We start from the raw sequence: 72,089 nt of genomic DNA, 5'->3' as shown, positions 1-72,089 counted from the left end.
AAAGACAACCCTATGGCTCCTGCCGGTTGCCGTACCATCGACGTGCAAGTCGATATTTCTATTACAACATGATCATCTCATACATCCAATATATCACATCACATCATTGGCCATATCACATCACAATCATACCCTGCAAAAACAAGTTAGACGTCCTCTAATTTTGTTGTTGCATGTTTTACGTGGTGACCAAGGGTATCTAGTAGGATCGCATCTTACTTACGCAAACACCACAACGGAGATATATGAGTTGCTATTTAACCTCATCCAAGGACCTCCTCGGTCAAATCCGATTCAACTAAAGTTGGAGAAACCGTCACTTGCCAGTCATCTTTGAGCAAAGGGGGTTACTCGCAACGATGAAACCAGTCTCTCGTAAGCGTACGAGTAATGTCGGTCCAAGCCGCTTCAATCCAACAATACCGCGGAATCAAGAAAAGACTAAGGAGGGCAGCAAAACGCACATCACCGCCCACAAAAAACTTTTGTATTCTACTCGAGAAGACATCTACGCATGAACCCAGCTCATGATGCCACTGTTGGGGAACGTCGCATGGGAAACAAAAAATTTCCTACGCGCACGAAGACCTATCATGGTGATGTCCATCTACGAGAGGGGATGAGTGATCTACGTACCCTTGTAGATCGTACAGCAGAAGCGTTAGAGAACACGGTTGATGTAGTGGAACGTCCTCACGTCCCTCAATCCGCCCCGCGAACAATCCCGCGATCAGTCCCACGATCTAGTACCGAACGGACAGCACCTCCGCGTTCAGCACACGTACAGCTCGACGATGATCTCGGCCTTCTTGATCCAGCAAGAGAGACAGAGAGGTAGAAGAGTTCTCCGGCAGCGTGACGGCGCTCCGGAGGTTGGTGATGATCTTGTCTCAGCAGGGCTCCGCCCGAGCTCCGCAGAAACGCGATCTAGAGGAAAAACTATGGAGATATGTGGTCGGGCAGCCGTGAGAAAGTCGTCTCAAATCAGCCCTAAAACCTCCGTATATATAGGTGGGAGGGAGGGGAGGAGGCAGCCTCAAAACCTAAAGGTTTGGCCGAAATTGGAGGTGGAGGAGTCCTACTCCAATCCTACTTGGAGTAGGATTCCACCTTCCCACTTGGAAACTCTTTCCACCTTGTGTTTTTTCCTTCTCAAACCTTATGGGCCTTAGTGGGAACTTATTCCAGCCCACTAGGGGCTGGTTTATCTCTTCCCATAGCCCATGAGACCCCTTGGGGCGTGACACCCCTCCCGATGGTCCCGGGCACCCCTCCCGGCACTCCCGGTACACTACCGATGAGCCCGAAACTTTTCCGGTAATGCACGAAAACCTTCCGGTAACCAAATGAGGTCATCCTATATATCAATCTTCGTTTCCGGACCATTCCGGAAACCCTCGTGACGTCCGTGATCTCATCCGGGACTCCGAGCAACATTCGGTAACCAACCATATAACTCAAATACGCATAAAACAACGTCGAACCTTAAGTGTGCAGACCCTGCGGGTTCGAGAACTATGTAGACATGACCCGAGAGACTCCTCGGTCAATATCCAATAGCGGGACCTGGATGCCCATATTGGATCCTACATATTCTACGAAGATCTTATCGTTTGAACCTCAGTGCCAAGGATTCGTATAATCCCGTATGTCATTCCCTTTGTCCTTCGGTATGTTACTTGCCCGAGATTCGATCGTCAGTATCCGCATACCTATTTCAATCTCGTTTACCGGCAAGTCTCTTTACTCGTTCTGTAATACAAGATCCCGCAACTTACACTAAGTTACATTGCTTGCAAGGCTTATGTGTGATGCTGTATTACCGAGTGGGCCCCGAGATACCTCTCCGTCACACGGAGTGACAAATCCCAGTCTTGATCCATACTAACTCAACTAACACCTTCGGAGATACCTGTAGAGCATCTTTATAGTCACCCAGTTACGTTGCGACGTTTGATACACACAAAGCATTCCTCCGGTGTCAGTGAGTTATATGATCTCATGGTCATAGGAATAAATACTTGACATGCAGAAAACAGTAGCAACAAAATGACATGATCAACATGCTACGTCTATTAGTTTGGGTCTAGTCCATCACGTGATTCTCCTAATGACGTGATCCAGTTATCAAGTGACAACACTTGCCTATGGCCAGGAAACCTTGACCATCTTTGATCAACGAGCTAGTCAACTAGAGGCTTACTAGGGACAGTGTTTTGTCTATGTATCCACACAAGTATTGTGTTTCCAATCAATACAATTATAGCATGGATAATAAACGATTATCATGAACTAAGAAATATAATAATAACTAATTTATTATTGCCTCTAGGGCATATTTCCAACAGTCTCCCACTTGCACTAGAGTCAATAATCTAGTTCACGTCACCATGTGATTCCAACGAATCCAACACCCATATAGTTATGGGGTCTGATCACGTCTTGCTCGTGAGAGAGGTTTTAGTCAACGGTTCTGAAACTTTCAGATCCGTGCGTTCTTTACAAATCTTTATGTCATCTTATAGATGCTGCTACTACGTGCTATTCGGAAATGCTCCAAATATCTACTCTACTGTATGAATCCGTTTCACTACCCATAGTTATTCGGATTAGTGTCAAAGCTTGCATCGACGTAACCCTTTACGACGAACTCTTTAACCACCTCCATAATCGAGAAAAATTCCTTAGTCCATTTGTTACTAAGGATAAATTTTGACCGCTGCTAGTGATTCAATCATGGATCACTCTCTGTACCTCTCAACAGACTTTGAGTCAAGGCACACATCAGGTGCGGTACACAGCATGGCATACTTTAGATTCTATGGCTAAGGCATAGAAGACGACCTTCGTCTATTCTCTTTATTCTGCCGTGGTCGGGTTTTGAGTCTTACTCAAATTCACACCTTACAACGCAACCAAGAACTCCTTCTTTACTGATCTATTTTGAACTCCTTCAAAAACTTGTCAAGGCATGCATCTTGTTGAAACTTCTATTAAGCGCTTTCGATCTATCTCCATAGATCTTTGATGCTCAACGTTCAAGTAGCGCAATCTAGGTATTCCTTTGAAAAACTCCTTTCAAACAACCTTGTATGCTTTACAGAAATTCTACATTACTTCTGATCCACAATATGTCAACCACATATACTTATCAGAAATTCTATAGTGCTCCCACTCACTTCTTTGGAAATACAAGTTTCTCATAAACCTTGTACAAACCCAAAATCTTTGATCATCTCATCAAAGTATATATATTCCAACTCCGAGATGCTTGCACCAGTCCATTGAAGGATCACTGGAGCTTGCATACTTGCTAGTATCTTTAGGATCGACAAAACCTCCTGGTTGTATCACATACAATGTTTGCTCAAGGAAACCGTCGAGGAAACAATGTTTTGATATCCTACGTGCAATATTTCATAAATAATGCATCAACAACTAACATAATTCTAACAGACCTTTAGCATTGCTACGAGTGAGAAAGTCTCATCATAGTCAACTGTTTGATCTTGTCGAAAACATCTTTGCGACAAGTCGAGCTTTTCTTAATAGTGACTTATCACCATCATCGTCTGTTTTCCTTTAAAGATCCATCTTTACTCAATAGTCCTATGAACATCAAGTAATTCTTCCAAAGTCTACACTTTGTTTTCATCCATGGATCCTCTTTCGGATTTCATGGCTTTCAGCCATTTGTCGGAATCTGGGCCCACCATCGCTTTCTCCATAACTCGTAGGTTCACTGTTGCTCAACAACATGACCTCCAAGACAGGGTTACCGTACTACTCTGCAGCAGTACGCGACCTTGTCGACCTACGAGGTTTGTAGTAACTTGATTCGAAGCTCAATGATCATCATCATCAGCTTCCACTTCAATTGGTGTAGGCGCCACATGAACAACTTCCTGCGCCCTGCTACACACTGGTTGAAGTGATGGTTCAATAACCTCATCAAGTTCTACTACCCTCCCACTCAATTCTTTCGAGAGAAACCTTTCCTCGAGAAAGGATCCGTTTCTAGAAACAAACACTTTGCTTTCGGATCTGAGATAGGAGATGTACCCCACTGTTTTGGATACTCTATGAAGAAGCATTTATCCGCTTTGGGTTCGAGCTTATCAGACTGAAACTTTTTCACATAAGTGTCGAAGCCCCAAACTTTCAAGAAACGACAGTTTAGATTTCTCTAAACCTCAGTCTATACTGTGTCATCTCAACGGAAATACGCGGTGCCCTATTTAAAGTGAGTGCGGTTGTCTCTAATGCATAACCCATAAACAATAGTGGTAATTCGATAAGAGACATCATAGTATGCACCATACCAAATAGTGCGTGGCTATGACGTTCAGACACATTATCACACTATGATGTTCCAGGTGGCATGAACTGCGAAACAATTTCCACATTGTCTTAACTGCGTACCAGAACTCGTAACTCAGATATTCATTTCTATGATCATATCGTAGACAGTTCATCCTCTTGTTATGACGAACTTCACTCTGAAACGGATTTGAACTTTTCAACATTTCAGACTTGTGATTCATTAAGTAAATACTCCTGTATCTACTCAAATCGTCAGTGAAGTAAGAACATAATGATATCCACTGGGTGCCTCAGCACCCATTGGATTGCATACATCAAAATGTATCACTTCCAACAAGTTACTATCTTATTTCATCTCAATGAAGACAAGGCCTTGCTCATGTGGTATGATTTGCATGTCACTAGTGATTCGAAATCAGTGAGTACAAAGATCCATCAGCATGGAGCCTCTTCATGCAATTTATACTAACATGACTCAAGCGGCAGTGCCACAAGCAAGTGGTACTATCATCATTAATTCGTATCTTTTGGCACCAATATTATGAACATGTGTAACACTACGATCGAGATTCAATAAACCATTGAAGGTGATTATTCAAGAAAATAGAGTAACCATTATTCTCTTTAAATGAATAATCGTATTGCAATAAACACGATCCAATCATGTTCATGCTTCACGCAAGCACCAAATAACAATTATTTAGGTTTAACACCAATCCCGATGGTAGAGGGAGCGTGCGACGTTTGATCATATCAACCTTGGAAACACTTCCAACACGTATTGCCACCTCGCCTTTAGCTAGTCTCCGTTTATGCCGTAGCTTTCATTTCGTGTTACTAATCACTTAGCAACCGAACCGGTATCCAATACCCTCATGCTACTAGGAGTACTAGTAAAGTACACATCAACATCATGTATATCAAATACACTTCTTTCGACTTTCGCCAGCCTTCTTATCTACCAAGTATCTAGAGTTGCTCCGCCTCAGTGACTGTTCCCCTCATTACAGAAGCACTTAGTCTCGGGTTTGGGTTTAATCTTGGGTCTCTTCATTAGTGCAGCAACTGTTTTGCCGTTTCACGAAGTATCCCTTCTATCCCTTGCCTTTCTTGAAACTTAGTGGTTTTACAAACCATCAACTATTGACGCTCCTTCTTGATTTCTACTTTCGCAGTGTCAAACATCGTGAATCGCTCAAGGATCATTGTCTCTATCCTTGATATGTTATAATTCATCACGAAGCTCTCACAGCTTGGTGGCAGTGACTTTGGAGAACTATCACTATCTCATCTGGAAGATTAACTCCCACTTGATTCAAGCGATTGTCGTACTCAGACAATCTGAGCACACGCTCAACGATTGAGCCTTTCTCCTTTACTTTGTGGACAAAGAATCTTGTCGGAGGTCTCGTACCTCTTAACAAGGGCACAAGCATGAAATCACAATTTCATCTCTTTAGAACATCACTTATGTTCCGTGACGTTTTACAACGTTTTCGGCGCCTTGCTTCTAAGCCATTAAGTATTTTGCACTGAACTATCGTGTAGTCATCAGAAACGTGTATGTCGGATGTTCATAGCATCCACAGACGACGCTCGAGGTGCAGCACACCGAGTGGTGCATTAAGGACATAATCCTTCTGCGCAGCAACGAGGACAATCCTCGGTTTTACAGACCCAGTCTGCAAAGTTTTGCTACTATCAATTTTCAACTAAATTTTCTCTAGGAACAAATAAAACAGTAGAGCTATAGAGCAAGCTACATCGTAATTCGCAAAGACCATTAGACTATGTTCATGACAATTAGTTCAATTAATCATATTACTTTAAGAACTCCCACTCAAAAAGTACATCTCTCTAGTCATTTGAGTGGTACATGATCCAAATCCACTATCTCAAGTCCGATCATCACGTGAATCGAGAATAGTTTCAGTGGTAAGCATCTCTATGCTAATCATATCAACTATACGATTCATGCTCGACCTTTCGGTCTCATGTGTTCCGAGGCCATGTCTGCACATGCTAGGCTCGTCAAGCTTAACCCGAGTATTCCGCGTGCGCAACTGTTTTGCACCCGTTGTATGTGAACGTTGAGTCTATCACACCCGATCATCACGTGGCGTCTCGAAACGACGAACTGTAGCAATGGTGCACAGTCGGGGACAACACAATTTCGTCTTGAAATTTTAGTGAGAGATCACCTCATAATGCTACCGTCGTTCTAAGCAAAATAAGGTGCATAAAAGGATTAACATCACATGCAATTCATAAGTGACATGATATGGCCATCATCACGTGCTTCTTGATCTCCATCACCAAAGCACCGGCACGATCTTCTTGTCACCGGCGCCACACCATGATCATCCATCAACGTGTTGCCATCGGGGTTGTCGTGCTACTTATGCTATTACTACTAAAGCTACATCCTAGCAAAATAGTAAACGCATCTGCAAGCACAAACGTTAGTATAAAGACAACCCTATGGCTCCTGCCGGTTGCCGTACCATCGACGTGCAAGTCGATATTTCTATTACAACATGATCATCTCATACATCCAATATATCACATCACATCATTGGCCATATCACATCACAATCATACCCTGCAAAAACAAGTTAGACGTCCTCTAATTTTGTTGTTGCATGTTTTACGTGGTGACCAAGGGTATCTAGTAGGATCGCATCTTACTTACGCAAACACCACAACGGAGATATATGAGTTGCTATTTAACCTCATCCAAGGACCTCCTCGGTCAAATCCGATTCAACTAAAGTTGGAGAAACCGTCACTTGCCAGTCATCTTTGAGCAAAGGGGGTTACTCGCAACGATGAAACCAGTCTCTCGTAAGCGTACGAGTAATGTCGGTCCAAGCCGCTTCAATCCAACAATACCGCGGAATCAAGAAAAGACTAAGGAGGGCAGCAAAACGCACATCACCGCCCACAAAAAACTTTTGTATTCTACTCGAGAAGACATCTACGCATGAACCTAGCTCATGATGCCACTGTTGGGGAACGTCGCATGGGAAACAAAAAATTTCCTACGCGCACGAAGACCTATCATGGTGATGTCCATCTACGAGAGGGGATGAGTGATCTACGTACCCTTGTAGATCATACAGCAGAAGCGTTAGAGAACACGGTTGATGTAGTGGAACGTCCTCACGTCCCTCAATCCGCCCCGCGAACATTCCCGCGATCAGTCCCACGATCTAGTACCGAACGGACGGCACCTCCGCGTTCAGCACACGTACAGCTCGACGATGATCTCGGCCTTCTTGATCCAGCAAGAGAGACAGAGAGGTAGAAGAGTTCTCCGGCAGCGTGACGGCGCTCCGGAGGTTGGTGATGATCTTGTCTCAGCAGGGCTCCGCCCGAGCTCCGCAGAAACGCGATCTAGAGGAAAAACTATGGAGGTATGTGGTCGGGCAGCCGTGAGAAAGTCGTCTCAAATCAGCCCTAAAACCTCCGTATATATAGGTGGGAGGGAGGGGAGGAGGCAGCCTCAAAACCTAAAGGTTTGGCCGAAATTGGAGGTGGAGGAGTCCTACTCCAATCCTACTTGGAGTAGGATTCCACCTTCCCACTTGGAAACTCTTTCCACCTTGTGTTTTTTCCTTCTCAAACCTTATGGGCCTTAGTGGGAACTTATTCCAGCCCCACTAGGGGCTGGTTTATCTCTTCCCATAGCCCATGAGACCCCTTGGGGCGTGACACCCCTCCCGATGGTCCCCGGCACCCCTCCCGGCACTCCCGGTACACTACCGATGAGCCCGAAACTTTTCCGGTAATGCACGAAAACCTTCCGGTAACCAAATGAGGTCATCCTATATATCAATCTTCATTTCCGGACCATGCCGGAAACCCTCGTGACGTCCGTGATCTCATCCGGGACTCCGAACAACATTCGGTAACCAACCATATAACTCAAATACGCATAAAACAACGTCGAACCTTAAGTGTGCAGACCCTGCGGGTTCGAGAACTATGTAGACATGACCCGAGAGACTCCTCGGTCAATATCCAATAGCGGGACCTGGATGCCCATATTGGATCCTACATATTCTACGAAGATCTTATCGTTTGAACCTCAGTGCCAAGGATTCGTATAATCCCGTATGTCATTCCCTTTGTCCTTCGGTATGTTACTTGCCCGAGATTCGATCGTCAGTATCCGCATACCTATTTCAATCTCGTTTACCGGCAAGTCTCTTTACTCGTTCTGTAATACAAGATCCCACAACTTACACTAAGTTACATTGCTTGCAAGGCTTATGTGTGATGCTGTATTACCGAGTGGGCCCCGAGATACCTCTCCGTCACACGGAGTGACAAATCCCAGTCTTGATCCATACTAACTCAACTAACACCTTCGGAGATACGTGTAGAGCATCTTTATAGTCACCCAGTTACGTTGCGACGTTTGATACACACAAAGCATTCCTCCGGTGTCAGTGAGTTATATGATCTCATGGTCATAGGAATAAATACTTGACATGCAGAAAACAGTAGCAACAAAATGACATGATCAACATGCTACGTCTATTAGTTTGGGTCTAGTCCATCACGTGATTCTCCTAATGACGTGATCCAGTTATCAAGTGACAACACTTGCCTATGGCCAGGAAACCTTGACCATCTTTGATCAACGAGCTAGTCAACTAGAGGCTTACTAGGGACAGTGTTTTGTCTATGTATCCACACAAGTATTGTGTTTCCAATCAATACAATTATAGCATGGATAATAAACGATTATCATGAACTAAGAAATATAATAATAACTAATTTATTATTGCCTCTAGGGCATATTTCCAACATGAACGTCCTGGGCTGCCGCGGGAACGGGAGGGTCACCTAGTGGGGCATCAAGGACATATGCCTTCTTGGAAGCCATGAGGATGAGCTTTAAATTACGATCCCAGTCCACATAGTTGCTACCATCGTCTTTCAACTTGTTTTCTCTAGGAACGCGTTGAAATTGAGGTTGACATTGGCGTTGGCCATTGGATCTACAATATTTTTTAAAACATTTTAGACTAAGTTCATGATAATTAAGTTCATCTAATCAAATTATATAATGAAATCCCACTTAGATCGACATCTCTCTAGTCATCTAAGTGATACATGATCCATGTCGACTAGCCCGTGTTCGATCATCATGTGAGACGGACTAGTCATCAATAGTGAGAATCTCTATGCTGATCGTATCATCCATACGACTCATGTTCGACCTTTTAGTCTCTTGTATTCTCAGGCCATGTCTATACATGCTAGGCTCATCGAGTCAACCTAAGTGTTTTGCGTGTGTAAATCTGGCTTACACCCATTGTATGTGAGCGTTAGAATCTATCGCACCCGATCATCACGTGGTGCTTCGAGACAACGATCCTTCACAATGGTGCACACTTAGGGGAATACTTATCTCGAAATTTAATGAGGATCATCTAATATTTTACATTGTCGTTCTAAGCAATAAGATGAAAAACATGATAAACATCACATGCAAATCATATAGTGACATGATATGGCCATTCTCATCTTGCTCCTTTGATCTCCATCTTCGGGGCACGACATGATCATCATTGTCACCGGCATGACACCATGATCTCCATCACTGTGTTTCCGTGAAGTCGTCTCGCCAATTATTACTTCTACTACTATGGCTAACGGTTAGCAATAAAGTAAAGTAATCACATGGCACTGCATCTCATACAATAAATTAAGACAACTCCTCTGACTCGTGTCGGATGTCATACTCATCGAGATGCAAGTCGTGAATCCTATTACAAGAACATGATCAATCTCATACATCACATATATAACATCACGTCCTTTTGGCCATATCACATCACATAGCATACCCTGCAAAAACAAGTTAGACGTCCTCTAATTGTTGTTGCAAGTTTTACGTGGCTAATTTGGGTTTCTAGCAAGAACGCTTCTTACCTACGTGACAGCCACAACATTGATATGCCAAAGCTATTTACCCTTCATAAGGACCCTTTTCATCAAATCCAATTCGACTAAAGTGGGAGAGACAGACACCCGCTAGCGACCTTATGCAACAAGTGCATGTCAGGCAGTGGAACCAGTCTCACGTAAGCGTACGTGTAAAGTCGGTTCGGGCCCCTTCATCCCACAATGTTGCCGAAAAAATATTGGACTAGTAACGACAAGCAATTGACAATATCATCGCCCACAACTTTTGTGTTCTACTCGTGCATAGAATCTACGCATAGAACCTGGCTCGGATGCCACTGTTGAGGAACGTAGTAGTAATTCAAAAAAATTCCTACGTCACACAAAGATCTATCTTGGATATGCTAGCAACGAGCAAGGGGTAGAGCATCTTCATACCTTTGAAGATCTCTAAGCGGAAGTGTTACTACGAACGCGGTTGATGGAGTCGTACTCGTAGCGATTCAGATCTCGGAAGATTCCGATCTAAGCGTCGAACAACGGTGCCTCCGCGTTCGACACACGTGTATCCCAGTGACGTCTCATTCACCTTGATCCAGCAAGGAGAGAGGAGAAGTTGAGGGAGAGCTCCGGCAGCACGACGGCGTGGTGACGGTGGAGCTGCGTGGTACTCCAACAGGGCTTTGCCAAGCGCTACGGAGGAGGAGAAGAGGGAGAGGTAGGGCTGCGCCAAGAGGTGGTGTTTCAGGTGTGTGCAGCCCTCCCAAACCCTTCACTATATATAGGAGGGAGGAGGAGGAGGGCCGACCACCCTAGGGTTTCCCCTAGGTGGTGCGGCGCCCAAGAGGAGGGGGGCGGCGCCCTAGCCACCCAAGGTAGCCACCACGCCCTAGGGTTGGTTGCCCTAGGCGCCTTGGGACTTGGTGGGTAGCACACCAGCCCATCTAGGGGTTGGTTCCCATCCACTTTGGGCCCACGTGGCCCTTCGGGGCTGGTGGCCCCTTCCGGTGGTCCCGGTACAATACCGATGATCCCCGAAACATTTTCGACAATCAAATATCCACTTCCTATATATGAATCTTTACCTACGGACCATTTCGGAACTCCTCGTGACGTCCGGGATCTCATCCGGGACTCCGAACAACCTTCGGTAACCATGCACTCTTTCCACTACAACTCTAGCGTCATCGAACCTTAAGTGTGTAGACCCTACGGTTTCGGGAACCATGCAGACATGACCGAGACACCTCTCCGGTTAATAACCAACAACGGGATCTGGATACCCATGTTGGCTCCCACATGTTCCACGATGATCCCATCGGATGAACCACGATGTCGGAGATCCAATCAATCCCATATGCAATTCCCTTTTTCTACCAGTATGACACTTGCCTGAGATTCGATCGTCGGTATCCCTATACCTTGTTCAATCTCGTTACCGGAAAGTCTCTTTACTTGTTCCGTAACACATCATCCTATGGCTAACTCCTTGGTCACCTTGAGCTCAGTATGATGATGCATTACCGAGTGGGCCCAGAGATACCTCTCCGTCACACGGAGCGACCAATCCCAGTCTCGATTCGTACCAACCGAACAAACACTTTCGGAGATACCTGTAGTGCACCTTTATAATCACCCAATTACGTTGTGACGTTTGATACACCCAAAGCACTCAAGCGGTATCCGGGAGTTGCACAATCTCATCGTCTAAGGAAATAATACTTGACATTAGAAAAGCTTTAGCAGACGAACTGCACGATCTTGTGCTATGCTTAGGATTGGGTCTTGTCCATCACATCATTCTCCTAATGATGTGATCCTGTTATCAATGACATCCAATGTCCATGATCAGAAAACCATGACCATCTATTGATCAACGAGCTAGCCAACTAGAGGCTCACTAGGGACACATTATGGTCTATGTATTCACACATGTATTATGGTTTCCGGTTAATACAATTATAGCATGAATAATAGACAATTATCATGAACTAGGAAATATAATGATAACCACTTTATTATTGCCTCTAGGGCATATTTCCAACAGTTTTTTTGCACAATTATTGTGATGTTCTATATTAATATGTATAACCGTGTCTAAATACAATATAAATATAAAAAAGGAAATACGTGCGTTTGGTAGTGGCGCGGTTTCTAAAAGCTCGCTACTGCTAGTGCACGATTAGTAGTGACGTGGTTTCTAAAAGCTCGCTACTGCTAGTGCATGATTAGTAGTAGCTTGGGTTATAAAAGCGAGCTACTCCTAACTCAGTTGCCAGTAGCGCATGGAAACGAGTGCTACTATTAAAAGTTAATTGTAGTGTCGTAGCAGTAGCGCACGCACCCGTGCTATTGTTGGGGAAAGTCGCATGGGAAACAAAAAATTTCCTACGCGCACGAAGATCTATCATGGTGATGTCCATCTACGAGAGGGGATGTGTAATCTACATACCCTTGTAGACCGTACAGCAGAAGCGTTAGTGAACGCGGTTGATGTAGTGGAACGTCCTCACGTCCCTCGATCCGCCCCGCGAACCGTCCCGCGATCAGTCCCGCGATCAGTCCCACTATCTAGTGTCGAACGGACGGCACCTCCGCGTTCAGCACACGTACAGCTCAACGATGATCTCGGCCTTCTTGATCCATCAAGAGAGACGGAGAGGTAGAAGAGTTCTCCGTCAGCGTGATGGCGCTCCGGAGGTTGGTGATGATCTTGTCTCAGCAGGGCTCCGCCCGAGCTCCGCAGAAACGTGATCTAAAGGAAAAACCGTGGAGGTATGTGGTCGGGCTGCCGTGGAAAAGTCCTCTCAAATCAGCCCTAAAACCTCCGTATATATAGGTGGGAGAGGGGGAGCCTTGCCTTGGGGCTCAAGGAGCCCCAAGGGGGTCGGCCAAGCCAAGGGGGAAGGTCTCCCCCCCCCCCAAACCGAGTCCTACTTGGTTTGGTGGGTGGAGTCCTTCTTTCCTTTCCCACCTCCTCCTTTTTTTTCTTTTCTCTTTGATTTTCTTCCTATGGCGCATAGGGCCTTCATGGGCTGTCCCACCAGCCCACTAAGGGCTGGTGTGCCACCCCAAAGGCCTATGGGCTTCCCCGGGGTGGGTGCCCCCCCCGGTGAACTCCCGGAACCCATTCGTCATTCCCGGTACATTCCCGGTAACTCCGAAAACCTTCCGGTAATCAAATGAGGTCATCCTATATATCAATCTTCGTTTCCGGACCATTCCGGAAACCCTCGTGACGTCCGTGATCTCATGAGGGACTCCGAACAACATTCGGTAACCAACCATATAACTCAAATACGCATAAAACAACGTCGAACCTTAAGTGTGCAGACCCTGCGGGTTCGAGAACTATGTAGACATGACCCGAGAGACTCCTCGGTCAATATCCAATAGCGGGACCTGGATGCCCATATTGGATCCTACGTATTCTACGAAGATCTTATCATTTGAACCTCAGTGCCAAGGATTCATATAATCCCGTATGTCATTCCCTTTGTCCTTCGGTATGTTACTTGCCCGAGATTCGATCGTCAGTATCCGCATACCTATTTCAATCTCGTTTACCGGCAAGTCTCTTCACTCGATCCGTAATACAAGATCCCGCAACTTACACTAAGTCACATTGCTTGCAAGGCTTGTGTGTGATGTTGTACTACCGAGTGGAAAACTTTATCAAGGTATGTGCTTTGTGAAAGTCCTATCAGGCGTTTTGATCTATCCCTATAGATCTTAATGCCTAGAATGTAAGCAGCTTCTCCTAGGTCCTTCATAGAGAAACTTTTATTCAAGTAATCCTTTATGCTCTCCAATAACTCAACGTTGTTTCCAATCAGCAATATGTCATCCACATATAATATAGAAACGCCACATAGCTCCCACTCACTTTCTTGTAAATACAAGATTCTCCAACCACTTGTATAAACCCAAAAGCTTTGATCACCTCATCAAAGCGTTTGTTCCAACTCCGAGATGCTTGCACCAGTCCATAAATGGATCGCTGGAGCTTGCACACCTTGTTAGCATTCTTAGAATCGACAAAACCTTCGGGTTGCATCATATACAATTCTTCCTTAAGGAAACCGTTGAGGAACGCCGTTTTGACATCCATCTGCCAGATTTCGTAATCGAAAAATGCAGCTATTGCTAACATGATTCTGACGGACTTAAGCATAGCTACGGGTGAGAATGTCTCATCGTAGTGAACTCCTTGAACTTGTGAAAAACCCTTTGCCACAAGTCGAGCTTTATAAACGGTCACATTGCCGTCAGCGTCCGTCTTCCTCTTAAAGATCCATTTGTTCTGAATAGCCTTGCGGCCCTCAGGCAGTACCTCCAAAGTCCACACTTTGTTCTCATACATGGATCCTATCTCGGACTTCATGGCTTCTAGCCATTTGTTGGAATCTGGGCCCACCATTGCTTCTTCATAATTTGCAGGTTCATTGTTGTCCAACAACATGATTGATAAGACGGGATTACCGTACCACTCTGGAGCAGCACGTGGTCTCGTCGACCTGCGTGGTTCGACAGAAGCTTGAACCGGAGTTTCATGTTCATTATCATTAACTTCCTCCTCAACCGGCGTCGCAACGACAGAGGTTTCCCCTTGCCCTGCGCCACCATCCAGAGGGATGAGAGGTTCGACAACCTCGTCAAGTTCTATCTTCCTCCCACTCAATTCTCTCGAGAGAAACTCCTTCTCGAGAAAAGCTCCGTTTTTAGCAACAAACACTTTGCCCTCGGATTTGAGATAGAAGGTGTACCCAACTGACTCTTTTGGGTAACCTATGAAGACGCACTTTTCCGCTTTGGGTTCCATCTTTTCAGGCTGAAGCTTTTTGACATAAGCATCACATCCCCAAACTTTAAGAGATGACAACTTTGGCCTTTTGCCATACCACAGTTCGTATGGTGTCATCTCAACGGATTTTGATGGTGCCCTATTTAAAGTGAATGCAGCTGTTTCTAATGCATAACCCCATAACGATAACGGCAAGTCGGTAAGAGACATCATAGATCGCACCATCTCTAAAAAAGTACGATTACGACGTTCGGACACACCATTACGCTGTGGTGTTCCAGGCGGTGTCAACTGTGAAACAATTCCACATTGTCTTAAGTGAGCACCAAACTCGAAACTCAGATATTCACCCCCACGATCAGACCGTAGGAACTTGATCTTCTTGTTACGATGATTTTCAACTTCACTCTGAAATTGCTTGAACTTTTCAAATGTTTCAGACTCGTGCTTCATTAAGTAGACATAACCATATCTACTCAAATCGTTAGTGAAGGTGAGAAAATAACGATATCCGCCGCGTGCCTCTACGCTCATCGGACCACACACATCGGTATGTATGATTTCCAACAAGTCACTTGCACGCTCCATTGTTCCGGAGAACGGAGTTTTAGTCATCTTGCCCAAGAGGCATGGTTCGCACATGTCAAGTGAATCAAAGTCAAGTGACTCTAAAAGTTCATCGGCATGGAGTTTCTTTATGCGCTTTACACCAATATGACCTAAGCGGCAGTGCCACAAAAATATGGCGCTATCATTGTTAACTCTAACACTTTTGGTCTCAATGTTATGTATGTGTGTATCGCTATCAAGATTCAATATGAACAATCCTCTCACATTGGGTGCATGACCATAAAAGAGTTACTCATAGAAATAGAACAATCATTATTCTCTGACTTAAAAGAGTAACCGTCTCGCAATAAACAAGATCCAGATATAATGTTCATGCTCAACGCTGGCACTAAATAACAATGATTCAAGTTCATAACTAATCCTGATGGTAAGTGAAGTGAAATTGTGCCAACGGCTATTGCATCAACCTTGGAACCATATCCTACGCGCATCGTCACTTCATCTTTCGCCAGCCTGCGTCTATTCCGCAGTTCCTGTTTCGGGTTGCAAATATGAGCAACAAAACCGGTATCGAATACCCAGGCACTACTACGAGAGCCGGTTAAGTACACATCAATAACATGTATATCAAATATACCTGATTTTTCTTTGGCCGCCTTCTTATCTGCCAGATACTTGGGGCAATTGCGCTTCCAGTGACCCATACCCTTGCAATAGTAACACTTTGTTTCAGGCTTAGGTCCAGCTTTGGGTTTCTTCGTCGGATTGACAACACGCTTGCCGCTCTTCTTTGAATTACCCTTCTTGCCTTTGCCGTTTCTCTTGAAACTAGTGGTCTTATTCACCATCAACACTTGATGTTCTATACGGAGTTCAGACTCTGCGACTTTCAGCATCGCAAACAACTCGCTGGGAGACTTGTTCATCCCTTGCATGTTGTAGTTCAACACAAAGCCTTTATAGCTTGGCGGCAGTGATTGAAGGATTCTGTCAGTGATAGCCTCTTGCGGGAGTTCAATCCCCATCTCAGCTAGACGGTTTGAGTACCCAGACATTTTGAGCACATATTCACTAACAGACGAGTTCTCCTCCATCTTGCAAACATAGAATTTAACGGAGGTCTCATACCTCTCGATCCGGGCGTTCTTCTGAAAGATAAACTTCAACTCCTGGAACATCTCAAATGCTCCATGACGCTCAAAGCGACGTTGAAGTCCCGGTTCTAAGCATACAAGACTGCACATTGAACTACTGAGTAGTCCTCCTTACGTGCTAACCAAGCGTTCTTAACATCCTGATCAGCCGTAGCGGGTGGTTCATCTCCTAGCGCAGCATTAAGGACATAATCCTTCTTCCCAGCTTGTAAGATTAGCTTAAGATTACGAGCCCAGTCTACAAAGTTGCTTCCATCATCTTTCAACTTAGCTTTCTCTAGGAACGTATTTAAAATTCAGGGTGACTGTCGCGTGAGCCATGATCTACAACACAAATATATTCAAAGTGGACTTAGACTATGTTCAAGATAATTAGAGTTTAACTTAATCAAATTATTCGCTAAACTCCCACTCAAAAAGTACATCTCTCTAGTCATTTGACGGGTTCATGATCCACTTACACTAGCTCAAGTCCGATCATCACGTGAGTTGAGTATAGTTTCAGTGGTAAGCATCCCTATGCTAACCATATCATCTATATGATTCATGATCGACCTTTCGGTCTCATGTGTTCCGAGGCCATGTCTGCACATGCTAGGCTCGTCAAGCTTAACCCGAGTGTTCCGCGTGCGCAACTGTTTTGCACCCGTTGTATGTGAACGTTGAGTCTATCACATCCGATCATCACGTGGTGTCTCGAAACGACGAACTGTAGCAACGGTGCACAGTCGGGGAGAACCCAATTTCGTCTTGAAATTTTAGTGAGAGATCACCTCATAATGCTACCGTCGTTCTAAGCAAAATAAGGTGCATAAAAGGATTAACATCACATGCAATTCATAAGTGACATGATATGGCCATCATCACGTGCTCCTTGATCTCCATCACCAAAGCACCGGCACGATCTTCTTGTCACCGGCGCCACACCATGATCTCCATCAACGTGTCGCCATCGGGGTTGTCGTGCTACTCATGCTATTACTACTAAAGCTACATCCTAGCAAAATAGTAAACGCATCTGCGAGCACAAACGTTAGTATAAAGACAACCCTATGGCTCCTGCCGGTTGCCGTACCATCGACGTGCAAGTCGATATTATCTATTACAACATGATCATCTCATACATCCAATATATCACATCACATCGTCGGCCATATCACATCACAAGCATACCCTGCAAAAACAAGTTAGACGTCCTCTAATTTTGTTGTTGCATGTTTTACGTGGTGACCATGGGTATCTAGTAGGATCGCATCTTACTTACGCAAACACCACAACGGAGATATATGAGTTGCTATTTAACCTCATCCAAGGACCTCCTCGGTCAAATCCGATTCAACTAAAGTTGGAGAAACTGACACTTGCCGGTCATCTTTGAGCAACGGGGTTACTCGTAGCGATGAAACCAGTCTCTCATAAGCGTACGAGTAATGTCGGTCCGAGCCGCTTCAATCCAACAATACCGCGGAGTCAAGAAAAGACTAAGGAGGGCAGCAAAACGCACATCACCGCCCACAAAAACTTTTGTGTTCTACTCGAGAAGACATCTACGCATGAACCTAGCTCATGATGCCACTGTTCGGGAACGTCGCATGGGAAACAAAAAATTTCCTACGCGCACGAAGACCTATCATGGTGATGTCCATCTACGAGAGGGGATGTGTGATCTACGTACCCTTGTAGACCGTACAGCAGAAGCGTTAGTGAATGCGGTTGATGTAGTGGAACATCCTCACGTCCCTCGATCCGCCCCGCGAACCGTCCCGCGATCAGTCCCGCGATCAGTCCCACGATCTAGTGCCGAACGGACGGCACCTCCGCGTTCAGCACACGTACAGCTCGACGATGATCTCGGCCTTCTTGATCCAGCAAGAGATACAGAGAGGTAGAAGAGTTCTCCGGCAACGTGACGGCGCTCCGGAGGTTGGTGATGATCTTGTCTCAGCAGGGCTCCGCCCGAGCTCCGCGGAAACGCGATCTAAAGGAAAAAACCGTGGAGGTATGTGGTCGGGCTGCCGTGGAAAAGTCCTCTCAAATCAGCCCTAAAACCTCCGTATATATAGGTGGGAGAGGGGGAGCCTTGCCTTGGGGCTCAAGGAGCCCCAAGGGGGTCGGCCGAGCCAAGGGGAAGGTCCCCCCCCCCCAAACCGAGTCCTACTTGGTTTGGTGGGTGGAGTCCTTCTTTCATTTCCCACCTCCTCCTTTTTTTTCTTTTCTCTTTGATTTTCTTCCTATGGCGCATAGGGCCTTCTTGGGCTGTCCCACCAGCCCACTAAGGGCTGGTGTGCCACCCCCAAGGCCTATGGGCTTCCCCGGGGTGGGTTGCCCCCCCCCCCCCCCCGGTGAACTCCCGGAACCCATTCGTCATTCCCGGTACATTCCCGGTAACTCTGAAAACCTTCCGGTAATCAAATGAGGTCATCCTATATATCAATCTTCGTTTCCGGACCATTCCAGAAACCCTCGTGACGTCCGTGATCTCATCCGGTACTCTGAACAACATTCGGTAACCAACCATATAACTCAAATACGCATAAAACAACGTCGAACCTTAAGTGTGCAGACCCTGTCGGTTCGAGAACTATGTAGACATGACCCGAGAGACTCCTCAGTCAATATCCAATAGCGGTACCTGGATGCCCATATTGGATCCTACATATTCTACGAAGATCTTATGTAGCAACCCGACTCAAGACGAGTCAAGCCTCTGTGTTTCTGTGCCATCCCTGGATCAGTATGCTGGCACACACAGTACATCAATGTATATATCAAAGTGCAATCACATGTAAATAGTGTAAAACTGATATATACCTTAATTATTTCAGCGGAAGCAGTCAAGGGAGTGGAGTCCCAATAAACACCAACGGCAAGTTGAGTGTAGACCGTAACCCTGAATCGTACTCTTACTCGTTGAAGAAAAATATCTGCAACATAAAACGTTGCAGCCGTGTAGGTCAGCATATTGAATATGCCGGCAAGTCACATAAGAGAGGGGTAAAATGTCATCTATACTATATGCATATATGGCAGGTGGGGCTATAAGTTTTTAGTGTAAAGCAAATTTTCTCCTACATCAAGAGAGGGCTAAAAGCAAAATGTTACTACATTGTTGGTTGTTAACGAGATGGTTCCACCAACCAATTCTCGTACCCATGTTGTCAATAATTCCCACATCAATATTATTATTTGTGTTGAGAATTTCAGATAACTTCAGTTCCTTTGGCTCAAGTTGTCCATGACCGTGGACACGGCTAATCGATTAGGTTTGAGTACTCTGCAGAGTTTTGCACACATTCCCCATAATATTTGATCGCCTCCGTGTATGTCCTCGCACTTCAGGATGTTTGAAGATCGGATGATCAAAACATGGTCTTTCAACGGGTCCCTCTGAATCCCTGTCGGTGCCCATCCAATCCTACCGTTCTTCTACATCTGCTGGCACCGCCTGTTCAGAGTCGCCGCGTTGTCCAACCAAGCTAGAGCCCATAATGACTTGTGGCTGTGCAGGTAAGCCTTGGGTCTTGAAAATATCCGTACGTCTCTTTGAGCCTGGGTGAAGCTTTCCGCAGGATGTCATGGCCTCTCCAGCATCCCGGGTCATCCACTGGGTTCTCCAGGGAGCCGATCAACCGTCCTTCACCCAGAGTTGCATTGCATCCGAGGTCTTGAAAATCTTGTCTTAACCGGTCTTGATTATTAATCAACCTCGCATCAGTCGTGTTATGCACTCAACCGAAATCCCGTCTACTCAAGCATAGCAATATGAAATTTGTCGTCCCGGGGCCAAGTATCGGGGTTGTTGTGTGCCTACCACATGATACTACAATCTATACTAGAATTTCCAAGTACCTACTCAGCATGCAATTGGGCATAGGATGGTAGAACTACGATGCATAAAACATAGGTGATAGTATGATCAAAGTGACTTGCCTGGTGATGTTGACGAAGAAGAATTTCTCGAGAAATAACTTGATAGACTACTCGTCGCTGTCCAATGAAATCTATATAACAAACATATCATTCACATAAGCACTCATACTAGCAATCATTCTAACAATCAAAAAAAAGAGAGAGAAATAGGAATTTGAAGGAAACTTCAAATAAGACTAGGGAGTCTTCTACTACGTCAAACACTAAATAGTTTTTGTTTAACAGAAAATAATAACAAGGAACTAAGATATAAATTTAACTAAGATAAAATAAAGTATTTTTCACAAAACTATTCGAAAGTATTTTCAAACGGGATTTGAAACAGTGGAGAAACCAATTGCAAGTTATTAGGGAACTAGAATTGATTTCATGACAACATATAAAAATAAAAATCAAAACTTATTGCAAACCTACTGTTATCTAACAGAAAACCAAATATAAACTTTCTCAAATATAAAAGAAACTAATTTAAAAACAAATATAGAAAAAGAAATAGCTATAATCCTAAAAGAACTAAAACAGAATCTGTTTTGGTAAAAAAACCCAATTACAAATATTTTAAAAAAATTGAAATTTAAACTACTGAAAGATATGATCAATAGGAAGCAGCAGCAAAAAGAATCAAATTAAAAACTATTTTTAAACTCCCGGAATAAGCAAAACAACCTTTAATTCAAATCTGATCTAACTCAATTTTTATAAATCCAAACATAGACAAATTATATATCTACAGAAACTACATAAAATTTTTGATCCAAGGCAAAAAGAATCACCTAATTCGGAGTTATAGACTAATAGATATGAATTTTATAAGATTGCAATTTTTTGAAAAAACTGCAATACGGGATTTCGTGAATCTCACCATGGGTGACAGAGAGGAAGAACTTCGGCGAGGTAGCTGCTCCGGCGAGGTGGGGAGGTCGCCAGCGGGGAGGGGGAACGGCGGAGGGGTTCCCGGAGGCGAGGAAGGGGGCGTCAGGTGCTCCTGGGCGTTCTTCTGTTCGGCTCCTTGCAGGAACAACAATGGTGGGGGCGTCGTGGCTACGGGCAGGGAGAGGACGAGCTGATGGGGAAAATGGAACGAGGAGAGGAGGGACGTTCTTATAGGGGTGGTGGGAGGCTCGGGAAGGAAGTGTAGCCCGCGAATCGGGGGAGGGAAGCTTCCTGGGAAGCTTCTGCCATGGCCACAGAAGGAAGCTCGTGAGGAGAAAGAAGAAGGTGGGATTGAGCCAGATTGGTTTCCTAACGTGGCCCAAGTACATTCCTAAAATAAGAGATCTCTTTCCCTTTTTATTAAAACAGGAATTAATACGATTAAAAGGAAACAGAATATCCTTGGAATATAGGGGTATAATATATTAAAATTTTCAGAAAAATAAATTCAAAAAGATGGACATTTTTCCACGGCCAAAATACTTCAATAAAATGTTTTTTCAAAAAATCCCCTAAATGCTTCATTTCTTTTTGCAAATAATTACTCAAATAAATCTTGGGTGTCATGGCTCAAATATTTCAAAGAATATCCCCGGGTTTGGAGGGTCATGTTTCTCCTCTCTTTTTCTCTTGTTTGACAAAGTATTGTTCCCGACATTCCGTGAGTGAAGAAGGAAACAAAATGCAAATGGAAAATCGAAAGGAAATTCAAGTGCCACCTTGGTTCAAATTCTTTGTAGTTGAAGAAGTCATGCTATCTCCTCTCGCTGGTTTTTAAAAAAATGAATTTGAATTCACAGGAAAAAGGGGAAAGTCATTTTATTCCCTCTCATTCAAAAGTTTTGAAAAGTTTTCAAATTTCACTCAAGCTTTCAATCACTCAAGCGAACAAACAATGAATCTAATAATTTTATTAACATTCAAAAATTTGGGATGTTACATCTTATCGTTTGAACCTCAGTGCCAAGGATTCATATAATCCCGTATGTCATTCCCTTTGTCCTTCGGTATGTTACTTGCCCGAGATTCGATCGTCAGTATCCGCATACCTATTTCAATCTCGTTTACCAGCAAGTCTCTTTACTCGTTCCGTAATACAAGATCCCGCAACTTACACTAAGTTACATTGCTTGCAAGGCTTGTGTGTGATGTTGTATTACCGAGTCGGCCCCGAGATACCTCTCCGTCACACGGAGTGACAAATCCCAGTCTTGATCCATACTAACTCAACGAACACCTTCGGAGATACCTGTAGAGCATCTTTATAGTCACACAGTTACGTTGCGACATTTGATACACACAAAGTATTCCTCCGGTGTTAGTGAGTTATATGATCTCATGGTCATAGGAACAAATACTTGACACGTAGAAAAACAGTAGCAACAAAATGACACGATCAACATGCTACGTCTATTAGTTTGGGTCTAGTCCATCACGTGATTCTCCTAATGATGTGATCCAGTTATCAAGCAACAACACCTTGTTCATAATCAGAAGACACTGACTATCTTTGATCAACTGGCTAGCCAACTAGAGGCTTGCTAGGGATAGTGTTTTGTCTATGTATCCACACATGTAAATGAGTCTTCATTCAATACAATTATAGCATGGATAATAAACGATTATCTTGATACAGGAATTATAATAATAACTATATTTATTATTGCCTCTAGGGCATAATTCCAACAGCTATTACTAGGTTTTTTCCTAGTAGTGTGAAGATGTAAGGAGCAACTCCAATAAAAGATGCAAAGTGAAGATGTAAAAGCTACCGACAGCCGCACGGTTGCTGTTCAGCTGCACAAATTGAAATAAAAGCATCCAACAAACAACTTAAAAGTATCACATGTCTATAATATCAAACTATTACATAATTCATCAAATCCACAAGATAAAATGCAACACAAATACAACATGGTTTTGCGCAATACAACAAACAAATAATGAAACTATGCGGCTCTTTCGCCATGCCATTTCCAATACCCCTCCATCAAATTCTTCCGAAGTTTATCGTGCCCATCGGAGTCTCTAATTTCATCCGACGTGAAATCTTCTATGAAAGAGGAGTCACACATATTCATCTAAAATGCAAAAAATCATCGTTAAACTACCTCTCCAGCCCCAATTAAAAATGACAAGTTTCATTATTATTTTTACCGGATGAAATTTCATCGAACACCTTGGTTGCGGGGTCGACGAAATCGGCCGGTTGCGGGTTGTGCAACCGTTCGATAGCGGCGGGTGCGGGCGGCGGCAACGGATCGACAGAGGAGATGGCTGCAGCTCGACAGAGAAGAAGACGGGAGACTGGAAAATCGACCGAGTCGGGCGGCCAACGTGGCGCGCCTCCCTACCTCCGACAGGGGGTCTTGGCTAGGAAGAAGCCTAGCCCATCCACGACCTCGTCATGGAAGGCATTACACCATCCGGACCGCTAGACAAGCTTCGATTTGAAGCAACAGGTGAAAGGTAATCGGTGACTGTGGGCGGCATCCCGGCGATGCACGCGGTGGGGGAGATGGGGCGGAAGTGGCAACGAGGTCGGTGGTCGCATGGCGGGTGGGCGGCGGTGGCGATTTTGGGCGAATTTGGATGGCGACAGAGTTTGACGGGCGATGTCTGGTCGTGCGGAAGTGAAGTGAATGACATTTGATGGGCTGCGAGCGGTTGCGTTTTTACATCTCCATACAATGAAGATGCAAATTTACAACTCGAAGTGTTTTATTTTATATCTCCGGAAGGTGGAGATATAATTTTTTTTTTGCATCACATTATCTGTTAGAGAGGTGTTTTTAGACCTCGAAGATGCAAAAGGTAGTTGTTTTTTATCTATATCTTCTATTGAAGATGCTCTTATGTGGAGGCTCCTTTTTTAAGGCAAATGTCGAGTTCCTTTTGTTTTTTTGAGAATCTTTACGTCCAGTACCTGGGCCAAGACTTTAGTGTTACTCAAGCCCATAAAGGCAAATGATTCCCAACCAGCCCATGGCGCAAATGAGCCCAGACGCGGCTCCCTCCCGCCACGCTCTTGCCGCCGACCCGCTGCCGGCGCTCCGCCGCCTCCGGGCCGCCGCGCCGCGCGTCTTCGGGCAGCTCCACGCGCTGCTCCTCACCTCCGGCCTCGCGCTCCACTCGCCCAACTTCGCCCTCCTCCTCCGCCTCGCCTCCTCCTCCGTCCCATCCCTCTCCCACCGCCTCCAGCTCCTCCTTTGCTCCCCGCTGCCGCCCACAGCTTTCCTCGCCAACTCCCTACTCCTCGCGCACCTCCCTTTCGCGCTCCCCGTCTACTCCCTCCTCTTCCTCGCCTCTCCCCCGGTCCTCCGCCCCAACGAGTTCACCTATCCGGCCCTCCTCCGCGCCTCCCCACCCCGCACCGCGCTCGCGCTCGCCACCCATTCGCTTAAATTCCTCGGCGCCGGGGCCGCCTCACGCGACCGCGTCCTCGGCGCCGCGCTTCTAGATGTATTCGCCCGCTGCGGCAGGATAGTGTCATGCCGCCGGGTGTTTGACAGGATCGTCGAGCCGGACCTGCCGGCCTGGAACGCGCTGCTCACCGCCTACGCGCGCCGGACCAGGGATTCGTCGCGCGCCGGCGAGGCGGCGGAGATAATTGAGCTGTTTGGGCGCATGGTCTCGTTGGCCGTCCGGCCGAGCGAGATCACGCTCGTCGCCGTCCTTGGCGCATGCGGGGAGCTCGGCGCTCTCGGGCACGGCCTGTGGGCGCACGCGTATGCTCTCAGGCGCAGGCTGGCAGTGAACTGTTACGTGGCCACTGCGCTCGTAGAGATGTACACCAGGTGCGGGAAAATGGACCTGGCCGAGCAGGTGTTCGCTGGCGTTGCGGACATGGACACACGCTGCTACAATGCCATGCTCCAGGGCCTGGCATTCCATGGGCATGGCCAAGCTGCCCTCGCGTTGTTTGACAAGATGTGTGCGGAGGGCTTCCCCGTTGATAGTGTCACGGTGCTGGCGGTGATGTGCGCGTGCGCCCACGCAGGGTTGGTGGATGAAGGGCAGTGGCTCTTGGACAGAATGGAGATTCAGTTTGGGGTCACACCGCGGATCGAGCATTATGGATGCATGGTTGACATACTAGGCCGAGCTGGTCAGCTTGATGTTGCCAATAAGCTCATCCGAGGGATGGACATTCCACCGAACGCCGCAATGTACAGGTCTTTGATACGGGCATGTGGGATTCATGGCAAGCTAGAACTTGGGGAGAGGACAATCGAAGAGCTGATGAGGCTCGAGCCAGAGCACAGTGGAAATTATGTCTTGCTGTCCAACTTCTACGCGAGAATGAGGCTATGGGAGGACGCAAAGAAGGCAAGGAAGGAGATGAAGGCCATGGGCATTGACAAGAGCCCCGGGTCAAGCCTCCTTGACATAGATGGTGTTCTCCATGAGTTCTTGATGGGTGATAAGACACACCATGCCTCAAGGGAGATATACGCCATGGTTCAAGAGATCGAGACCAGATTGAAGGAATGCGGGCACCAGCCGAGCACCACAACTGTGATGTTCAACGTCGAGGAGGAGGACAAGGCAGATGTGCTGTCCTACCATAGCGAGAGGCTCGCCATTGCCTTCGCCCTGATCGCCTCCTCTCCAGGTGCGCCCATCAGGATCATCAAGAACCTCCGGGTGTGCACTGATTGTCACAAGAGCACCAAGCTCGTCTCCCGGGTGTATGGAAGGGAGATCATCATGAGGGACCGCACCCGGTTCCATCACTTCAGAGATGGCCATTGCTCATGTGGAGATTTCTGGTGACTGGTCATTAGCTCTTTGCCATGTTCATAAGAATGTGCTGTAGATTCGTGTTCCTACTTGTTCTGTGTGGCTCTCCAGACTGGACAATGGACGGCGTCGTGAACACGAAGCAGCCGGAACCAGCGGTCGGCGACGGCATTGAAGTCTGCAAAGAACCCTCAAGAACCAAGACTAGCCCCGAAGAACAAGGTAAAAATCCTAAATTTCTAGTACAATGTTGCAATATCAAGTGTCAAGGATGAGATTCAAATGATAATTTGCTGGGCCTTATGCAGTATAACTGAATTTATGATTTTTGATTTAGTCAATAGCCAAGGGATGCTATTGATAGATTCATTGGGATGCGACACGGAGTTTGATTACACAATAGTTGTAACCCAGCGAAGTGGTGTTTTATGGCCAATCAAACTGTATGGGTATGCCATGTTAGCATTCAGTGGAGGAGCTACCAAAGAAAAGCTGGGCGGGCCACAGAGTAGAAACAGTGCTATCAAATTGAAAATCAATGCATTCTTGTGGGCTGAGTTTCATATAATTAATATTTTTGCTTCAGTCCTAGGCGGGCCACGGCCCATTCAGGCTTGCCGTAGCTCCGCCGGTGTTAGCATTAAAACAACGTGCTCAGCTCATGAACATGCAACAGATGTTGATCTGTCATCAGTTGATGTGAGGCTGTGCCTTGTTCTGAATTTATTAAGATATGAAATTTCTGATTACATATTTACAATTGCTTGGTGTATGCTCCAAAGGTTTAATGTTGTTTGCATTAAAAGCCAATATGTTTTTTTTTTTTTGAAAATAGAGTAGGAAGCCTACTCAAATCGGAGCAGTACATTCAGAAAGCATTAAAGGTCAAAGACTAACCGGAACGTTCGCGATCAAAACTTACTCTCCCATGCTCCTGGCGAGCGCAGCCAGTCCAAAAGCCAATATGTTGACAGATGTTGCCATCTGTCTGCTTGTGTGTGAAGAGGAAAACACACAAATTCAAAATTTTAACAACAAGGGCGGAGGTTTGCCCAAGCTGTGTATATAAGCAGGGAGTTGAGGGACAAGGAGGACTGCAGGAAGACTCAGTTTCAGTCATCTATGCGAAGGTGTAGTTGGAGCAAGATCAAGTTTTAGTGGGAGGAGAAATAGAGTGAATGACTCCGACCGAGTCATCTAGCTCCTCCTCTGCGATTATGCGGCTCAGAACATGCTCAACTGATGATGGTGGATTAGCAGCTGTAATTTCAGAACATTAGCTCGGTTCCTGAAAGTGCCGTGACGTGCAGGAAGCGGATGCGTCCAAATCGTCTGTGAATCAAGCGATAGGATCAGGCTTGGCGGTCAGTGCAGCTTCAGGTGCCGTGAGGGTGCAGGAAGTGATTGATGCCCGTAAAAGATTTGATCACCATGTGTCCATGAAGTCTCCCTTAATTTGTAGCTAATATATACAGTAAAGTCTTGATTTTTCTTGCTATGGAAAGATGGCATCAGAATTGACTTCAAGTTCTGAACAAGGATTATACCACTATCATCAATCCAATCGTAGTTTCTGATTTGCTATTGTTTTAATCTGTGGATAAATCCACTTTTGGTGTATTTGCTGACTTGGTAATTGACCTTCTTATTAGTATAGTACATACAATCCATTGATTGTCGTTGAACTAATAAAGATTATTTATGTGCTCATCTTAATTTGCCAAGGAAAAATGTAAGGAAAATCGCTGGAGCTTGTAAGCGTAGGCTTGAATTATGTTGTTTTTAGCTCATGTCATGGATCAAATGCCCTCTTTACTATGTGAATTGCAGGTACTGTTTCTTAAGGCTTTCTTCTTGTGGTACACTCTGAAAAGTAATAAGTACTATTTATTTTTGTTGCAGTTCATATATCTGTGGATCAACCTGAAGATTCCAGCTCACGGTGCTGACAGGGGACTCTTTACTTGCTTCTCTCTACAAAAATTGGAGTCATGACAAAACATGACAGAAATAGGAGTCAAGACTGTGTTATGTCCAATTGATGTAAATGTGGATGGGCGCAGAGGTTGCTGGCTATGTCATTTATTTTTTACCGTTCCTGGCTTCGTATTCTAAGGACTGGTGGTAACACACAGCAGAGTTGGCTGGTTCAGGTTATTGTATTTTATGAATTTTGATTGATGGAATGTGGAATGCCCACTATAGCCACTTGTCCCACTTAAAATTATGTGGGTAGATGTGGCCCTCTCACTTAACATATGCGGCAGTTGTGGGGCGGACGCCGGTCTCCTGCTTAGTAGCGTTTAGCGAGGCTGCTATAAATATTAGAATAATTTAGGCTATAACACTGCACAAGGTGTCTGGGTGGTGTAGTTGGTTATCACGTTAGTCTCACACACTAAAGGTCCCCAGTTCGAACCTGGGATCAGACACATGTTTTCTTGGATCATCATGTTTGCATGCGGTGCATGCTTTTCCACTCCTTTTCTAGGCATCGGAGGCGACTGTAAGCTTTGCATCCTCCTCCTGCATCTCAACGTTTGCGGCTGTTGTGTGCCCGCCAGTGCCGAGCCTTCACAGTAGGTTTCTGATACAACCTGGTGTGTCTCCATGTCCATGCTGGTTTTCACTGTATTTTTTTTAACATTCAGTTTGTATTTTTCATTGGACATACTAGTCCCACACCTGTACTATCTTCGCCTAGTCCCACACCTCCAATCCACTCCAATCCCATTGCGGGAGGGATCAACCAAACAAGCCCTAAGGGCCTGTTTGATTCAGGGAGATTTAAAGGGCATTGACAAGGATTCTGGGGGATTAAATCCCTTACAAGCCAAATTCCCTTCCAATCATCTCCAAAACCATCTAAAATTAAGGAGGAGGTTGAACAGAACAAGGCCCAAGTACTATAAGAGGAGGGTGTTTCATACAAAAACATAATTGCTCAAATCTAATCTTGCCGTAGCGTCTGCCCATATCAAGTAGTGAAAACATAGTAGCAATAACATTTTAATCACCATCTGAAAATTTCTGGCGACCATCGCACTAACTATGGTCCAACAGCAAAAGAAATAACAAAATCATTCATAACGCAGAGAATGATAGGTGGTTTGCATCAACTCTAGTGGACCTATTCTGGTCCTAGCTGCTGCTGTTTGCTCGTTGCATGGTGAGCATCTTAACCTCAATAAAGCGTTTTGCGCAGTTGGACAGGCAAGAGGTTTCACTGTTGCTGAAGCTGCTCCCGATGCTTCCGGTGATGCATTTGTCCCAGCAAGTATCAGTCAGCTTCGCTATAACCTCGTTCGCCATGGCCTTTCTCTTCTCCTCCTGCACAGAGACAAAATGTATGTGGTGATTAGCTTTCTGTTGAACTACAGGTTGAATTAGAGATCTGTAAAATATAAGCCAAATGAAACCAACTATTTACAATATTAGAAACTCCTGATGAGGGTCCCTGCAGCATGCTAGATGAAAATACTTGACTCGCTATAATTGTTCCCTTCAAATTCGACCATGTGAACCGCTATTAAACGTGTACTCTGATGCTATTTCTAAAGAAATATATTTCCTGCACATAATTGACCAGGAACATGAGCTTCCAAGATACGACAGCAAGTTGCATGCATTGCGCTTCTTTTCCATATATAATAAAGATGGCTGCTTATAAATACGCAAGTGTTTTTGTATCAAAGAAGCTTGTGAAATACCACTACATGTTGCATCTGTCACCTTTTTATGTCATATACAAAGTCCTATGTTATTTCCAATCTTGCAACTTATATGCAGGTGTTTCACCAAGGAAAGAACATGGCAAAATAATGCAAGTTTCCATCGTATAACCATCAGCAAATTCTGGATATAAATCACTTAAGCTTACAAACTTATAATCTCCCAGGAGATAATACGTGTCACTATTTGCAGAAAACAACAAGATAGCTCCACTATATAATAATTAAAGACGCACTTGGTGTTCAGGGCTATTCTAATTCTAATGACCACTTAATGAGCCATATATATTCATTAACTATAGGTTGCCAGAAAACCAAAGACCAAGGTTTCAAGCCTCCTTGTGTCTGAAACCCTTCAAGTAAAAGATTTCAAGCCGTATTATAGAAGTAAAAAATGATTAATTAATTGACTAATGGACCAGGACAGTCAAGTGCTGCTTGAAACCAGATAGATTCCAGATGGTTCAGTTAGAGTAAGGGCTAGAATAGTTCTTCTACACAAGAAATTGGACAAACTCTACTGCCAGTGCCAGAAGCTCGACTACCTCCAGTTCTACACTGAATCTGGGACCTTTTGAGCAGCTGGACAAGCTTTGAAGCTATGAGAACAGGAAAATCACTTGGGGGAGTTGACAGGTTCATCCATACCTCTTGAATATATAATTGTGTTCCTAAACAGACCAACAATTTATAATGCTGAATTCAGTCGCAATACTAACCGGCAGCACATATCTGAACCAAAAAATTCAGGAGCACTGTTACTCCTAAAGTGACTTTTTTTTTTTTTTTTGCTTTGTATGTCAAGAAATTATAGCACGCCGACGATTTTGCATACGAGTGGTAACAATCGGCGCGAATTCCACATCTCTTAACTTTTCTGTAATAAATCTGAGCGCAAAACACAGCACGAAGGGATGAAGGGAGCGCCGGATCATCCGTTTTCTTCGGACGATTACATCGCACAGAAATTACCACCGAAAACAGAACAAAAACGCTGCACTGCAAACCAAGGAACTACCAGGATCCGCGATGTTCCCCTCTTACGCCCGACGATGGTGTAGGTATAGGGTCTAGGGTTAGCAGGGTTACCTCTAAGAGCGCGTGCAGCCTCGGGTCGTTGAGAGCTGAAGCGTCCATGGCTCGTGACTCGCGCCCCTCCTGCTAACTCCTTTCTTCCCTTTGCCGCAGAGGGAGCTCGGCTTTTGTGTTCCTTTCCCCTGGAGCAAGAAAGAGAAGGGGGAAGAAGACGACGGAGGAAGGGAGGACGCTCTTTTATTCTTCCTTTTTGATGAGGAGGGTTGAAGGCCTATTTGGATCGAACAGCGCCATCTGGGCCACGAGAGAGCAAATTAGGGCCGTGACGCCTTAATTAAGGTTTCGACATAGGCCAGCCACTGGCAAGCTACTGCGCCCGCCCATCGGACACATACGTTGATTTAAATCTACTAGCAAAAGGACTCGTGCATTGCAACAGGAAAAAATAATACTACATATTTTTAATTAAAGAATTTAGAGAAAGAAATTAAAGGAAAGAGAGAGTAGTAGTGCACAGTCCATTAGGCGTGCCAATGCCCAACCTTACCCACTCCTAAATCCCCTAACCTAGCCCGTGACACCACATAGTAAATTTGGTCTCGCGCTCAACGAGGAGAACCGCGCCGCCATCGGCGTGCTGGGCGCGGTGCCTCCCCTGCTGGACCTCCTGACCTCCCCTGCCCACCACCCGCGCGCGCCGCTACGCCGGGATGGCCATCTACCACCTCTCGCTGGCCGCCGTCAACCAGTCCAAGGTCGCCCGCTTCCCGGGGGCATCCAAGGCGCTCCTCAGCGTCGCGTCCAGCGTCGCCGAGCCCACGCCCATCCGCAGGCTGGCCCTCATGGTGATCTGCAACGTGGGCGGCTGCTCGGAGGGCCGCGCCTCTCTGATGGACGCGGGCGTCGTCGCGGCCGTGTCCGGCATCCTCCTCTCCTTCCACGACGTTGCCGAGCTGGAGGAGTGGTGTGTGGCGGCGATCTACGCGCTGAGCCGCGGCAGCCTCCGGTTCCGCAGCCTGGTGCGCGCGGCCGGCGCAGACAAGGCCCTCCGCTGCGTGGCCGAGGAGGGGACCCCCGGCGGCGTTCGGCGCGAGATGGCGAGGAAGACGCTGCGCGCCATGCGGGGCGACCTGGATGAGGAGGCAGACCTGACCGGCAGCTGTTGGGGAACGTCGCATGGGAAACAAAAAATTTCCTACGCGCACGAAGACCTATCATGGTGATGTCCATCTACGAGAGGGGATATTCGATCTACGTACCCTTGTAGACCGCACAGCAGAAGCGTTAGTGAACGCGGTTGACGTAGTGGAACGTCCTCACGTCCCTCGATCTGCCCCGCGAACCGTCCCGCAATCAGTCCCACGATCTAGTGCCGGACGGACGGCACCTCCGCGTTCAGCACACGTACAGCTCGACGATGATCTCGGCCTTCTTGATCCAGCAAGAGAGACGGAGAGGTAGATGAGTTCTCCGGCAGCGTGACGGTGCTCCGGAGGTTTGTGATGATCTTATCTCAGCAGGGCTCCGCCCGAGCTCTGCAGAAACGCGATCTAGAGGTAAAACCGTGGAGATATGTGGTCGGGCTGCCGTGGCAAAGTTGTCTCAAATCAGCCCTAAAACCTCTGTATATATAGGAGGAAAAGGGGGAGCCTTGCCTTGGGGTCCAAGGACCCCCAAGGGGTTCGGCCGAGCCAAGGGGGGCAACCCTCCCCTTCCAAACCGAGTCCAACTAGGTTTGGAAGGAGGAGTCATTCCCCCTTTTCCCACCTCCTCTTTTTTTCTCTTTGATTTTCTTCCTATGGCCCATAGGGCCTTCTTGGGCTATCCCACCAGCCCACTAAGGGCTGGTGCGCCACCCCCAAGGCCTATGGGCTTCCCCGGGGTGGGTTGCCCCCCCCCCCCCCCCCGTTGAACACCCGGAACCCATTCGTCATTCTCGGTACATTCCCGGTAACTCTGAAAATTTTCCGGTAATCAAATGAGGTCATCCTATATATCAATCTTCGTTTCCGGACCATTCCGGAAACCCTCGTGACGTCTGTGATCTCATCCGGGACTCCGAACAACATTCGGTAACCAACCATATAACTCAAATACGCATAAAACAACGTCGAACCTTAAGTGTGCAGACCCTGCGGGTTAGAGAACTATGTAGACATGACCCGAGAGACTCCTCGGTCAATATCCAATAGCGGGACCTGGATGCCCATATTGGATCCTACATATTCTACGAAGATCTTATCGTTTGAACCTCAGTGCCAAGGATTCATTTAATCCCGTATGTCATTCCCTTTGTCCTTTGGTATGTTACTTGCCCGAGATTCGATCGTCAGTATCCGCATACCTATTTCAATCTCGTTTACCGGCAAGTCTCTTCACTCGATCCGTAATACAAGATCCCGCAACTTACACTAAGTCACATTGCTTGCAAGGCTTGTGTGTGATGTTGTACTACCGAGTGGGCCCCGAGATACCTCTCCGTCACACGGAGTGACAAATCCCAGTCTCGATCCATACTAACTCAACGAGCACCTTCGGAGATACCTGTAGAGCATCTTTATAGTCACCCAGTTACGTTGCGACGTTTGATACACACAAAGCATTCCTCCGGTGTCAGTGAGTTATATGATCTCATGGTCATAGGAACAAATACTTGACACGCAGAAAACAGTAGCAACAAAATGACACGATCAATATGCTACGTCTATTAGTTTGGGTCTAGTCCATCACGTGATTCTCCTAATGACGTGATCGAGTTATCAAGCAACAATACCTTGTTCATAATCAGAAGACCCTGACTATCTTTGATCAACTGGCTAGCCAACTAGAGGCTTGCTAGGGACAGTGTTTTGTCTATGTATCCACACATGTATATAAGTCTTCATTCAATACAATTATAGCATGGATAATAAACGATTATCTTGATACATGAATTATAATAATAACTATATTTATTATTGCCTCTAGGGCATAATTCCAACAGTCTCCCACTTGCACTAGAGTCAATAATCTAGCCCTCACATCATCATGTGAATTACATTGTAATAAATCTAACACCCATACAGTTTTGGTGTTGATCATGCTTTGCCCGTGGAAGAGGTTTAGTCAGCGGGTCTGCTACATTCAGATCCGTGTGCACTTTGCATATATTTACGTCCTCCCCTTCGACGTAGTCGCGGATGAGGTTGAAGCGTCGTTTGATGTGTCTGGACTTCTTGTGAAACCGTGGTTCCTTTGCTAGGGCAATGGCACCCGTGTTGTCACAGAACAAGGTTATTGGATTCAGTGCGCTTGGCACTACTCCAAGATCCGTCATGAACTGCTTCATCCAGACACCCTCCTTAGCCGCCTCCGAGGCAGCCATGTACTCCGCTTCACATGTAGAATCTACTACGACGCTTTGCTTGGAACTGCACCAGCTTACCGCACCCTCATTAAGAATAAATACGTATCCGGTCTGCGACTTAGAGTCGTCCGGATCTGTGTCAAAGCTTGCATCGACGTAACCCTTTACGGCGAGCTCTTCGTCACCTCCATACACGAGAAACATCTCCTTAGTTCTTTTCAGGTACTTCAGGATATTCTTGACCGCCGTCCAGTGATCCACTCCTGGATTACTCTGGAACCTGCCTGCCATACTTATGGCCAAGCTAACGTCCGGTCTAGTGCACAACATTGCATACATGATAGAACCTATGGCTGAAGCATAGGGGACGGTGCTCATATGCTCTCTATCCTCATCAGTTGCTGGGCACTGAGTCTTACTCAATCTTGTACCTTGTAAAACTGGCAAGAACCCTTTCTTGGACTGTTCCATTTTGAACCTCTTCAAAACTTTATCAAGCTATGTGCTTTGTGAAAGTCCTATCAGGCGTTTCGATCTATCCCTGTAGATCTTAATGCCTAGAATGTAAGCAGCTTCTCCTAGGTCCTTCATAGAGAAACTTTTATTCAAGTAATCCTTTATGCTCTTCAAAAACTCTACGTTGTTTCCAATCAGCAATATGTCATCCACATATAATATTAGAAACGCCACAGAGCTCCCACTCACTTTCTTGTAAATACAAGATTCTCCAACCACTTGTATAAACCCAAATGCTTTGATCACCTCATCAAAGCGTTTGTTCCAACTCCGAGATGCTTGCACCAGCCCATAAATGGACCGCTGGAGCTTGCACACCTTGTTAGCATTCTTAGGATCGTCAAAACCTTCGGGTTGCATCATATACAACTCTTCCTTAAGGAAACCGTTAAGGAACGCCGTTTTGACATCCATCTGCCAGATTTCATAATCGAAAAATGCAGCTATTGCTAACATGATTCTGACGGACTTAAGCATCGCTACGGGTGAGAATGTCTCATCGTAGTCAACTCCTTGAACTTGTGAAAAACCCTTTGCCACAAGTCGAGCTTTATAAACGGTCACATTGCCGCCAGCGTCCGTCTTCTTCTTAAAGATCCATTTGTTCTGAATAGCCTTGCGGCCCTCAGGTAGTACTTCCAAAGTCCATACTTTGTTCTCATACATGGATCCTATCTCGGACTTCATGGCCTCTAGCCATTTGTTGGAATCTGGGCCCAGCATTGCTTCTTCATAATTTGCAGGTTCATTGTTGTCTAACAACATGATTTACATGACGGGATTACCGTACCACTCTGGAGCAGCACGTGGTCTCGTCGACCTGCGTGGTTCAACAGGAACTTGAACCGGAGTTTCATGATCATCATCATTAACTTCATCCTCAACCGGCGTCGCATTGACAGAGGTTTCCCCTCGCCCAGCGCCACCATCTAGAGGGATGAGAGGTTCGACAACCTCATGAAGTTCTATCTTCCTCCCACTCAATTCTCTCGAGAGAAACTCCTTCTCGAGAAAAGCTCCGTTTTTATAAACAAACACTTTGCCCTTGGATTTGAGATAGAAGGTGTACCCAACTGTCTGTTTTGGGTAACCTATGAAGATGCACTTTTCCGCTTTGGGTTCCAGCTTTTCAGGCTGAAACTTTTTGACATAAGCATCACATCCCCAAACTTTAAGAAACGACAACTTTGGCCTTTTGCCGTACCACAGTTCGTATGGTGTCGTCTCAACGGATTTTGATGGTGCCCTATTTAAAGTGAATGCAGCTGTTTCTAATGCATAACCCAAAACGATAACGGCAAATCGGTAAGAGACATCATAGATCGCACCATCTCTAATAAAGTACGATTACGACGTTCGGACACACCATTACGCTGTGGTGTTCCAGACGGTGTCAACTGTGAAACAATTCCACATTGTCTTAAGTGAGCACCAAACTCGAAACTCAGATACTCACCCCCACGATCAGACCGTAGGAACTTGATCTTCTTGTTACGATGATTTTCAACTTCACTCTGAAATTTCTTGAACTTTTCAAATGTTTCAGACTTGTGCTTCATTAAGTAGACATAACCATATCTACTCAAATCATCAGTGAAGGTGAGAAAATAACGATATCCGCCGCGTGCCTCTACGCTCATCGGACCGCACACATCGGTATGTATGATTTCCAACAAGTCACTTGCACGCTCCATTGTTCCGGAGAACGGAGTTTTAGTCATCTTGCCCATGAGGCATGGTTCGCACGTGTCAAGTGAATCAAAGTCAAGTGACTCCAAAAGTCCATCGGCATGGAGTTTCTTCATGCGCTTTACACCAATATGACCTAAGCGGCAGTGCCACAAAAATATGGCGCTATCATTGTTAACTCTAATTCTTTTGGTCTCAATGTTATGTATGTGTGTATCACTATCAAGATTCAATATGAACAATCCTCTCACATTGGGTGCATGACCATAAAAGATGTTACTCATAGAAATAGAACAACCATTATTCTCTGACTTAAAAGAGTAACCGTCTCGCAATAAACAAAATCAAGATATAATGTTCATGCTCAACGCAGGCACTAAATAGCAATGATTCAAGTTCATAACTAATCCTGATGGTAACTGAAGTGAAACTGTGCCGACGGCGATTGCATCAACCTTGGAACCATTTCCTACGCGCATCGTCACTTCATCTTTCGCTAGCCTTCGTCTATTCCGCAGTTCCTGTTTTGAGTTGCAAATATGAGCAACAGAACCGGTATCGAATACCCAGGCACTACTACGAGAGCCGGTTAAGTACACATCAATAACATGTATATCAAATATACCTGATTTTTCTTTGGCCGCCTTCTTATCAGCTAGATACTTGGGGCAGTTGCGCTTCGAGTGACCCATACCCTTGCAATAGTAACACTCCGTTTCAGGCTTAGGTCCAGCTTTGGGTTTCTTCGTCGGATTGGCAATAGGCTTGCCGCTCTTCTCTGAATTACCCTTCTTCCCTTTGCCGTTTCTCTTGAAACTAGTGGTCTTATTCACCATCAACACTTGATGCTCTTTATGGAGTTCAGACTCTGCGACTTTCAGCATCGCAAACAACTCGCCGGGTGACTTGTTCATCCCTTGCATGTTGTAGTTCAACACAAAGCCTTTATAGCTTGGCGGCAGTGATTGAAGAATTCTGTCAGTGATAGCCTCTTGCGGGAGTTCAATCCCCAGCTCAGCTAGACGGTTTGAGTACCCAGACATTTTGAGCACATGTTCACTGACAGACGAGTTCTCCTCCATCTTGCAAGCATAGAATTTATCGGAGGTCTCATACCTCTCGATCCGGGCGTTCTTCTGAAAGATGAACTTCAACTCCTGGAACATCTCAAATGCTCCATGACGCTCAAAGCGACGTTGAAGTCCCGGTTCTAAGCCATACAAGACTGCACATTGAACTACTGAGTAGTCCTCCTTACGTGTTAACCAAGCGTTCTTAACATCCTGGTCAGCCGTAGCGGGTGGTTCATCTCCTAGCGCAGCATTAAGGACATAATCCTTCTTCCCAACTTGTAAGATTAGCTTAAGATTACGAGCCCAGTCTACAAAGTTGCTTCCATCATCTTTCAACTTAGCTTTCTCTAGGAACGTATTAAAATTCAAGGTGACTGTCGCGTGAGCCATGATCTACAACACAAATATATTCAAAGTGGACTTAGACTATGTTCAAGATAATTAGAGTTTAACTTAATCAAATTACTCGCTAAACTCCCACTCAAAAAGTACATCTCTCTAGTCATTTGAGTGGTTCATGATCCACTTACACTAGCTCAAGTCCGATCATCACGTGAGTTGAGTATAGTTTCAGTGGTAAGCATCCCTATGCTAATCATATCATCTATATGATTCATGATCGACCTTTCGGTCTCATGTGTTCCGAGGCCATGTCTGCACATGCTAGGCTCGTCAAGCTTAACCCGAGTGTTCCGCGTGTGCAACTGTTTTGCACCCGTTGTATGTGAACGTTGAAGTGAGACTGTGCCGACGGCGATTGCATCAACCTTGGAACCATTTCCCACGCGCATCGTCACTTCATCTTTCGCCAGCCTTCGTCTATTCCGCAGTTCCTGTTTCAAGTTGCAAATATGAGCAACAGAACCGGCATCGAATACCGAGGCACTACTACGAGAGCCGGTTAAGTACACATCAATACCATGTATATCAAATATACCTGATTTTTCTTTGGCCGCCTTCTTATCAGCCAGATACTTGGGGCAGTTGCGCTTCCAGTGACCCATACCCTTGCAATAGTAACACTCTGTTTCAGGCTTAGGTCCAGCTTTGGGTTTCTTCGTCGTATTGGCAACAGGCTTGCCGCTCTTCTTTGAATTACCCTTATTGCCTTTGCCGTTTCTCTTGAAACTAGTGGTCTTATTCACCATCAACACTTGATGCTCTTTACGGAGTTCAGACTCTGCGACTTTCAGCATCGCAAACAAATCGCCGGGAGACTTGTTCATCCCTTGCATGTTGTAGTTCAACACAAAGCCTTTATAGCTTGGTGACAGTGATTGAAGGATTCTGTCAGTGATAGCTTCTTGCGGGAGTTCAATCCCCAGCTCAGCTAGACGGTTTGAGTACCAAGACATTTTGAGCACATGTTCACTGACAGACGAGTTTTCCTCCATCTTGCAAGCATAGAATTTATCGGAGGTCTCATACCTCTCGATCCGAGCGTTCTTCTGAAAGATAAAATTCAACTCCTGGAACATCTCAAATGCTCCATGACGCTCAAAGCGACGTTGAAGTACCGGTTCTAAGCCATACAAGACTGCACATTGAACTACTGAGTAGTCCTCCTTACGTGCTAACCAAGCGTTCTTAACATCCTCATCAGCCGTAGCGGGTGGTTCATCTCCTAGCGCAGCATTAAGGACATAATCCTTTTTCCCAGCTTGTAAGATTAGCTTAAGATTACGAGCCCAGTCTACAAAGTTGCTTCCATCATCTTTCAACATAGCTTTCTCTAGGAACGTATTAAAATTCAGGATGACTGTCGCGTGAGCCATGATCTACAACACAAATATATTCAAAGTGGACTTTAGACTATGTTCAAGATAATTAGAGTTTAACTTAATCAAATTATTCTCTAAACTCCCACTCAAAAAGTACACCTCTCTAGTCATTTGAGTGGTTCATGATCCACTTATATTAGCTCAAGTCCGATCATCACGTGAGTTGAGTATAGTTTCAGTGGTAAGCATCCCTATGCTAATCATATCATCTATATGATTGATGATCGACCTTTCGGTCTCATGTGTTCCGAGGCCATGTCTGGACATGCTAGGCTCGTCAAGCTTAACCCGAGTGTTCCGCGTGCGCAATTGTTTTGCACACGTTGTATGTGAACGTTGAGTCTATCACACCCGATCATCACGTGGTGTCTCGAAACGACGAACTGTAGCAACGGTGCACAGTCGGGGAGAACACAATTTCGTCTTGAAATTTTAGTGAGAGATCACCTTATAATGCTACCGTCGTTCTAAGCAAAATAAGGTGCATAAAAGGATTAACATCACATGCAATTCATAAGTGACATGATATGGCCATCATCACGTGCTCCTTGATCTCCATCACCAAAGCACCGGCACGATCTTCTTGTCACCGGCACCACACCATGATCTCCATCAACGTGTCGCCATCGGGGTTGTCGTGCTACTCATGCTATTACTACTAAAGCTACATCCTAGCAAAATAGTAAACACATCTGCAAGCACAAACGTTAGTTTAAAGACAACCCTATGGCTCCTGCCGGTTGCCGTACCATCGACGTGCAAGTCAATATTATCTATTACAACATGTTCATCTCATACATCCAATATATCACATCACATCGTTGGCCATATCACATCACAATCATACCCTGCAAAAACAAGTTAGACGTCCTCTAATTTTGTTGTTGCATGTTTTACGTGGTGACCATGGGTATCTAGTAGGATCGCATCTTACTTACGCAAACACCACAACGGAGATATATGAATTGCTATTTAACCTTATACAAGGACCTCCTCGGTCAAATCCGATTCAACTAAAGTTGGAGAAACTGACACTTGCCAGTCATCTTTGAGCAACGGGGTTACTCGTAGCGATGAAACCAGTTTCTCGTAAGCGTACGAGTAATGTCGGTCCAAGCCGCTTCAATCCAACAATACCGCGGAATCAAGAAAAGACTAAGGAGGGCAGCAAAACGCACATCACCGCCCACAAAAAACTTTTGTGTTCTACTCGAGAAGACATCTACGCATGAACCTAGCTCATGATGCCACTGTTGGGGAACGTCGCATGGGAAACAATAAATTTCCTACGCGCACGAAGACCTATCATGGTGATGTCCATCTACGAGAGGGGATATTCGATCTACGTACCCTTGTAGACCACACAACAGAAGCGTTAGTGAAAAGACCTCGATGACGCCTAGAGGGGGGGGGGGGGTGAATAGTCTATTTAAAAACTTCTTCGGATTTGGCTTGAACCTAATGCGGAAATAAACTAAGAGGGTACTTGTCAAGCACAAATCCTAAATGCACTAGGCACTGCAACTTGTATCAACAACACGATCTACCAAGATGGACACAATACAGTTACTAACAAGCACAAGTAAGTTACACAAACTTACTTGAGCTATATCACACGACAAGTAGGTGAACAACACAAGATACTAGATCACACTATATGAACACAATATATCAAGGGCTGCAAGTATGAACGTGTGGATATAGAGGGTATGCTTGAATGATTAATCTTGTAGAAGAAATAGCCAACACAATATAATGAGCACAACCAATATGCAATGTATGTATGCTCAAATAACACAAGTAAACCACAAGTGAGGAGTTAGGGTTAAGGATAACCAAGGTCACTGAGACGAAGATGTATCCTGATGTTCACTTCCTTGGAGGGAAGCTAGTCACCGTTAGAGAGGTGGATGTTACCATGAAGGCACACCAACGCCACGAAGGCTCATCCTATTCTCCCTTTGAGATAACTCCACGAAGGCATTTCTCAACCACTAGTGGTAAGCCTTTGACGTGGCTTCCAAACCCTCACAAACTTTTCTGGGGGAAATCACACGAATTGATTCCTCTCCGAAGAACTCCTACCGCCTAGGAGTCTCCAACCTCCAAGAGTAACAAGATCACGGGCAATGCTCAAAACTTGCTCAAATCACAAATAGCTTGGGTTGAGAGAAGGAGAGGGAGACGATCTATCTTTTGATTGGAACAACTCTCAAAGGGGCTCACAAATGCTCTTGGGATCTAAGATTTGGAGTGAGCAAATGTGTGTGAGGTGGAAATGTGTTCTTATGAGGATAAGGCTGTGTTGGGCTACCCTCTCACGAAGTGGGAGGGGGGGTATTTATAGTGGGGAGAGAAAAAGAGCCGTTGGGGACACTTTAAGACACACAGGGTATGGACGTCCGACAGTTGTCGGAAGTCCGGGCGTCCGCGAAGGGTCAGACGTCCGACAGGGGTCAGTCGTCCGAGGCCTGTAGAGACGACTGAAACTATTTTGAATTAAACAGTGGCCGGACGTCCGACAGGGGTCGGTCGTCCGAGGCCTGTAGATACGACTGAACCTATGTTGAATTTATCAGCCATCGGACGTCCGGAGAGGACCGAAATGTTGGGGAACGTCGCATGGGAAACAAAAATTTTCCTACGCGCACAAAGACCTATCATGGTGATGTCCATCTACGAGAGGGGATGAGTGATCTACGTACCCTTGTAGACCGTACAGCAGAAGCGTTAGTGAACGCGGTTGATGTAGTGGAACGTCCTCACGTCCCTCGATCCGCCCCGCGATCACTCCCACGATCTAGTGCCGAACGGACGGCACCTCCGCGTTCAGCACACGTACAGCTCGACGATGATCTCGGCCTTCTTGATCCAGCAAGAGAGACGGAGAGGTAGAAGAGTTCTCCGGCAGCGTGACGGCGCTCCGGAGGTTGGTGATGATCTCGTCTCAACAGGGCTCCGCCTGAGCTCAGCAGAAACGCGATCTAGAGGTAAAACCGTGGAGATATGTGGTCGGGCTGCCGTGGCAAAGTTGTCTCAAATCAGCCCTAAAACCCCACTATATATAGGAGAGGGAGGGGGAGCCTTGCCTTGGGGTCCAAGAACCCCCAAGGGGTTGGCCGAGCCAAGGGGGGAAGGATTCCCCTCCCAAACCGAGTCCTACTTGGTTTGGAAGGTGGAGTCCTTCTTCCCTTTCCCACCTCCTCCTTTTTTTCCCTTTCCTCTTTGATTTTCTTCCCAATGCGCATAGGCCTCCTTTGGGCTGTCCCACCAGCCCACTAAGGGCTGGTGCGGCACCCCCAACACCTATGGGCTTCCCCGGGGTGGGTGGCCCCCTAGTGAACTCCCGGAACCCATTCGTCATTCCCGGTACATTCCCGGTAACTCCGAAAACCTTCCGGTAATCAAATTAGGTCATCCTATATATCAATCTTTGTTTCCGGACCATTCCGGAAACCCTCGTGACGTCCGTGATCTCATCCGGGACTCCGAACAACATTCAGTAACCAACCATATAACTCAAATACGCATAAAACAACGTCGAACCTTAAGTGTGCAGACCCTGCGGGTTCGAGAACTATGTAGACATGACCCGAGAGACTCCTCGGTCAATATCCAATAGCGGGACCTGGATGCCCATATTGGATCCTACATATTCTACGAAGATCTTATCGTTTGAACCTCAGTGCCAAGGATTCATATAATCCCGTATGTCATTTCCTTTGTCCTTCGGTATGTTACTTGCCCGAGATTTGATCGTCAATATCAGTATACCTATTTCAATCTCGTTTACCGGCAAGTCTCTTTACTCGTTCCGTAATACAAGATCCCGCAACTTACACTAAGTCACATTGCTTGCAAGGCTTGTGTGTGATGTTGTATTACCGAGTGGGCCCCGAGATACCTCTACGTCACACGGAGTGACAAATCCCAGTCTTGATCCATACTAACTCAACTAACACCTTCGGAGATACCTGTAGAGCATCTTTATAGTCACCCAGTTACGTTGCGACGTTTGATACACACAAAGTATTCCTCCGGTGTCAGTGAGTTATATGATCTCATGGTCATAGGAACAAATACTTGACACGCAGAAAACAGTAGCAACAAAATGACACGATCAACATGCTACGTCTATTAGTTTGGGTCTAGTCCATCACGTGATTCTCCTAATGACGTGATCCAGTTATCAAGCAACAACACCTTGTTCATAATCAGAAGACACTGACTATCTTTGATCAACTGGCTAGCCAACTAGAGGCTTGCTAGGGACAGTGTTTTGTCTATGTATCCACACATGTAAATGAGTCTTCATTCAATACAATTATAGCATGGATAATAAACGATTATCTTGATACAGGAATTATAATAATAACTATATTTATTATTGCCTGTAGGGCATAATTCCAACAGTCTCCCACTTGCACTAGAGTCAATAATCTAGCCCTCACATCATCATGCGAATTACATTGTAATAAATCTAACACCCATACAGTTCTGGTGTTGATCATGCTTTGGCCGTGGAAGAGGCTTAGTCAGCGGGTCTGCTACATTCAGATCCGTGTGCACTTTGCATATATTTACATCCTCCCCTTCGACGTAGTCGCGGATGAGGTTGAAGCGTCGTTTGATGTGTCTGGACTTCTTGTGAAACCGTGGTTCCTTTGCTTAGCGCAATGGCACCCGTGTTGTCACAGAATAAGGTTATTGGATTCAGTGCGCTTGGCACCACTCCAAGATCCGTCATGAATTGCTTCATCCAAACACCCTCCTTAGCTGCCTCCGAGGCAGCCATGTACTCCGCTTCACATGTAGAATCTGCTACGACGCTCTGCTTGGAACTGCACCAGCTTACCGCACCCCTATTAAGAATAAATACGTATCCAGTTTGCAACTTAGAGTCATCTGGATCTGTGTCAAAGCTTGCATCGACGTAACCTTTTACGACGAGCTCTTTGTCACCTCCATACACGAGAAACATCTCCTTAGTCCTTTTCAGGTACTTCAGGATATTCTTGACCGCCGTCCAGTGATCCACTCCTGGATTACTCTGGAACCTACGTGTCATACTTATGGCCAGGCTAACATCCGGTCTAGTGCACAGCATTGCATACATGATAGAACCTATGGCTAAAGCATAGGGGACGGAGCGCATATGCTCTCTATCTTGATCAGTTGCTGGGCACTGAGTCTTACTCAATCTCGTACCTTGTAAAACTGGCAAGAACCCTTTCTTGGACTGTTCCATTTTGAACGTCTTCAAAACTTTATCAAGGTATGTGCTTTGTGAAAGTCCTATCAGGCGTTTTGATCTATCCCTGTAGATCTTAATGCCTAGAATGTAAGCAGCTTCTCCTAGGTCCTTCATAGAGAAACTTTTATTCAAGTAATCCTTTATGCTCTCCAAAAAACTCTATGTTGTTTCCAATCAGCAATATGTCATCCACATATAATATTAGAAATGCCACAGAGCTCCCACTCACTTTCTTGTAAATACAAGATTCTCCAACCACTTGTATAAACCCAAATGCTTTGATCACCTCATCAAAGCGTTTGTTCCAACTCCGAGATGCTTGGACCAGTCCATAAATGGATCGCTGGAGCTTGCACACCTTGTCAGCATTCTTAGGATCGACAAAACCTTCGGGTTGCATCATATACAACTCTTCCTTAAGGAAACCGTTAAGGAACGTCGTTTTGACATCCATCTGCCAGATTTCATAATCGAAAAATATAGCTATTGCTAACATGATTCTGACGGACTTAAGCATCGCTACGGGTGAGAATGTCTCATCGTAGTAAACTCCTTGAACTTGTGAAAACCCTTTGCCACAAGTCGAGCTTTATAAACGGTCACATTGCCGTCAGCGTCCGTCTTCCTCTTAAAGATCCATTTGTTCTGAATAGCCTTGCGGCCCTCAGGCAATACTTCCAAAGTCCACACTTTGTTCTCATACATGGATCCTATCTCGGACTTCATGGCTTCTAGCCATTTGTTGGAATCTGGGCCCACCATTGCTTCTTCATAATTTGCAGGTTCATTGTTGTCTAACAACATGATCGATAAAACGGGATTGCTGTACCACTCTGGAGCAGCACGTGGTCTTGTCGACCTATGTGGTTCGACAGAAACTTGAACCGGAGTTTCATGATCATCATCATTAACTTCCTCCTCAACCGGCGTCGCAACGACAGAGGTTTCCCCTTGCCCTGCGCCACCATCCAGAGGGATGAGAGGTTCGACAACCTCGTCAAGTTCTATCTTCCTCCCACTCAATTCTCTCGAGAGAAACTCCTTCTCGAGAAAAGCTCCGTTTTTAGCAACAAACACTTTGCCCTCGGATTTGAGATAGAAGGTGTACCCAACTGTCTCTTTTGGGTAACCTATGAAGATGCACTTTTCCGCTTTGGGTTCCAGCTTTTCAGGCTGAAGCTTTTTGACATAAGCATCACATCCCCAAACTTTAAGAAACGACAACTTTGGCCTTTTGCCAAACCACAGTTCGTATGGTGTCGTCTCAACGGATTTTGATGGTGCCCTATTTAAAGTGAATGTAGTTGTTTCTAATGCATAACCCCAAAATGATAATGGCAAATCGGTAAGAGACATCATAGATCGCACCATCTCTAATAAAGTACGATTACGACGTTCGGACACACCATTACGCTGTGGTGTTCCACGCGGTGTCAACTGTGAAACAATTCCACATTGTCTTAAGTGAGCACCAAACTCGAAACTCAGATATTCACCCCCACGATCAGACCGTAGGAACTTGATCTTCTTGTTACGATGGTTTTCAACTTCACTCTGAAATTGCTTGAACTTTTCAAATGTTTCAGACTTGTGTTTCATTAAGTAGACATAACCATATCTACTCAAATCGTCAGTGAAGGTGAGAAAATAACGATATCCGCCGCGTGCCTCTACGCTCATTGGACCACACACATCGGTATGCATGATTTCCAACAAGTCACTTGCACGCTCCATTGTTCCGGAGAACAGAGTTTTAGTCATCTTGCCCATGAGGCATGGTTCACACGTGTCAAGTGAATCAAAGTCAAGTGACTCCAAAAGTCCATCGACATGGAGTTTCTTCATGTGCTTTACACCAATATGACCTAAACGGCAGTGCCACGAAAATATGGTGCTATCATTGTTAACTCTAACTCTTTTGGTCTCAATGTTATGTATGTGTGTATCACTATCAAGATTCAATATGAACAATCCTCTCACATTGGGTGCATGACCATAAAAGATGTTACTCATAGAAATAGAACAACCATTATTCTCTGACTTAAAAGAGTAACCGTCTCGCAATAAACAAGATCCAGATATAATGTTCATGCTCAACGCAGGCACTAAATAACAATGATTTAAGTTCATAACTAATCCCGACGGTAATTGAAGTGAGACTGTGCCGACGGCGATTGCATCAACCTTGGAACCATTTCCCACGCGCATCGTCACTTCATCTTTCGCCAGCCTTCGTCTATTCCGCAGTTCCTGTTTCAAGTTGCAAATATGAGCAACAGAACCGGCATCGAATACCCAGGCACTACTACGAGAGCCGGTTAAGTACACATCAATACCATGTATATCAAATATACCTGATTTTTCTTTGGCCGCCTTCTTATCAGCCAGATACTTGGGGCAATTGCGCTTCGAGTGACCCATACCCTTGCAATAGTAACACTCTGTTTCAGGCTTAGGTCCAGCTTTGGGTTTCTTCGTCGGATTGGCAACAGGCTTGCCGCTCTTCTTTGAATTACCCTTATTGCCTTTGCCGTTTCTCTTGAAACTAGTGGTATTATTCACCATCAACACTTGATGCTCTTTACGGAGTTCAGACTCTGCGACTTTCAGCATCGCAAACAACTCGCCGGGAGACTTGTTCATCCCTTGCATGTTGTAGTTCAACACAAAGCCTTTATAGCTTGGTGACAATGATTGAAGGATTCTGTTAGTGATAGCTTCTTGCGGGAGTTCAATCCCCAGCTCAGCTAGACGGTTTGAGTACCAAGACATTTTGAGCACATGTTCACTGACAGACGAGTTTTCCTCCATCTTGCAAGCATAGAATTTATCGGAGGTCTCATACCTCTCGATCCGAGCGTTCTTCTGAAAGATAAAATTCAACTCCTGGAACATCTCAAATGCTCCATGACGCTCAAAGCGACGTTGAAGTACCGGTTCTAAGCCATACAAGACTGCACATTGAACTACTGAGTAGTCCTCCTTACGTGCTAACCAAGCGTTCTTAACATCCTGATCAGCCATAGCGGGTGGTTCATCTCCTAGCGCAGCATTAAGGACATAATCCTTTTTCCCAGCTTGTAAGATTAGCTTAAGATTACGAGCCCAGTCTACAAAGTTGCTTCCATCATCTTTCAACATAGCTTTCTCTAGGAACGTATTAAAATTCAGGATGACTGTCGCGTGAGCCATGATCTACAACACAAATATATTCAAAGTGGACTTTAGACTATGTTCAAGATAATTAGAGTTTAACTTAATCAAATTATTCTCTAAACTCCCACTCAAAAAGTACACCTCTCTAGTCATTTGAGTGGTTCATGATCCACTTATATTAGCTCAAGTCCGATCATCACGTGAGTTGAGTATAGTTTCAGTGGTAAGCATCCCTATGCTAATCATATCATCTATATGATTGATGATCAACCTTTCGGTCTCATGTGTTCCGAGGCCATGTCTGGACATGCTAGGCTCGTCAAGCTTAACCCGAGTGTTCCGTGTGCGCAATTGTTTTGCACACGTTGTATGTGAACGTTGATTCTATCACACCCGATCATCACGTGGTGTCTCGAAACGACGAACTGTAGCAACGGTGCACAGTCGGGGAGAACACAATTTCGTCTTGAAATTTTAGTGAGAGATCACCTCATAATGCTACCGTCGTTCTAAGAAAAATAAGGTGCATAAAAGGATTAACATCACATGCAATTCATAAGTGACATGATATGGCCATCATCACGTGCTTCTTGATCTCCATCACCAAAGCACCGGTACGATCTTCTTGTCACCGGCGCCACACCATGATCTTCATTAACGTGTCGCCATCGGGGTTGTCGTGCTACTCATGCTATTACTACTAAAGCTACATCCTAGCAAAATAGTAAACGCATCTGCAAGCACAAACGTTAGTTATAAAGACAACCCTATGGCTCGTGCCGGTTGCCGTACCATCGACGTGCAAGTCAATATTTTCTATTACAACATGATCATCTCATACATCCAATATATCACATCACATCGTTGGCCATATCACATCACAAGCATACCCTGCAAAAACAAGTTAGACGTCCTCTAATTTTGTTGTTGCATGTTTTACGTGGTGACCATGGGTATCTAGTAGGATCGCATCTTACTTACGCAAACACCACAACGGAGATATATGAGTTGCTATTTAACCTCATCCAAGGACCTCCTCGGTCAAATCCGATTCAACTAAAGTCGAAGAAACTGACACCCGCCAGTCATCTTTGAGCAAAGGAGTTACTCGTAGCGATGAAACCAGTCTCTTGTAAGCGTACGAGTAATGTCGGTCCGAGCCGCTTCGATCCAACAATACCGCGGAATCAAGAAAAGACTAAGGAGGGCAGCAAAACGCACATCACCGCCCACAAAAACTTTTGTGTTCTACTCGAGAAGACATCTACGCATGAACCTAGCTCATGATGCCATTGTTGGGGAACGTCGCATGGGAAACAAAAAATTTCCTACGCGCACGAAGACCTATCATGGTGATGTCCATCTACGAGAGGGGATGAGTGATCTACGTACCCTTGTAGACCGTACAGCAGAAGCGTTAGTGAACGCGGTTGATGTAGTGGAACGTCCTGACGTCCCTCGATCCGCCCCACGAACCGTCCCGCGATCAGTCCCACGATCTAGTGCCGAACGGACGGCACCTCCGCGTTCAGCACACGTACAGCTTGACGATGATCTCGGCCTTCTTGATCCAACAAGAGAGACGGAGAGGTAGAAGAGTTCTCCGGCAGCGTGACGGCGCTCCGGTTGGCGATGATCTCGTCTCAGCAGGGCTCCGCCTGAGCTCCGCAGAAACGCGATCTAGAGGTAAAACCGTGGAGATATGTGGTCGGGCTGCCGTGGCAAAGTTATCTCAAATCAGCCCTAAAACCCCACTATATATAGGAGAAGGAGGGGGGAGCCTTGCCTTGGGGTCCAAGAACCCCCAAGGGGTCGGACGAGCCAAGGGGGGAAGGATTCCCCTCCCAAACCGAGTCCTACTTGGTTTGGAAGGTGGAGTCCTTCTTCCCTTTCCCGCCTCCTCCTTTTTTTCCCTTTCCTCTTTGATTTTCTTCCCAATGCGCATAGGCCTCCTTTGGGCTGTCCCACCAGCCCACTAAGGGCTGGTGCGGCACCCCCAACACCTATGGGCTTCCCCGGGGTGGGTGCCCCCCCCGGTGAACTCCCGGAACCCATTCGTCATTCCCGGTACATTCCCGGTAACTCCGAAAACCTTCCGGTAATCAAATGAGGTCATCCTATATATCAATCTTCGTTTTCGGACCATTCCGGAAACCCTCGTGACGTCCGTGATCTCATCCGGAAATCCGAACAACATTCGGTAACCAACCATATAACTCAAATACGCATAAAACAACGTCGACCCTTAAGTGTGCAGACCCTGCGGGTTCGAGAACTATGTAGACATGACCCGAGAGACTCCTCGGTCAATATCCAATAGCGGGACCTGGATGCCCATATTTGATCCTACATATTCTACGAAGATCTTATCGTTTGAACCTCAGTGCCAAGGATTCATATAATCCCGTATGTCATTCCCTTTGTCCTTTGGTATGTTACTTGCCCGAGATTTGATCGTCAGTATCCGTATACCTATTTCAATCTCGTTTACCGGCAAGTCTCTTTACTCGTTCCGTAATACAAGATCCCGCAACTTACACTAAGTCACATTGCTTGCAAGGCTTGTGTGTGATGTTGTATTACCGAGTGGGCCCCGAGATACCTCTCCGTCACACAGAGTGACAAATCCCAGTCTTGATCCATACTAACTCAACTAACACCTTCGGAGATACCTGTAGAGCATCTTTATAGTCACCCAGTTACGTTGCGGCGTTTGATACACACAAAGTATTCCTCCGGTGTCAGTGAGTTATATGATCTCATGGTCATAGGAACAAATACTTCACACGCAGAAAACAGTAGCAACAAAATGACACGATCAACATGCTACGTCTATTAGTTTGGGTCTAGTCCATCACGTGATTCTCCTAATGACGTGATCCAGTTATCAAGCAACAACACCTTGTTCATAATCAGAAGACACTGACTATCTTTGATCAACTGGCTAGCCAACTAGAGGCTTGCTAGGGACAGTGTTTTGTCTATGTATCCACAAATGTAAATGAGTCTTCATTCAATACAATTATAGCATGGATAATAAACGATTATCTTGATACAGGAATTATAATAATAACTATATTTATTATTGCCTCTAGGGCATAATTCCAACACGGAAATCCGAGTTATACAACTCAACTTCTACTGGTGGTAGGTTCCGGATTTCCGACAGGTGTCGGACGTTCGGCGCTCGGACGTCCGGAGGGAGCCGGATTTCCGAGATATAGAACTCAACTTCTACTGGTGCAGGCTTCCGGATTTCTGGGCCTTGGCCGGACATCCGGGCCTCGGACGTCCGGAGGGAGCCGGAAGTCCGAGTTATATGGCTCTGATTTCTTTGGTATAGGATTCCGGATTTCCGAACTAGTCGGTCGTCCGGTCCTCGGACGTCCGGAGAAAGCCGGATGTCCGAGGCACTGGTTCTGTTTTCTGATAACAACAAAGCAGTGGAGATGTGGTCTGAGCAGAAAGTGATGATGTAGTTTGAGCAAGTTCATCGCAAAACCTGTGATCCCCTCTTAATAGTGCGGGATCCCTAAGGACTCAAGAATCATAAAAGAGTAGTGATGATCCATACTTGAGTGTATACTTTTATTCGCTGATCATCACTCCGCACAACTAACGTCAAAGGAACTGATACCTTTGAGTTAGCCCTTTCACGTGAACTTGATGTTTTTGTTCCTTCTTGGCTCAAGTTGAAAGCAAGACATGATGAAGTCTTCAAGTAGCTTTCCCATACACAATGTGGAAAGCCTAGCTTATGTATTCATCTTCATTTGTCCACCATGTGAACATCCACAAGAATCAAGCATGTAGTGCTCAGGAATGCTTATCTTGATCTTGTCCTTGTTAGGACATGAGGTTGTCCTTATCAACACATGATCATTGACAATAGTTTCAATGATATATTCGTGCTGATCCACTTGAACTTGCACACCACAATCTTGATGACGATCACCACTTGACGTCATCCTTCATGGGTTGTATGAGATCTTCCTTTTGACGCAAGCCCAATGGAAGCACACCTAACCCCCACACAGGAGTCTCACAAGGACCATGGGTTAGTACACAAACACGTAATGGACAATGCTTACCATACCATGGGATCACTTGATCCCTCTCGGTACATCTTATACGCTTTGTGTGTTGATCATCTTGATTTACTCTTTGTCTGAGATCTTGATCAACCTAGTGTTTCTATGACCATTCATTCGATAATACCTTGAATAACATCTTGGTCATCATATAAACTCCTTGAACCTGACAGATGGACTTCAAGAAGTGCCTATGGACAAATCCTATAAGTATAACTTAAGGCAACCATTAGTCCAGAGGAATTGTCATCAATTACCAAAACCACATATGGAGATATATGCTCTAACAGTTAGTGAACGCGGTTGATGTAGTGAAACGTCCTCACGTCCCTCGATCCGCCCCGCGAACCGTCCCGCAATCAGTCCCCCGATCTAGTGCCGAACGGACGACACCTCCGCGTTCAGCACACGTACAACTCGACGATGATCTCGGCCTTCTTGATCCAGCAAGAGAGACGGAGAGGTAGATGAGTTCTCCGGCAGCGTGACGGTGCTCCGGAGGTTGGTGATGATCTTATCTCAGCAGGGCTCCGCCCGAGCTCTCAGAAACGCGATCTAGAGGTAAAACCGTGGAGATATGTGGTCGGGCTGCCGTGGCAAAGTTGTCTCAAATCAGCCCTAAAACCTCCGTATATATAGGGGGAAAAGGGGGAGCCTTGCCTTGGAGTCCAAGGACCCCCAAGGGGTTTGGCCGAGCCAAGGGCGGCAACCCTCCCCTTCCAAACCGAGTCCAACTAGGTTTGGAAGGAGGAGTCCTTCCCCCTTTTCCCACCTCCTCTTTTTTTTCTTTTCTCTTTGATTTTCTTCTATGGCGCATAGGGCCTTCTTGGGCTGTCCCACCAGCCCACTAAGGGCTGGTGCGCCACCCCCAAGGCCTATGGGCTTCCCCGGGGTGGGTTGCCCCCCCGGTGAACACCCGGAACCCATTCGTCATTCCCGGTACATTCCCGGTAACTTCGAAAACCTTCCTGTAATCAAATGAGGTCATCCTATATATCAATCTTCGTTTCCGGACCATTCTGGAAACCCCCGTGACATCCGTGATCTCATCCGGGACTCCGAACAACATTTGGTAACCAACCATATAACTCAAATACGCATAAAACAACGTCGAACCTTAAGTGTGCAGACCCTGCGGGTTCGAGAACTATGTAGACATGACCCGAGAGACTCCTCGGTCAATATCCAATAGCGGGACCTGGATGCCCATATTGGATCCTACATATTCTACGAAGATCTTATCGTTTGAACCTCAGTGCCAAGGATTCATTTAATCCCGTATGTCATTCCCTTTGTCCTTCGGTATGTTACTTGCCCGAGATTCGATCGTTAGTATCCGCATACCTATTTCAATCTCGTTTACCAGCAAGTCTCTTTACTCGTTCCGTAATACAAGATCCCGCAACTTACACTAAGTCACATTGCTTGCAAGGCTTGTGTGTGATGTTGTATTACCGAGTGGGCCCCGAGATACCTCTCCGTCACACGGAGTGACAAATCCCAGTCTCGATCCATACTAACTCAACGAACACCTTCGGAGATACCTGTAGAGCATCTTTATAGTCACCCAGTTACGTTGCGACGTTTGATACACACAGAGCATTCCTCCGGTGTGAGTGAGTTATATGATCTCATGGTCATAGGAACAAATACTTGACACGCAGAAAACAGTAGCAACAAAATGACACGATCAATATGCTACGTCTATTAGTTTGGGTCTAGTCCATCACGTGATTCTCCTAATGACGTGATCCAGTTATCAAGCAACAACACCTTGTTCATAATCAGAAGACCCTGACTATCTTTGATCAACTGGCTAGCCAACTAGAGGCTTGCTAGGGACAGTGTTTTGTCTATGTATCCACCCATGTATATAAGTCTTCATTCAATACAATTATAGCATGGATAATAAACGATTATCTTGATACAGGAATTATAATAATAACTATATTTATTATTGCCTCTAGGGCATAATTCCAACAGCAGCAGCTTGGAGTGCGGCGACGGGGACGACTGCGGTGGGAGCATCGTGTCGGACGGGTTCATGTCATTCCAGTTTAATCACCTAAAAGATAAGGGCTTTTTAAAAATGCAGCGATGGGTTTTCCGACGGAAGCAATAGCCTCTTTATTATTAGGTAAAGATATCTATATCTATATATATACCTAATAAGAAAGCGGCTATTGCTTCCGTCGGAAAACCCACCATGGCATTTTTATAAAAAAACCTGTAATTTTTGTTATTCAACCCGCGCTCCATCATTTATCTGCAACACAAAAGGAAAAAATGATTCGCTGCAAAAATTATACCCATACGCATCGCCTCCTCCCGTCGACCGTGGGCCACCCTGGCCTGTGCCCAGGCCGCCGCCACACCACTCGCCGCCGCGGCAGACCTCAACCGCCACCGCTGCCGATCTCAACCCACCCGCCTCCACGGCCGTACCTCTCCCCGCTCACTGCCCCCGTTGCGGCGCTCGAGCGCATCGCGTCGACCCTTGTCCACCCTGGCGTGTGCCCAGGCCGCTGCCACACCACTCGCCGCACCCTACCTCAACCACCACTACTGTCGATCTCAACCCACCCGCCTCCGCGGTCGTACCTCTGCCTGCTTGCTGCCCCCGTTTCGGCGCTCGAGCACAGCTTCTGGATCAAATCAACGCGATAGCTACAATGACTTGGGATGATGCGTCTGCTCGATGCAGAACGGCGGTGGCGCGCGGATAAGGCACGACGGAGCGAAGTACTTGCAGGTGGAGGCGGGCCTCCATGGCTCACACGAGGAACTCCGAGGTTATGGCGCGGCAACGGTGACTCCTATAGAGGCGCCTAACCCTTTCTCCCCTCAATGTATCCCCTCCTCCGGCAGGAACTCATCATCTGGTGAGATCCCCTCCCCATGCCTCCAACCGTGTGCCAAGCACCGGCAAGAAATTTTGTTTTGTGGGAATTTGTTTGCTGATGAATGAATGTATTTAATGTAAGATTGCATTGTTGTAGAGAGAGAGAATGAAACACCACCTTCAGTTTGTAATCTGATCCCACATTCTCTACCCCATGAGTGAAATAAGATAACAGTTCATTGATCAATTCAGTAGCCTCTTTGTTTTGCTTTGCTTGTCCCGTTCAATTTCTCATTATGATGGAATTAACAATGGACCGGTTGATTTTTCAACAAAATAGGATAGGACTTACTACATTAGTTAGTTAGCTTATTATTTTAATAAATCAAAATGATTATAAAAATTAAAAGCGTGTGATATTTTTTCTTTCGTGCAACGCACGGGCCTTTTGTTAGTCAACTAAGAAAAGTACATTAAAAGCTCTAAAAATATGTATATTAAAAAATCCAACACGTAGGTTTTAATTCATAAATCTGGAAAATGATTTTTCAATTTTAACTAGTTTACTTGTTTTTTAATCAAAATAACTACTATTGATACGAACAAACGACAAGACCATCAAGTTTTATAAACTAATACTTAAAACTTGATATGCCCTCGTGCAAAATCGCAAAATCCAATGACTTTGCGAATCGAAAGCAATCGGGAGGTCGTGTAAGGCTGGTCAGGTGCGTGCACATGCGAATTTCTTTATAATTGAATCCTTACAAACCGAATAAGATCTTAAGCATCGTCAAAGTTAGCTACGAATGGATTTATTGGGAAGTTTGTATGATATCTTATAGCTAAGGGCATCTCCAACACAATCCATCAAAACGCCCCTGAATGTCCGGGCCACGTCATCCGGGCACTTTTTTTCATCCAACACCATGTATCAAATGTTTGCGGAGTAGTTTGGATGTCTGAATTTTCGCAAACGTGAACCAAACATGTGGAAGCTTTAAAGGAGTTCCGGCAGTCCGTTTGACTCATTGTAAGTTGAAGCATATGCCCCTAAAGCATCTACAACCGGGCCCCTTAAACCCTCTCAAACGTCTCGGCAAGCGGTGCGGTTACTGTCCAGGCATAAAAATTTGATTCGGGCGGGCCTCTCAACCGACCTCAGACGTCCAGGCTGACCGACACCTTTCATTTTTAGTCCAAATATAAGACGGATATATGGAGTCCATGCGCATTCGGGCACGCCCGCCACGTCGGACCGACGTTTTGGTCCCACGCGGACTCGTTGGGAAACCCGACGGTCCGACGGGCACCTCTACCGTTCACGCCACGTGGCGCCGCTCCGGGGTCGGGGCCGGCTATTTAAGCCGGCCGACGCCCCCAACCCTAGCACATCCGTCTTCTCCCTCTTTCCGCTGCCACCCGAGCACTTCCCTCTCCGAACTCGTCAGCCATGCCACCACGCCGCCGGCATTACACGATCCAACATTGTCTCTTCCTCTTTCAGCATGCCTGAATCCGAAGGGAAGCGACAGAAGGCGTCGGAGGAGGAGGCGCCATCGCAGGAGCTGGGGGAGGAGGCGCCAACGGTCGTGGATCTGTGGCCAGAGCAGCCAGCCATCCTCAACTCCACCCGCTCTGAGTCGGCTGTGGTGGTCAGTCATTGGATGTGCAAATCATGTTTTCATATGCCTCAAAATCAAAGGGAAATCTCCTCTCACAACTCTCCGTGGTGCCCAATAATCTGAAATCATTCCTAATATTGATGTTGGACCCAACTAAATATGTACTCCAAAGTCCAACCAACTATATAAGCCCACGATGATCAAGCACACACATGTTACAAAAATTATACCGAAGTTTATCAGGGTTATGTTTATACAACAAATGAGCGCCTTTCGTCGAACAACGAAGGGACGACCAGGGAGCAACAACTCCAACATCGACAATCACTCCACGGAGATGTAACACCACATATCCTGTAATTCCAGCGAATGAAAATAAATTAGGTCACCACAATTTTGTTCTTCAATTTGTTTTAGAAAGATCATCATGATGAAGTAACCACTCATCATATGCAAATTTTAACATTTGTTTCTCTATCAAAAAAAACCTAAAATTGAAGGATTTTTCTATTATATATGTATGCATGCATATATTATTTGGTTCTTCTGGTTATAGTATACTAGCAAAATGGCTCGTGCGTTGCAATGGAAGAAAAAACATAATCTTCAATGATGATGACCACATTATGTTCACACATCATCGCTTGATTTTGAAATTTTATACATAAATGCAAGGAAATATTTCTTCTTTTAAATTTATTCACAAGTTGAAGCAATCTTTACATTTAAAAAAATATATATCATGGTTGTCAAAAATCTTGGTAACTCAAAGAATTATTCTTAATTTCAAGATTTTTTTTAGAAAACATATAATAATAATCCGATCCATCCAATAGTTAATTCTTCAAAAATCACACGGGTATATTTTCACAAAGACTTAGAAGCATTAATGTTTAACTACATACATTAGATCTTTCATGAACAATTTTACGAATATGAAAACAATTTTAAAATCGAGAACATTTTTTACAATTTACAAATATTTACTAAAAATCGTGAATATTTTTTTATCTTTCAAACGGGTTTAAATATTTTCTTTTCAACTGGCGACCAATTCTAGAAAAGACGAACATAATTTCTGATGTTGGAGGATTTTACTTTAAATTCACAAACATTTTTGAAACACATGAAGTTTTTCTAAATAAACAAACATTTTTATAAGTAGTAATATGTTTATTAAATTCACGGACATTGTTTGGAATTTGCAAAAAACTTATAAAAATCTGGCGCCTTTTTTGAATACACAAACATTTTATGTTTTAGTCAACATTTTAATTCAAAATTCCTATTTTGTAATATGCAAATGCTTTTGTAATTCTATATTATTTAAATTATAAATAAAAAAAATGGAATGGAAAAATTTAAATAAAAAGAAACTATGAAATCAGGCATTAGCTATTTTTAAAATTTTAGGACATTTTTTAAATGCATTAACATATTTTGAATTAGAAAGCATTTTGTTAAATGCTTTTAATTACTTTTAATACATGGAGTTTGATTTGAAATCATGGACTTTTCTTATTTTTGAAACATTTTTTAAACTTGCAAACATTTTATTGTATATGCGAGCAGTTTTTGAAGTCACAAACATTTTATTTTTTAAAATATGTTGATTTAAAATTTTAAGTTTATTAAAAGTTTAAAGGTTATTTGAAGTTCTAAATTATTTAAAATAGAAAAATAAAATGGAACTGAAGATAAATAAATAAACGAGACTAAAAAACTGGAGCCTGTGCATGGGCCGGTGCTGGATATTCTCCCAGGGTGCAGAGCATAATATAGGAGGTTTTTACATGGGCCGGCCCAGTCCGAGATTTTTCGCTTTGTGAAACGTTTTCTATTACTTACGATGGCATGGTGGGTAATTTATGCAAACTTTAGGGGCAATTTGGATGACGTACCACAGAAGCAATAGGTGCTTTATTAATAGGTAAAGATCTTGGCCCCACTTTGTTGTTGTGAACTCCACCATTTCTCTAAAATTATGCTACTTATGTTCCAAAATTATTGTGCAACCATAAATAAGTCAAGTATAATAAATCTCATATATTTGTAATTTCATGCTCATATTGTTAATTCTAATATGAAAGCTTCATATGTGCAGACATTACTCACATAAAAAAGTATTACCCAGACCGATGTGTTATTTTCATAACTTAATCTCATCTTTAACATTATATATGCCTTCAATAAAGCAGCAATAACAAGAAAATATGAGCCACATCGGCATCGGTGTGGACGGGAGTGACCCCCCGCGCGCGCGGGGGGGGGGGGGGGGGGGGGGGGGGCGTAGGAGGAGGGGAACGACGACGGTGCTCACCAGCGTTGCATGGGAGCGGGGGGCGGCGAGGCTCGATGATGCGTGCGACTCGGCGAGGAGAGGACGAGGAGGTCCGACGACAGCGGCCGTCGACAACGAGCAACTATGGGCGTCGTCGACGGGGGGAGCGATCGTCAGCAGCCTGGCGACAGCGTACGTGATGGTTCCGCGGCGCCGTTGCGAGTGGAGAAGAGATTGGAGAAGAAAGAAGGGGGCGGCGAGACGGTTTAAATACCCCACTCTATATCCCGGTTGGTGCTACTAGCTGGGACTAAAGCCCCCCCTTTAGTCCCGACCCGAGCCACCAACCGGGATTAAAGTTAATTTTCAGGAGCCCAAAGGGCGCAAAACCCAGGCCTTTAGTCCCGGTTGATGGCTCGGACCGGGACTAAAGACAAACCTTTAGTCCCGGTTGGTGGCTCCGACCTGGACTAAAGCCATTTTTCCTATTTTTGCTTTTATACTTTTTAGGATATTTAAGTTTTAGTTTTCTTCTAAAAATATGCATACATACCTAGTTTTCATATAATTATTTTTTCTATTAAAGTTTTTAAGAAAAAATACTTTATGAAAATTTTAGTTGGATAAATTTTATATAATTTTAAGTTAATATTATTTTGATCATAACTAGAGTTTTATAAAAGCTTTCTAGTTGTTTCTTTTTTGCATTTGAAGAATATTATAAAATACCTTTTGTTAACCTAATAACCTTATTGTTTTCTTTATTGGTTTATTCATTGATGGTATTTTGATTGCTAGAATGCTTGCGGGAGTGAATGCTTATATGAATGCAAAGTTTGATTATATAGATTTTCATGAGAGAATGACAAATAGTTATATCAAGTTATTTTTCATCGGTCTCATTGCCGCAACATTTCGCATTGAAGGGCCAGCATCAGGTGGTGATTTGTCAATATGTCTTTGGAAATCTGACACAAGGCAATAAATGTTGTCAAGATCTTACTTACGGAACCCTCAACATATCATCAACTTCCCCTTTTAACCCTTTCCTGAATTTGCGATAAGAGAGCATGCTTTTGAGGTGGCCTACCAACTTGACTGACATGACAAAACCTTCAGTGCTTAATTTACTCGGAGCAACTGAGCAGGAAAACATGTGTTCCTCTTAGTGTCACCCCTATCTCAGCTACTCTGCTGCTCTATAAAGATCTCCAACTGGTGAGGGTGTATGGTCTATGCGTGTCAACCTCGAGCGGCTTATGTGGAATGCTCAGAAGACATTCATATTTTGTTTGGACATAATTGCATTGATTAACTCCTATGTATAATTAAAATACTACAAGGACAGGAATAATTGAAAATTCATAACTTAACAAGTAATTAATCTAAAATCTAGTTTCAAATGCCACTATAGGGAAAATGATGGCGGTGAAGCTAGTCGCATCCCGTAGTGGGATCTTGGGGTATAAAACTATTTCTTCGCGTGTGTCCCTTTCTTATTGCGCCGTAACCATGGATAATCGTCATCATTTAACATGATTCTTCGGTCAGTCTTCACTGTGAAGGGAGGAATTTCATGAAACTTTTCATAATCTTCCGACATGTCTGTCTTGTCCTCCACTCCCATTATGTTTCTGTTCCATGAAAGAACTATGTGGCACTTTGGCTCTTCGTATGATGTATTTGCTTCCTTATATTTTTTTCTCGGTTTGGTAGACATTTCCTTCACATAGAAAACTCGCGCCGCATCATTGGCTAGGACGAATGATTCGTCTGTGTATCCAAGATTGTTGATATCCACTGTTGTTATTTCGTACTGCAGGTCTACCTGTACCCCACCTCGTGTCGGATTGACCCATTTCACCGAAACAAAGGGATCCTAAAATCATCACGCCCATAGTCAAGTTCTCATATCTCCTCTATGTAACCATAATATGTGTCCTTTGCCATATTGGTGTTTGCTGCACCATTGTATTCCATCATAACCCCTCTTTCTCCATGCTTGGTCCAATAACTATAGTGGGACATGAAACCCTTCTCAAGTAGGTGGAAGTGAAGGGTTTTCGACGAAGAGTAATCCTTCATATTGTCACAGACAACACATGGACAATACATAAAACCATTCTGCTAGTTTGCCTCAACCACATTGAGAAAATTATGCAGGCCCGTAATGTACTCGTAAGTGCGTCGGTCACCGTACATCCATTACCGGTTTATCTGCATTATGTAATTAAGTATATCAAAAACCATTACAGAGCATCATGAATAGAGAAATGACCAAACTAATACAAGTTCATCATCACATTAAAACCAAAGTACACTAGTTATTACTGCAAAAATAAATACATAAAGTTCATACATAGTTCTCATAAAACAACATACAACTATGTAAAACATTTAAATGCAATAGCAAATGCGATCAAAATTACAATTGATCCAAAAACATAATGATACCAAGCCTCTTTATCAATGACATATTTCTAATCTTTCTAATCTTCAAGCGCATTGCATCTATCTAGATCTTCTCTAGATCGACGACATGAGCAACATGCAACTGCAATATCATCTTCTCTTCTTCAATTCTTCTCAATTTTTCTTTCAAATAATTCTTTTCTTTTTCAACTAAGTTTAACCACTCGACAAGAGGGTCGGTTGGAATTTCCGGTTCACATACCTCCTAGATAAAGACATCTATGTCAAGTTGGTCGGCTTACTTGTCATAAAAACTAAATGGAACAAATAGTTATAAAAGATAATATACCACATCCGAATCATAGAGCGGATGAGAGCCGACGGGAGCGGATACCAAAACCATGGGCGATCGACGGCGGTGAGGATGGGGACGGGGACGGGACGACACCCTACACATGTACAAACTAAGAAGTTAATTTGAGCTCAAGTTGTACATCTAAATCAAATAAACTCCCATAGACACTCCTCCACTAAAATCCACAAACCACTCTACTTCTAAAACATATGAAATGAGCTAAACTAGTAGTGAGAGGTGAAAGGATGAAGTTGCTAACCTTTTGGAACACTTGGATAGTTGGTGCACTGCCAAATCTAGACAAATCTTGGGGGAAATGGAGCTTGAAGGAAGGACAGAGGAGAACGCTTAAGTGTGGCTCGGCCATTTCATCGAACACCTTATGTGCATAGGAAGACAGAACAAAGCAGCACACACCTCTCCCACATCTACGTCCAAAAAACAGAGGAGAGGGGCGCAGGGGCAAGTATATATAGGCATCTTTTTAGTCCCGGTTGGTCTCTAAAATTGAGACTGAAGACACACCTTTAGTCCCGGTTGGAGAAACCAACTGGGACTAAAGGGGTTGCACCACGAGCGAGGCCCTTTAGTCCCTGTTGGTATCCGAAACAGGGAATAAGGTCCCATTCAAACCGGGACTGATGCCTGCTGAGGCCCGGACGGCGTCCTAGCCGCTCGAACCGGGACTGATGCTCACATTAGTCTCGGTTCGTAACAGAACCAGAACTAATGCTCTGATATCACCAGAACCCAAGCCCTGTTTTCTACTAGTGAGGCCATATTGTCACATCCCTAACCCTTAAGCAAGATAGCATTATGCTCATGTCTTCTTTGCATTTGCATCTAAGAAGTTTCAACAAAAACAACAAAGTGGCAAAGGAAAAACTCAAAACCCTAGCCACCATTTCAATTAAAGGAAATTTCAAACTAGTTCAAATCAATGAACCCAAAATGGCCTCAAGAAATGTTCAAACTTTCTGATAAATCATGAAAGTAAATGAGCATTGGAGAAAATTATTTTCTTGACACTTTAAGCATTTTAAATAAATGCAAAAGCCACTGGTTTCAAATTTAAAAATTGAAATCACAAACTATAATTTTCCAAAAATGTTGAAAACCTTGGAAATGAGTGGGGATATTATAACAAATATTTCAGGAGGTCTAAAATAGTTTTTAATTTTTGTTTTGGAGCTGAAATAATTAGCAAAGCAATAAATAGCAAAACGGAAAAACAAAAACAGAGGAAATGGAAAAAGACTTACCTGTCGCCCAAGCCAGGCCCGGCCCATCTCCCCGCTCGTCCCCTCCCTCGCGCCAGTAGGCAGCAGGAGGTGGCCGCCGCCTCCTCCGGCGCGGCCACGCACCTGCGTGCCTGCCTGGCCGCCGGTTCGCGCTGGCGACGACGGGGATAAGCTCCCCAGAGCTTCCCCTATCCATTCCCCGCCTCGGTTCTCCTCCTCCTCCCGGATCTCCTCCTTCTCCCTGCTGTCGCCATTAGAGCCGAGCTCGAGCTCGAGCTGGCCGTGCCCCTGGCCATAGGATCCCCTCCCAGAGCACGCCATTAGCTCCGCCTCATCGCCCTGGTCGTCTCTGCAGAAGACGAAGCCTCCTCGAGCCCTGCAACGCCCGCAACGCCGTCGTCTTCCACCTCCGGCCGCCGGACCTCTCCCGTCGATTCGTCGCCCCAGGCCTTCCCCGAGCCGTCTGAGCTCTGCTCTGCACTCCCTGTGAGCATGCGGTCGTTTTCCCTAAGTTTTCCCCGTCGATCCCCTCCTCTAGCCCTAGTTTCACCGGAGCCCGACGAGGACCGCCGCTGCCGCTCGTCGCCGGTAGCCCTCCGATGTCCAGCTCGTCCTTCCGATGGCACCAACAGCTCCAGGACGACGCGTAGATGCTGTAGCAGCTAAGAACCGAGCGTAGATCCCCCTGTTGCAAAGACCCCGATGACGCCCGAGCCTTGGCCACCGCCAAGCTCGTCGCCGGCGTCATCTCCGGCCAGATCAGCCCCGGCTAGGTGCAGAAATGAAGCTGCGGGAGACGTGTCGTTCCTCTGGTGCTCTCCGCGCAGCCTTTGGCCCCCTGTGCGCCGTTTCCGAGCCCCTCCGCCGTGCTGGTGGTCGCCGGAGGCTCCTCGCCGGCGAGGACGACCTCGCCGCCGGTGGAGGTCGACGTGGCAAGCTAACCCAACCGATTAGTGACTTAATCACTCGCTGACAAGTGGGCCCAAGGCCAAGTCAAACCTCAGTTAGGGCTGGTCAGCGCGGGATTAGTCCCAGAGAGGCTGACCAGTGGGGCCCCCCTGTCAGGTTTGACCTGAACAGGTCGGCTGACCTGCTGACGTCAGCCTGATGCAATAAATGGAATTTCCAGTTTAAAACTAATTCAGGAAATTGCTAAAAATTGCAAAAATCATAGAAATTAATCTGTAACTCCAATGAAAAAAAATTATATATGAAAAAGTATCAGAAAAATTCAAGGATTCTGATTATGCTATTTTCAACTATGTTTGAAAAAGTTACAGGACCCTAAATTATGAAGTAAGGAATAATTCAATTCTTTAATCACTTTATAAATGGAATTTGCAAAAATATCCAAATTTCATTATAAATACAATGACCACACACTGCCCTAGATATAAATCAGTACCATAACATGACATTTCATGCATGTTAACATTAGGTTGATCTGAGCATCAGGTCGAATCAATTAAACCGGTATCCGAGAATACCCGTTTGAATTGCTATTCGAATGTGATTCAAATCAACTCTAAACCTAAAACATTTTGATTATAATAACTTATCACTTTGCATTCTCATGCCATGCTCATGCATCATTTTGATTGCATATGATTGTTATTGAATGTTGCCATTCATTTCGGTAGGCTCCGCACCCCCAGATTCCACCGAATATCCGTCTAACGGATATCGTTCCTCCTCTGAGCAACAAGGCAAGCAACCCTTTTGATCATCACGATAACTCCTATGTTCTTGCTCCTGCACCTATTTATTGCATTAGGATCAAATGCTTCAACTGCTTTTGCCACGATAGTTGGACCCACTTCCTTTGCATGTCTTAACCTTGTCACAGTAAATAGCCGAACCTTGCAACCAAGCATACCTGGTAGTTGCTTGAGCTATGATGTGCCTTATCCTGCTATGCATGCTATGCTTAGATTTTTGTATGGTCTGTCATCTGGGAGATGAACAGAAATGTGGAATGTGTTCGGTGAGCAAAGGTCGTGTGTTGAACTTGATTTGGTAAAGGTACCGGTGAAAGGCTGTGTAGGAGTACATGGCGGGTTGTTTCATTGGAACCGTCCTTAGGAACTGAGTTCCGTGTATGTAATACAAGACTAGATACTACCACATGCTGGGCCCTGAAATATGACCCCGCTCGGCCTATTAATCGCGTAGTACTCGGTCCAGGAGTTGCAAGTAGTTTCTGGTGTTTATAGTAATGCTGGAGGCCGTGCATGGTGCTGACCTGAGAGGTGGACCGTGATGCGGTAGGCAGTGGCACGGTGTACCAAGTGGCACCGGATGGTGGGCTTGGGAACCCTGCGCACATCGTTTGAGGCCGTGGCGGAAACCTCGGCCGGACTTCCGTACGGGTTACTCTCAGATAGGCGATAAACCTGGACTAGGTACTAGTGTGGTTAACGGTCGTGGCCGACTCCCTCGCTGGGCTTCCGCTTGAAGGTTGCCGAGGTGCATGACGTGCACATGGCGATAAGTGGCGGGAGCGTGTGTGACGAAGTACACCCCTGCAGGGTTATGATCTATTCGAATAGCCGCGTCCGCGGATATGGACTACTTGGAGACATATGTTGTTCATAGATAACTTCAATGGCTACTCATAAAATTGTCAAGATAAGCGTGAGTGTCGTGGACGGCATTTCCGTATGGAGACGGAATGATTCCACGATAGTGTATTGTTGTGGTGTTAGTGGACTCGTGTGCGAGAAATCAAGTTGTCAAAACTAATTTCAAAAAGCAAGTTGTCTAGCCACGAGTCAAATGCTGGCTTCCCGCATGAAACCCCACAATACCTTTTGATACCTTGCATGAGTAGTTAGTTCTCCTAAAGTCTTGCTGAGTACCTTCATACTCATGTTTGCTTAATAAATGCTGCAGAGGTTGCTAATGACCCTAATGGAGGGTTCTTCATAGACATCGACGACGACGAGTAGCTGGTGTCCCAGCTACGATCTGGCCCTACGTCGGCTCTGTAGTATAGTCAGGCCTCATGCCTACTAGTTGCCCTGTCTGTACCCAGACAGTTTATAACTCTTCCGCTGGCTTGTATTGTATGACTGCTATTATGGGTCGTGAGACCCTTAATGTGTAATATTATGTGTGTGGCTCTTCCGAGCCTCTTAAATAAAGCTTGTATGGTTATGGTTATGTTGTGATGCCATCGATGTATCTATACATATCGGTATGCCATGCGTACGTGTGTCTTACTTGATATGTATGGGGTTCGACTACCTAGTCGTGAACTTTAGTAGCACTCCTTACAAGGAAATGCCCCTTTGTGATCCAACGAGCCTTGGTAGTTCGCTACTGCTTCGGACACATTGGTTGACCGGCATGTGTCCTTCTTAGCTGCTGTGTCTGTCCCCTTTGGGGAAATGTCACGCGACGTAATGGAGTCCTTGTAGCTTGCTACGACTCGTCTACGTTCGTTGATGACCGACACCTGCTTTGTTGGGTCATGTATGCCCGTCCTTGTGCGGAACTGCCACTTTGGTTTATGACTAGACATGTCGATCCGGGTTCTTTGACATTGGTTTGCTAGCGACACTATCGCATACGTGAGTCAAAAGACGCAAACGGTCCCGGCTAAGGTAAGGCTGCAGCCGTGGAGTTAACTGTGCGTGAGACCACAAAGGGATGCGATGTGTTACAGGCTGGATTCCTATGGCTTAGGATCGGGGTCCCGACAGCGTTGGTATCAGAGCCTGACTGACTGTAGGATTACTAAGCCAAACTGGTCGAAGTTGAGTCTAGAATTGCTTTAGTTATATATAAGGGAATTGTTTGTGGAAGGGAACATAAGATTCTTGTTCTCTTCTCAAGTTATTCTATTCTGGTCATCCTCGTCTTTCTGCGGGAATTAAGGACTACATTTCTCATCTTCTCCTAGGCTCGTGTTTCCGATCGGTAGCTTATAGGACTACGGGTCGAGAGATATTGGGTTTCTTTTATTCCTAGGAAGCAGGAAGTAAGTTTGGTGACCAGAGAGTTGAACTTGATAGTTGAGTGGTTACGTTATTCCACTTTGGGTTGTCTCAAATTTGTTTTGAGCATTTACAGCCGTTATGCTGCCCAATTTTTGCATTCAGAGCTCTAATGCTTTTGCATTACTCTCTATTTACAGATGCCTGGCCGTCCTTCTCGTCAGGTGGTACGTTTGACCAGGTGCATTGATGTACCGGGTCATACGGCCATGCTGGTCAGGGTGATGTCGGTGTGCAGTTACCGCTGGTACCCCGAGTACACGGTAGAGGAACAGTACCGAGACTTCAACCAGAGCCAGTACATCTGCACTGTTAGGGTATTTCCAGAGTACCCTGGAGCAGAGAAGCCAATCCATTGGTCCTATGGGTTGGGAGTCACTGTTGACATGGCAGTACAAGATGCTGCCTATTCAATGCTGACTATTATGAGAGCGAGACATGCACTGCTGCAGAATTCAGAGTTCTGCTATGTTCCGGCCTCTCAGTCCAGTGAAGAGGGATACCTCAGTGGAGTCTATTTTGATTCTTCTATGGAGGATCCACTTATGCAGTCCACTGTTGAGATGCTAGAGGACAGAGACAAGGACGCTCGTGCTCTCCGCATGGAGCTTTATGCTACCCGTGCCCGTCTGTGGACAGTTTTGACGCAGCTGGCACCGGTAGTCCAGACAGGGTATGGAGAGATGGAGATGCTGAACCCTGTTAGGACCCATCTTCTGGCCCATGTTGACTGGCCAGCTATAGGAGGAGTCACACCTCTTCGGGGACCCCTCTTACCACCAGTCAGGGGACCAAGGCCACATCCGTGTCCTTATGGATCCCAGGGATCTCAGGCTAGAGTGTTTCCTGATCCGCAGGTTGAGCTTCCGGGTCATGGACGTAATCTCTATGAGATGCTCTATGCGGATGCCTGAGCTATGAGCGGAAGGATAGTATGGTAGTAGCCGTATGTTCACAGTCCCGCGTGACTTGTGGAGTATGGTAGTAATGTGAAACGAATTCCGGAGGCCTAGATAAATAATGTATAGGAAGCTTGTAAGCCTCTGATGAGTAGTTCCACCATTTCAGTAGTTTGCTCTTCGAGTAAGTTTGTACTGAACTATGTAAGGGTGTGTATGAACCATGGTGTATATATAGCAGTTGCTTGTTACCATGTTGTTCGGATATTCATTTCCGCATTCCGTGTGTTCAGTACATTCTTAATCCATAGTTAGTATTGATATGATTTTGGTCTAAGCTATGAGTTTGTTTGTCAGGATGGTGTTCACCAGGTTGAACCGTGCCCCTGCTCATGAGCAAGGTGAGGGTAGTCAAGCGTCGCAGGAAGACCTGCCTCACCCACCTTCTCTGGTAGAAGTGATGCTTGAGGCAGAAAGAAACAAAAGGGAGACCAACCGACTGCTAGAGCGTATTGAGCAGAATACGGCTCGACAGCCTAGGAATGCTGCAGTGTCCCTCAATGACTTTGTGAAGCTGAATCCTCCAAAGTTTCATCATTCCGTCGATCCCCTCGACGTTGATGACTGGCTGTGCAGCATTTCACGCAAGATTCGCTCTGCGAATGTGTCTGAGGCCGACAAGGTGACCTTTGCGGCGTATTTCCTGGAGGGACCCGCCAATCTGTGGTGGGAGAATTTTGAAGCTATGCGTCCCGCTGAACCAGTGGCCACATGGGCAGACTTCAGCGCAGCTTTCCGTCTGCACCATATTCCAGAGGGCCTGATGGACAGAAAGAGAGAGGAGTTCTGTGCCTTCACTCAGGGCAAGTTGTCTGTGGATGCCTATAGCCGCGAGTTCGGTAACCTCGCCCGCTATGCAACAGAGGAGGTGTCTACTGACGCCAAGAAGCAAGCAAGATTCCGTAAGGGTCTGAGCCCTGAGCTCCGTCGTGATCTGCGCCTCCATGAGTGTGCAAGTTTTCAAGCCCTAGTCAACAAAGCGATCAGTGCGGAGACTGGTCATTCTGACTTCGAAGCCACAAGGAAGCACTCCCGTGACTTTGGCTCATCTTCTGGTTCCGCGTTTCAAAAACGCAGGCTGTGGGTTCCAAACAGTTATCTGCCGCCAAGATACACTCCGAGGCCATCCTACATGGCGCCTCAGACGAATCAGGCCAACCCTCCATCAAAAGCTTATGGTGGTCCAGCTAGCAATGCTGCACCACGTGCCAACCAGGTGATATGCTACAAGTGTGGAGAACCAGGGCATTATTCCCGTGAGTGTCCTCAGAATGTGGGTGCCAAGCAACCCGGAAAGTCCGTCGGGCAGGCCAAGTCGGGCAAAGCGTTTTATGTGAAGCCAACTCCTGCACGTGGCCGTGTGAATTATGTGTCAGCAGAAGAAGCTGCAGAGGATCCCGATGTCATGCTGGGTACGCTTCTTGTTAATCATCACCCAGCGTCCGTTCTCTTTGACACTAGGTCTTCTCATTCCTTCATTTCAGAAAGTTATGCATAGTTGCATAACATGTCATTTTGTGATATGCCAATCCCATTGGTTGTCCAAACCCCTGGTAGTAAATGGAAAACCTCTAGGATAACCTATGATAATGAAATTCTAGTAGACAGGCTAGTTTTTCTAGCCTCATTGATAGCATTGAAATCTTCGGATATTAATATCATCTTGGGCATGGACTGGATGTCAGCTCACTATGCCAAGATTGATACTCCATCTAGAAATGTCCAGCTTACCCATTCCTCGAGTGAGATAGTAAATGTCTCTACTCGAGTTACCAAATGCCAACTCTATTCTCTAAATGCCAACCCTCTTCCGGAACTTGAAGACATTCCGGTAGTCTGTGACTTCCCGGATGTTTTTCCAGAGGAACTGCCAGGAATTCCACCTGACAGAGATGTAGAGTTTGTGATAGATCTTGTTCCGGGAACTGTCCCAATAGCCAGAAGACCTTATAAGATGGCACCCCTGGAGCTAGCCGAACTTAAGAAGCAATTAGATGAGGCCTTGAACAAGGGTTTCATTCGTCCTAGCTCTTCTCCTTGGGCTTGTCCCGTCCTCTTCGTCAAGAAGAAAGACAGAACGGATCGGATGGTTGTAGATTACCGACCAGTTAACCTGGTCACCATAAAGAACAAGTATCCGCTCCCCAGGATCAACGACCTGTACGATCAGCTCGCTGGATCCTCAGTCTTCTCCAAAATGGATTTGAGGTTGGGATACCATCAAATCAAGATTAAGAACGGGGACATTCCAAAAACGGCTTTTGTTACTCGTTATGGCCAATATGAGTATACCGTTATGTCCTTCGGTTTAACCAATGCCCCAGCCACCTTCTCTCGGCTGATGAATTCAATCTTTATGGAGTATTTGGATAAATTCGTCGTAGTATACCTCGATGATATTCTCATCTACTCAAAGAATGAACAAGAACATGCCGAGCATCTAAGGCTGGTATTGATGAAACTTCGAGAGCATCGCCTTTATGCCAAATTTTCAAAATGTGAATTCTGGTTACCAGAAGTGACCTATCTAGGCCACGTAATCTCTGGTAAGGGTATTGCTGTCAATCCCGAGAGAGTTCAAGCTGTCCTTGATTGGACTCAACCTGAATCGGTTAAGCAAGTTAGGAGTTTTCTTGGTCTAGCGAGCTATTGTCGCCGCTTCATCGAGAATTTCTCCAAGGTTGCAAAGCCTCTGACTGAACTCCTCAAGAAAGATAAGAAGTTCGAGTGGACACCACAGTGTGAGCATAGTTTTCAGGAACTGGAAAGACGCCTGACTTCCGCACCTGTGTTGCTACCACCAGATTTTTCTAAGGACTTTGTTATCTATTGCGACGCCTCGCGACAAGGATTAGGTTGCATTCTCATGCAAGATCATCATGTGATCGCATACGCATCTCGACAGTTGCGTCCACATGACGAGAATTATCCCACACATGACCTTGAGCTTGCAGCTGTGGTCCATGCACTAAAAACCTGGCGACATTACCTTTTGGGTAATCGTTGCGAAATATTCACTGATCACCAAAGTCTGAAATATATCTTCACCCAGCCGGATTTGAATCTTAGGCAAAGACGGTGGGTTGAGTTGATCTCGGATTACGACTTAGGGATAACATACACCCCGGGGAAGGCCAATGTTATGGCCGATGCACTAAGTCGTAAATCTTATTGTAACAATTTGATGCTACAACAAGGTCAACCACTTCTCCATGAGGACTTTCGGAAGTTGAATCTTCATATTGTTCCTCAAGGATTCCTTTCTACCCTGGTGGCGAAGCCTACTCTTAAGGATCAAATTATAGCTGGCCAAAAGCGTGACAAGGGTATATCACGGATCAAGGAGAATATTTTTAGCGGAAACGCTAAAGAATTTTCCATGAATGATCAAGGTGTGGTGTTCTTCCAGAATCGTTTAGTGGTTCCTAAGAACCCACATCTAAGGCAGTTAATCCTTAAGGAGGCTCATGATTCCCCTCTCACCATTCATCCCGGTAGTACTAAGATGTATCAGGACCTACGCCAGAGGTTCTGGTGGACTAGGATGAAGAGAGAAATTGCTGAGTTCGTTGCTAACTACGACGTTTGTCGCCGAGTTAAGGCAGAACATCAAAGGCCTGCTGGCACCCTTCAACCTTTAGCTATTCCTGAATGGAAATGGGATAAAGTTAGCATGGATTTCATTACCGGATTTCCCAAGACCAAGAAAGGAAATAATGCTATCTTTGTGGTCATTGACCGTCTTTCCAAAGTGGCTCATTTTCTTCCTGTTCGTGAGAGTATAACAGCTAGCCAGCTAGCAGAGTTATATATCTCTCGAATAGTGTCTCTTCATGGTGTTCCCCTGGAAATTAACTCGGACAGTGGAAGTATCTTTACTTCTCGCTTCTGGGAAAGTTTTCAGAATGCCATGGGGACTCACTTACCTTTTAGCACTGCTTTCCATCCTCAATCAAGTGGTCAAGTAGAAAGAGTGAATCAAATCCTAGAAGATATGCTCCGAGCTTGTGTTATTTCGTTCGGTATGAATTGGGAGAAGTGCCTTCCATTCGCCGAATTCGCTTATAACAATAGTTATCAATCAAGCTTGGGCAAAGCCCCTTTTGAAGTTCTCTATGGACGAAGATGTCGAACCCCTCTTAATTGGTCAGAAACCGGAGAGAGGCAACTCTTTGGCCCGGACATGATCCAGGATGCAGAAGAGCAGGTTCGCATTATTCGTGAAAAGTTGAAAACAGCCCAGTCTCGTCAAAAGAGCCAATATGATCGTCATCATAAGGCTGTGACCTTTGAAGTTGACGAGAAGGCTTACCTTCGGGTTACACCTT

At 45.3% G+C, this 72,089-nt stretch overlaps 3 protein-coding genes and 1 non-coding gene across 4 annotated transcripts; 3 read left to right on the top strand and 1 right to left on the bottom strand.

Moving 5' to 3' along the window:
* The first annotated feature begins 24,618 nt into the window (after nucleotides 1–24,618).
* Nucleotides 24,619–28,557, top strand: LOC123450365 (pentatricopeptide repeat-containing protein At5g43790-like). Its single transcript, XM_045127656.1, has 2 exons — nucleotides 24,619–26,598; nucleotides 28,279–28,557. Exon 1 carries the CDS (start codon nucleotides 24,619–24,621, stop codon nucleotides 26,407–26,409), a length of 1,791 nt encoding a protein of 596 aa, XP_044983591.1. The 3' UTR covers nucleotides 26,410–26,598; nucleotides 28,279–28,557.
* Nucleotides 28,558–28,734: 177 nt separating this feature from the next.
* Nucleotides 28,735–28,808, top strand: TRNAV-CAC. The gene has a single exon. It is a non-coding gene; the product is annotated as a tRNA-Val (tRNA).
* A 512-nt stretch (nucleotides 28,809–29,320) lies between these two features.
* Nucleotides 29,321–31,440, bottom strand: LOC123448214 (mitochondrial import inner membrane translocase subunit TIM8-like). Its single transcript, XM_045125037.1, has 2 exons — nucleotides 31,197–31,440; nucleotides 29,321–29,706 (listed from the first exon to the last, which is right to left on the bottom strand). Exons 1-2 carry the CDS (start codon nucleotides 31,242–31,244, stop codon nucleotides 29,518–29,520), a joined length of 237 nt encoding a protein of 78 aa, XP_044980972.1. The 5' UTR covers nucleotides 31,245–31,440; the 3' UTR covers nucleotides 29,321–29,517.
* Nucleotides 31,441–31,852: 412 nt separating this feature from the next.
* On the top strand, nucleotides 31,853–54,170 carry LOC123450364 (U-box domain-containing protein 38-like). The gene is made up of 2 exons (XM_045127655.1): nucleotides 31,853–32,303; nucleotides 54,016–54,170. Exons 1-2 carry the CDS (start codon nucleotides 31,853–31,855, stop codon nucleotides 54,168–54,170), a joined length of 606 nt encoding a protein of 201 aa, XP_044983590.1.
* Nucleotides 54,171–72,089: the final 17,919 nt, after the last annotated feature.

Source organism: Hordeum vulgare, chromosome 4H (assembly GCF_904849725.1).
Source record: "Hordeum vulgare subsp. vulgare chromosome 4H, MorexV3_pseudomolecules_assembly, whole genome shotgun sequence".
Classification (NCBI taxonomy): domain Eukaryota; kingdom Viridiplantae; phylum Streptophyta; class Magnoliopsida; order Poales; family Poaceae; genus Hordeum; species Hordeum vulgare.
This window is presented reverse-complemented; position numbering and strand designations above follow the sequence as displayed.

Bases quoted from the DNA above. Each gene is read 5' to 3' on its own strand.
- LOC123450365 (XM_045127656.1), top strand. From the start codon at position 24,619: ATGGCGCAAATGAGCCCAGACGCGGCTCCCTCCCGCCACGCTCTTGCC.
- LOC123450364 (XM_045127655.1), top strand. From the start codon at position 31,853: ATGGCCATCTACCACCTCTCGCTGGCCGCCGTCAACCAGTCCAAGGTC. The intron at 32,304-54,015 runs GTTGGGGAACGT...TATTGCCTCTAG, and splicing joins GGCAGACCTGACCGGCAGCT to GGCATAATTCCAACAGCAGC.
- LOC123448214 (XM_045125037.1), bottom strand. From the start codon at position 31,244: ATGGACGCTTCAGCTCTCAACGACCCGAGGCTGCACGCGCTCTTAGAG. The intron at 29,707-31,196 runs GTAACCCTGCTA...GTCTCTGTGCAG, and splicing joins GGCTGCACGCGCTCTTAGAG to GAGGAGAAGAGAAAGGCCAT.